This window comes from Alligator mississippiensis, chromosome 10 (assembly GCF_030867095.1).
Source record: "Alligator mississippiensis isolate rAllMis1 chromosome 10, rAllMis1, whole genome shotgun sequence".
NCBI classification, from domain to species: Eukaryota; Metazoa; Chordata; order Crocodylia; family Alligatoridae; genus Alligator; species Alligator mississippiensis.
The window spans coordinates 31540183-31595394 of record NC_081833.1 but is presented as its reverse complement, the minus strand read 5'-3'; the positions used below and the strand labels follow the sequence as shown (position 1 = coordinate 31595394).

The 55212-nt window shown below is 50.9% G+C and overlaps 3 protein-coding genes across 7 annotated transcripts; 1 reads left to right on the top strand and 2 right to left on the bottom strand.

Moving 5' to 3' along the window:
- Positions 1-4153: 4153 nt before the first annotated feature.
- Positions 4154-13935, bottom strand: TMEM208 (transmembrane protein 208). Its single transcript, XM_014602034.3, has 6 exons — positions 13864-13935; positions 13206-13301; positions 12073-12132; positions 11496-11632; positions 5928-6012; positions 4154-4640 (listed from the first exon to the last, which is right to left on the bottom strand). Exons 1-6 carry the CDS (start codon positions 13912-13914, stop codon positions 4503-4505), a joined length of 567 nt encoding a protein of 188 aa, XP_014457520.2. The 5' UTR covers positions 13915-13935; the 3' UTR covers positions 4154-4502.
- A 17-nt stretch (positions 13936-13952) lies between these two features.
- LOC102564915 (F-box/LRR-repeat protein 2) lies at positions 13953-32381 on the top strand. Of its 3 annotated transcripts, none has more exons than XM_014602039.3 (7): positions 13953-14063; positions 25972-26073; positions 27971-28954; positions 29187-29402; positions 29804-29950; positions 30654-30871; positions 31070-32381. In XM_014602039.3, exons 1-7 carry the CDS (start codon positions 14037-14039, stop codon positions 31236-31238), a joined length of 1863 nt encoding a protein of 620 aa, XP_014457525.1. In that variant the 5' UTR covers positions 13953-14036; the 3' UTR covers positions 31239-32381. The 3 variants fall into 3 exon arrangements, with proteins under 3 accessions (XP_014457525.1, XP_014457524.1, XP_019351229.1); XM_014602038.3 differs by having other exon boundaries at positions 29738-29950; XM_019495684.2 differs by lacking the exon at positions 25972-26073 and having other exon boundaries at positions 29738-29950.
- Positions 32382-32629: 248 nt separating this feature from the next.
- On the bottom strand, positions 32630-54998 carry ELMO3 (engulfment and cell motility 3). Of its 3 annotated transcripts, none has more exons than XM_014602037.3 (21): positions 54916-54998; positions 53582-53701; positions 53346-53386; positions 53016-53088; positions 52839-52889; positions 52174-52343; positions 49885-49984; positions 49638-49789; positions 45230-45308; positions 43126-43176; positions 42391-42513; positions 41553-41684; positions 41016-41120; positions 39618-39726; positions 38892-39028; positions 38579-38742; positions 38217-38329; positions 37638-37742; positions 37145-37227; positions 36258-36338; positions 32630-34834 (listed from the first exon to the last, which is right to left on the bottom strand). In XM_014602037.3, the coding sequence occupies exons 2-21, from the start codon at positions 53657-53659 to the stop codon at positions 34622-34624; spliced, it is 2160 nt and encodes a 719-aa protein (XP_014457523.1). In that variant the 5' UTR covers positions 53660-53701; positions 54916-54998; the 3' UTR covers positions 32630-34621. The 3 variants fall into 3 exon arrangements, with proteins under 3 accessions (XP_014457523.1, XP_059569592.1, XP_019351228.1); XM_059713609.1 differs by lacking the exon at positions 54916-54998 and adding an exon at positions 54549-54639; XM_019495683.2 differs by lacking the exons at positions 53346-53386; positions 53582-53701; positions 54916-54998 and adding an exon at positions 53182-53336.
- Positions 54999-55212: the final 214 nt, after the last annotated feature.

Below are 55212 nucleotides of genomic sequence, written 5' to 3'. Positions count from 1 at the left end.
CAAGGACCTAAACTCCCTGTGCTGTTACTTCACTTCTCACCATCCAGATTTTCACCTAGCATTTCTTAAAATATTCTCTGTCCCTTTGATCAGCAACAAATCAGGTCACCAAGCATAATGCTACTGATATCCCAGTCAGACAAAAGTCACCACCTGTGCTGTCATCAGCCTCATTACTTGTGTAAGCAAAACAAGTAAGCTTGCAAAGCATTTGCAGTTTACACACAGCAGTATTCAAGTAGGTCCATTTCCAGCACCACTGTAAATTACTGGTATTCAGCATGAAGAAGCATGACCCTGTGCACACAAGAAAGGTTGAAAGACTTAACCTATTTAAACACCCTGGGTGAAGAACGGTTCTGCACCGTTATTGATGCTGCCAATGGGGCTTTGAAATGTTATCCCCTGCCTTCATTTCATACCAGCTGGGGCTTAATCAGTGGGTTTGTTTCCAGCAAAGGAACTTGAACTAACTCCATTACACATCTGGCATGTATGAGGAGTTTTCATGTTACTTCACAGACCAACTCAGACTGAGCTGTGGTGAAGATATCTGAAGGGGCAAATGCTGGCTTGTCCTCACTTGAGCTGCAGCCATTGTCTTCACCAAGGTCCCAGAGGTGGCAAAAAACACTTCCTGCCACAGCCATGTCTTTTCTGACTGGGGAAGAGTAGGAGTCACTGAAAATGGGCAGGGCTTCTGATAAGAAATTTATACTCTGACCCTCACTAAGAAAACCATCATTCAGTACTCATTGGCTGACTACCATCTACTGTAGTACCAGATCTCCCAGTTTGGATCAGGTTACTGGGAAAACAGCATCTCACTGCCTCAGCTCTCTGAGAACCTTGCTAGCACAGGCACAGGCATGGCTATGGCAGACTCCTGCAGGCTCTGAATATGGGGTAGGTCTCTGTACTGGTCTGTGATGAGTTCCTTGGGACCAGCAAACATAATGGAGACAGCTTACCTGCTTTAGGGGTAGATGCTGCCCTTCAGGGGCCTCTGTCCAAGGCTGCTTTCCAACGTTGGAAACGGTGATGTGGAACAAATCCTTCTGTGTTGGAAAGGGAGTGTGGGATGCGTCTTTCTAGGGGCTTTGTATAACAGGTCTGTCTCCCCCTTGCTCAATATATTAACAGGCTCATCAGGAGAGTTAGTGTAGAGGCACGGATTGTGGAAGTTATTTTTCCACTATAATCTGTATCTTCCCAGGGTACTTCTCAGCGGTACTTCTACCAGCAAAGTATCTAAAATGCAGACAGCAGTTACAGAAGAATAATGCATGTGGATTAGGCTAATCTCTGCAGCCTGATTGGCTGATAGCAATGAACAGTCAGAGTATGAAAGTCAACATTGTTTTCAGAATTAACTGAGCTATCTATGGTTCTGGGTTTCTGATTTCAATCAACCTGCAAAGTATTTCAGTACTGGAAGATAACCACAATCCTGCAGCACTAAAACATGCAGTCACTCTACTTTCATGCAGACTGAGACAACTCCATCACAGCACAGTGCTAGGTAATGCCAGACACAGACATTTGTCTTCCATTTATTACTTTTGACCTGGTACTTTCTCTCTCTCTAGTTTCCTGCTTTACATTTTATTTACATGATGCATTTAAAACAAATACATGTGACTTGCTGCACTCCAAGTTAAATTGCCCATAACAAATACCAGGATTTCATTATTTCCCTGGGAAATGACACTGAAAGTGATACGCACTGTGCAATCCAAGCAAATAAACTGAATTTCTGACCAAGTACGCTGCCACTGCAGGGCACACAGGAGAGGCATGAAATGAGATGACAGCAGGGGCAGAATCTGGCTCTGGAACCAAAATGAGCTCTGAGATTTCATAGATGTTAGGGCTGGAAGGGACCTCGAAGATCATCAAGTCCAGCCCTCCTGCCCCAGGGGCAGAAAGTCAGCTAGGGTCAAAGGACCCCAGAAAGATAAGTATCCAAGCGTTTCTTGAATAAGTCCAGAGTAGGTGCCTGCACCACCTCCGTAGAGAGTCTATTCCAGGTCTTGGGGGCTCAGACAGTAAAGAAATGTTTTCTTACATCCAGCCTAAAACTGTCTTGTAGGAGTTTATGACTGTTGGTCATTTGTAGCCTCCCAAATAGAAAGTATTTTACATACAAAGGAAAGATTTGTTTCAAGTCTCTCTCTTCAAATCTTGTAGCACACAGTCATCTAACGAAGATGCCCAGGCTGAAAAATGCAAAGGGAGAAAAAAAACAGAGCTCGTGTATTTTCCACAGACCATTTTTCTCCAACCTTTGGCAAATGTTTGAGTTAAATAGGTACTATATACATAAAAAACAGACAATAAAAATTGCTTCCTGGTCACACAGCAGAACATTGAGTTTGCTTATTCATTTCACTTATGTCATAATCCTTCTATTTTCCTATTCAATCATAGATTCTTGTCCCTAGTTTGGTATACAAGAAAAAAAGCTTAAAAAGAAAACCCTCCAATGGATTACCTGTCTTCATTATGAAGAAGCAAAATTAGCATAGATATCATCTGTTTTGTTTGGCAGTTCCCAGAACATCCCTAAGGAGAGACCATGCAGGCCCCCATGCTGAAAGGAATCTGCCTGCCCCATGGGGACAGAAGTCATTTCCTTGGTATTTATAATGCATTTACAACTCCAGCTCCACCTGGTGACCTATCTCTTGATGGAGAGGGGATATGCAGGGCAAAGGCAGGGGGACTATGACCCATGGTGCTAGTGAGGACTGCATTTCCACGCACTCTTCACTCAATGCTCTGATGTGTGACTGCCACTTCTGCATGTCAGCAAGGCTCCTGCTCAAGGTGTCTGCTAGCTCTGCTGGAGGTGGCTGGCTGCATGCTACAGTTGCAACTTAGCTGTTTGACAGGACTGAGGTATACCTCCCAGCAGCCACAGGCTGTGGCTATCACCAGCAACTGGTGTACCCTTTGGCCACATCCAGACCATGTATATCTACTGGGTTTTATAAAAAGTAAGCATAGGTACACTTCATCTTCTGGAAAGGCAATGAGGCACTGCTAGTCAGCCATAGTTCCACACTACCCATGTTTGAGGGCTGTAACTGTCCTGTGGGTTGTGTTGGCAGTCAGGGGTCAAACTAGAGCACACAAGGAGCCATCCTAGAAATAACCACTTTGTTGCCCTTCAACAACCAAGCCCTGTAGGCCATCAGCATGGCTGGAGGAGATATAGGAAAGCAGTTGTCAATACACTGTGAGGCAACATACAGTTGGAAGCAGAAAGGGAGACCTGGATGCCATACTTTACTTTAGGGGTTGTGCAACAGGAAGGGGCTCTGAAAGCTCTTCGAATCTCTGGAAGACTGTTTTCATGCTTCTGAAGCAGCCCATTCATCTCAGTAGTGTGTGCTTAGGTAAATCAAAACTAAACAAGCTTGTTCTGGTATAAACCACTCCCTATCTTGATGGAGGGTCTCATACCTTTCTCCATCTCAATGCATGGGTGCTCAGGCATGCCAAGTATAAGCCCATCCCTGAATCCCCACATCTGAGCAATACCATGCACTGAGCATACCTGTTTCCAACTCATTGCCCAGTCTCAGCACTCCATGCCTGTGCCTGTAATGGAACTGGCCCATCATGCTTAGCTCTTCGTGTGTCAGGAGAGGATGTTAGCTACACCTTTACCCAGAGACAGCAGAAGTCTTCTCATGACCTCATCAGCAAGATTTCAGCTCCATAAAGAGAAATGAATATAGACCAGAGACCACCTCCAAATACTTGCAACAGCCAATTCCTCCTGCCCTACACATTACGTATGCTAGGACCAGAATAATTTCCTGCTGCCTAGTACCCTGGGGAAAGTGTCTTAAAAATCCCACTGTAGAGTTCAAGTCCATGTCCAATGGTCTTGGGAAGTTAAGTGCAGATTAGATGAACAGTTGACTAGGATGGCTTAGACAGGGATGGACTAAATGATCCCTCCAGGTCCCTTCCAGCCCTGTGTTTCTATGATTCCATAGCGATACAGGGGCTGAAGCTGAGAGATCAGGTTGCTCTCCATCATCTTGAGCCTGAATTTGCCAAAACCCTTGATTTTAAGTCAGGACCTGTCCCCAAGCACAGTCCCCACGAACTCTAAAGGAATCATGAGACACCAGTCCCATCACTTAGACTCTGTTCTTTAATGTAATATTTCTTGCAGCATTGCAAGCTCCCCCCTCCCCCCAAGATCAGTACAGCACTGCTTTAAAAAGATATTTACATGCATCCCAGCATAGCCTCCCCGTCCCATTGGCATGACACTGAGTAAGGCCCCAATTAGTGGAGCCCCTCCCCGATGTGATCCTCAGGACCAGTCAAGGGAAGTTCTTGCAGCTTCTAGAGCGAAACATAATTAATGGAGGGGAGGGGCACAGACACTGTGACGGTTTCTGATTGGTTTAAATCGCATCCCTGACAAAGTAACAACATGGAGATGATGGATCAGATGCAATCCATCTCCCTGTGTGCAGCTAGAAGCGTTTCATCTGTCGGCGTTCTTGTCGGCGCTGCTTCTTCTCATTCGGCTCCTGGTTTACAGCTGAAGAGTCAGCTGTGAACCACGGCCCCAGTATGTTCACCCAAAGCAGATAGAGTGCCCGTCCTGGAGCCTGGATAAAACAAGTGGAGACACCACAGTCAGTCCCAGCAGGATGCAGCTCTGGCACCAGGTAATACGCAAGCCTGAATCAGACCCCAAGGACAGGGCACCAGGATTAAACTGTGTTGTGCTACTGCCAAGTGCACTAAGCTAGGTGCTGAAGGGAGGCAAGGACAGGTGCTCAGCACTGCTGGGAAAAGGGATCCTTATTTCAGTGCCTAAACACAAACTCAGTGACCTAACGTTAGGCCCTATTGATGAAAATCTTCCCTTCAACTCCTATTTGTCCACAAACAGGCTCAGCTCCCTAGAAACTGGGCGTTACTGTCCTCCCCACAGCCCTACTCCCACAAATACAATCTATTCACTTTCCTTGGTTCATTCAGTCCAGGCCTCTTCTGCCAGAATTTACAATAAAGGAGCTAATTAGCACTGATGGTGATGTGAACACTTGTATGCTCCGCCACACAGAAGAATGCTGATGAACCATCTTGATAACTGCTTGTTTTAAGCATTCTTTAAGGCATGTATTACCGACACAGCAGGTTAACAGAGTTGCCTTGGGTCTTTAATCAGTCTCTGCATGAAACTGTATTTAAATGAACATCATTTGAACACAGCAGGTGTAAATCAAAGAGATCCAACGAATTAACCATTTGATTGTCTGAGGTGCAGAATTTTGAGCACCTGAATTCACACAGGGCCCCATGTGAACTGAAGAACAACGTGTGAAGTACTCTCACAAATCATAATTTTGCTGTGCCTACTCCCAATGCCATGTCTCCTTCTGCCGTTCTACCATCACCTTCTGGACCTCTGTATTTCTACTGTCACTTTGACAGGTGTCTAAAATTAGTTCTATCTTTCACTTGTATAATGGCCTTCTTTCTTATATACACCAGGAACGGAGATAGCATGATTTACCATAAGTCAGCTCTTAGCTGGGCTGGGGAATCAGGGGCATGGACATGGGACGTTTACTGGTGTTACTACCATTAGTTTTGTACACCAGAATCCAGAACAGACAGATGAGTAGCTGTTCTAGAGCAACTGTGTGCAGAAGACACTAGACAGCATGGGAGCAAGAAACAGTCCATTTTACCTGGGCAAAGGGCTGTCAGGATCAGCTGCAGACATACAACACTTGTTTTACCCCTGAGTTTTCCCAGGTAATTCAAGTAAGTTATGCTAGTGTAGGGCTATACATCATGTGTCCATGCAAAAAAGTGTGGCAAAGGGCAGGGTATAAATTAGGGGAAGGGAAGGAAAGAGGGGTAAGAATGCCCATAAGGCTTACCAAGAGCCAGAAGTACCAGACATAGAAGGAAAAGCAGCTGAGCACTTGGACTATGGCTGTCAGCAGGATCACATCCTTGAGATGCCTGAAAGACAGGAAAAAGCTGCATGTTAATTTCACTGGTCCAGAGCCCAGATCATATAATTTTCTGTCCTAGTACATTTGCAGTCCCAACCTCCACAGCAAACTCTGCAATATAATCCTGACCAACTCTTGTCTGGGAACAAACAGCCCCAGGCTTGGTCTCAGCCCAAACAGGATTTGCATTACAATTAATAGAAACATCCACTGCGTGAGCCCAGGTCAGAATCGCATCTTATGGATTGACTAAAATTTGGCCAAAAATCAATGAGGCCTGGAGGCTGGGATGTCATGGGGGGAGGGCAGGGAGGGGCTGGGGAAAAGAATTAATGAAACTGAAAGAAGAGGAATGAAATTGCAGAAAGCTCCTTATGACCTACATCCTACACAAAGGTGAGTCAGCTCACATGCTCCTGTCTGGCAGCACCACGGAGACAGGGTTCTCTTTGCAATTCCATGACATGACAGCCAACCCTGGGCACAGACAGGCCATTTCCTGGGCACATGCACAGCTGTACGTAGTTCTGAACTCCTGGGGAGCACCTCTAATGGAAAATCACACCCAGTGTAAACCATACATGCCAGAGGGAGGGATAATCCCTACCCCAATTAGCCAAGTCTCTTCTGCAGATTCCATTCCCCATCCCCCTACATACACACACAAAATTAACATGATGCCAAAGATTGGCACTGAAAGCTGCTGGTTGGTGTGGGCTGGACATGTCAGCAATTATGGCACCATACTACTCAGCTGCTGCACAATACACTTCTTCTGAGCCTGGGTAAAGACCTACATGTACTATTGTGTACAAGCAACTCAAAGCTCTGCACTTACACTGACTACAACATAATGAAACTAAGAACAATTGGGTTGGTGCATGCATAGACTACAGCCACAAATGGAGCATTAAGAAAGCTGAGGTGAAGTAGGTGACACTTCATTACCCTATCTCACACTGGAGTGCAAAACACATGATGTTACACCATAGGACCATTTGCCCTAGGTCAAATGGAGGGCGCAACATCCACTCATTTTTGAAACAGCAATGGAAATACATTTCAAACCAGCAGTGGTTCACATGAACTGTAGCACAGTGAATCATGTCACAGGGACAGCATCATTACTTGGAGATGTCACCTGATGCTTCCAAAAGTACTTCACATGGCAGGTGGCCATTCACCTAACAGTAAATGCAGCAGAATAAATAGTACATTGCACACCTGTATCAATTATTCTAGAAAATAATGGGACTCAATTATTGTGAAAATATGGGTTCCCATAGCCTAACACTACTGCTCAGGCGCAGATGCATGGAGGCAGAGGCTCAGTTAGGCAAGACACTTGAATTTTATGTCTTTGGTGCTTTGTAGCACTAGCTCTGTTGTATTAATATTGGGGCTTTTTTGTGTGCAATATTTATAATGGGACAAAATTCTAGTCTTGCCTCAGGCAAGTAAACCCAACTCTGAGCTGCACAGGCTGAAGGGACCCTGGCAGCAGTACATGGAAAGGAAAGATACTACTTATATGATCCAGGAATGTTTCAGTCCCAGTTACCTCCATGTTTATAACAAGCCAACAGAAACCCCGACCCAAGTTCTACTTCTCTGCCGATTATCTCCCCCATCAATACCTAGTATACACGTGCTTGTGTGTTACTGCCAGGTTGCTGAGAAACACTAGGTTGAATGGTTTCATAGACATTAGGGACTGGAAAGGACCTCGGAAGATCATTGAGTCCAGGCCCCTGACATGGGCAGGAGGTCTGCTGGGGTCAAATGACTCCCGCAAGATAAACATCCAAAAGCCATTTGAACAAGCCCAGAGTAGGTGTTGCACCACCTGTGAGTGGAGTCTGTTCCAGACCCTGGACACACAGAACACAAAGAAGGTTTTCCTTATGTCCAATCTAAATTGGCCTTCCAGAAGTTTGTGGCCATTGGACCTTGGTATCCCTAGACTGTTCTCCCAGATCCTGGTGCACGCCCCTTACGTACTTATAGGCTGCTACCAAGTCCTCCCTGAGCCTTCTCTTCTCCAGGCTGAAGAGTCCCACATCCCTCAGCCTCTCCTCATAAGACTTGCTCTTTTGGCCTTTGATCACGCAGGTGGCTCTCCTCTGGACTCTCTCAAGCTTATTCATGTCCCTCCTGAAGTGCGGGGGCCCAAAAACTGGACACAGTACTCCAGCTGTGGCCTCACTAAGGTTGAGCAGAGCGGAAAGATGACAACCCTAGTTTTGCTTGAGATGCATCGGTGGATGCATGCCAAAGTTTAGTTTGCTTTGCTGGTCATGGCATTGCATTGGTGGCTCATGTTCATCTTGTGGTCAATCAATATCCCCAAGTCTCTTTCAGTTGTGGTGCCAGCAGCGCAGCACTGCCAAGCCTATACGTATGAAGCTGGTTTTTCCTCCCAAGGTGAAGTACTCTGCACTTCTCTCCATTAAATGCCATCAGGTTTTGGTCTGCCCACCTTGCAAGCCTGTCCAGGTTGGTCTGTATCCCCAACCTGTTCTCCAGCGTGACCACCTTCCCCCATAGTTTAGTGTCGTCCACAAACTTTGCCAATCTACATCTGACACCCAAATCCAGATCATTAGTGAAAATGTTGAAGAGTACTGGCCTGAGTACTGAGCCCTGAGAGACACCACTAGTCACCTCGTGCCATGTTGATTTGCTCCCATCAACCAGTACTCTTTGGGTCCGACCCCAGAGTCAGTTCTCCAGCCATCAGACCGTGAGATGGTTGAGGCCGCAGTTTTCCAGCTTAGTCACGAGAACATCATGGAAGACCAAGTCAACAGCCCTCTTGAAGTCCAGATGTATGACAACAACCTCATCTCCCTTGTCCAGGCAATGCATCACCTGATCATAGAAGGAGACAAGGTTGATCAAGGCCATGTTGACTGGCACTCAGAAAGTTGCCTTCCATTAGCCTGCTGCTGATGGAACCCTTGATAATTTTCTCCAGTATCTTTCCAGGGAAGATGTCAGACTGATTGGTCTGTAATTCCCTGTGTCTTCCTTCCTTCCTTCCTTGAAGACTGGGACCACGTTGGCTCTTTTCCAATCCTCCAGTACCTCTCCCAAGCACTATGAGTTCTCAAATATCTTCGCCACAGGGCGTGCTATGAAGTCCGCTAGCTCCTTCAGGACTCTTAGGTGCATACCATATGGGCCTGAGGACTTGTGGATGTCAAGTCTTTTGAGGTGCTCCCTCACTTGATCTACGTCAATTGTGGGACCATCTCCCACCCCCTGGATGTTTTGCGTCCTATCTGACAGGGTGACCCCTTTGGATGGGTGGAAGACTGACGCAAAGTAATTGTTTAGGAGATTCACCTTTTCCTGAGCATCAGTCATGGCCTTATTATCCCTCCAAACAGCTCCCTACAGTAGGGGAGGATTTCAGAGAAGACAGCACACTCATGTTTCTTCTGTACTGTTCTGCCCTGTGCAGAGCAATGCACATAGAAAGCATTTAAGATTGGAACTAAGGGGTTAAGCAGCAAAAGTAGGGAAAAAAACAAAGACAGAATAGAAAAGAAATGCTTGGGAGAGTCACTCCAGGGAGCGAGGCATAAATGTTATCCAGGCACCCTGTGCAGTTTAAGTACCTCATCATGGTTTACTATAGTATTTGGGTTTCCAATTTACCTTTCCTGCAGAAGGAGCCTCCTGAATGTAAAGCAGTGCAGTGTCAATTGTCTAATTTGGCATGTTACTTTAACCCAGCTGTTTTCAACCTTTTTAGGCTCAAACCATTCCTCATTAGACTCAAGTCCCTCCCTCAAAAATGCCAGCTCTGAACTGTCGCTTGTTTTTTTGACTACAGAAAACAGAGCTATTCTTCTGCTGCCAAGAATTCAACAGCCCATAACAGATCAGAATGTTTCTAACACTCTGGATTCCTATTTGAAATCTCCTGTGTTTTAGGGGTGCTGGTTGTAGCCATATTGGTCTCAGGACACAGGCATACAAGGTTCTTTGGGTAGATGTGATATCTTTTATGAGACCAACTAAATAGTTGGAAAAAATTGTTCTTTGTAAGTTTTTGGGCATAAACACCCTTCTTCAGGCATAGCGAGTGTCCTGGCTAAGAATCACCACTTTAACTCCTTTTGATTTTCAAGGCAAGACTTCAATAGAATGTAAGGAATGCCACATGGGTCACACAAATCATCTGTCCAGTTCAGTAGCCTAAAGTAGATGCTTTAGAGGGAAAGAATATGAAAGGTGCATATCTAGATTGATCCACTACCTGCATACCCTCCCCAGCATCAACCATCATTGCTTTAGGGATATCAGAAGACATGTTCCCTGATTGTCCTATTTAACTCTCAACAGGCCTGTCCCTCCAAGAACTGTCTAATGGACAAGCATGCTACAAAGTAGTGAGGCTTCTTCTGTATTCTCCACACCAACTTTTGACACTTGCATAGCTAACCCACTCTGACCTGCTTCCCCTCTGGTAACAGCCTCGCTGAGATGTGGCTAGTCCTTCCTCCATTACTACTCATATTACAGCAGTGCTTAGGGATCAACCACGAACAGGGTCCATTGCACTAGGCTCTCAACACACCCAGAGACAGTCCCCACCCCAAGAGTTTATCACCTAAGCAGACAAAACAGAGGGGGTGGAGACAGGGACAGTGCACACAAACAAAATACTTCACTTGATGGATGGCAATGCACTCTAACAAAGACTCAACAAACAGGTGGAATAAGCTGAGGGAGAGGACTCTGTCTTACTCTATTTCTCTGGAGTACAGCCTGGATCTCTGAGAGGAGAGGTCAGAGACCAAGGACTTGATTTTAAATTTATAAGACTGACTTGCTGGTACTGTCACTGAACTGGGGTGTCTGCTCTAGCAGGGGTTAACTGGGAGGCACTGAACAAACTCTCTCTCACTTGTTAACAACCCTTACTCTGTTTCAAGGAAAGCACTGTTGCATAAGTGCTGCAGGCAGCCTGCCCAAGGAAAAGAGCCCTGTCACCTCAAAAAGGTGCAAATGGGGAAAGGCTGCCTGTGAACTAAACCTCCCACTCTGCCTGTCAATGCACAGGAGAAAAGTGAAGTGGGGACAGAAGATAACAACCAAAGGGAGAAGCAAACTGGCCAGGGAGGAGAGAAGAGATGGCTCTGGCCATGGAGTGATTCTGTCTATAGAACCTGGAGAAGGCCCCGTCCAGCCTGACATTCTATATGGTGCCCCATGTCTGACATTCTGAGGCATAACTAGAAACAAAGACGTAGCACTGGAAGGTAATTTCACCAGAGCTGGAATGACTACAACGATAAGGGTTTCCCAGTGCTCTCCACATGGGAAGTGAGCTGGGGAGGCAAACTCTGTACAATGATAGCTGCTCTCCAGAGCCAAGGCTCTGCCTGTTCCTTCCCATGGTCTCTGGGATACACAGGGCTATGTGCGCTCAGGCAGCAGGTCCTGCTCACCTGGACTCGTGTGGGTGTGGACACTCACTCTGCCATGCCCTGCTCCATATTCAGGTCAATCCCTCCATCAGCCAGGCTGCCATCGTCTGTGAAAGACGGCTTTGCCATGGAGCTCATGGAGCGGTAACTGGCACCGTAGACCACCAAGCTGAACACAAATGCAACCTGCAACAAGGAAACACAGGTCAGTCATGAATGGGCCCCAGGTAAAGGGTCATGAATGAAGCCACATGCCCTCTTATTGCACCGGCATTTCAAACCTGTGATGCTAGGCAGATGCTCTCCACCCCCACAGCTGCTTGCCCGAGACCTATTCTTTCCTCACATGGGCTCCATGTGTCTGGGTAAATACAGCTTACATTTAGCTTAGCAGAGCAGCACAAGAACATTCAGGAGGTATCAGGCCCAAGAAATCATGAATGAAAGCTCCATTCCAGACAAAACCCTGTAAGATTGGGGGAGGGGTAGAGTTTTCACCACCCCAGGAAAGGTTCTTCACAGCCACAGTGAGAAGCAGGAGGAAAGCTAGGAAAATGTAACCAATAACACCCCTATCTGCTATATCTTTCCTCAACCTTGGGTAGACAAGAAACAGAGGTAATTACCCAGGTCCAGAAGGAGGCTGTCATATAGAAGACCACCAGATTTACAACTCCATAAATTGCCTGAAGAGAAAGGAAACAGAAACCAGCAGTCTATGTCAGTAAGCATGAGAGAAGGAAAACACCAAGCCTGTGATAGGGTTTGGGTCCTCCCCCAAGTCTGGTGTGCGCCTCAGGTAACAATACAATACAAGGTGACAAGCTCTTGGCATGCTCCTTGGGGCCAGAAAGCTAGAGCTGACTCCAAAAGGGAACAACCAGAGCTGAGCATGTCACAGGCACCTGAACTGATTGTAGCATGACAGAAACAATGGCTTGACTGCAGACCGAAGGACAGCTCCTTACTGTCCTGGTACCTGCTTAGTCCTTTTAAACCTTGTAGCCACACCTACCACCACTACAAGCAGTAAGCCAACTGGTACAAGTAGCAGGGGGGTGGAATTCCAAGTCTCATTTTTGTGGCCATACCTCTCTCATCCTCTAACACAATTAAAAAGCCAGGTAAAAACCTCAGTATCTGGGGGGGAGTTAATGCCCTTCCTACCTCCAAATGAGCCTTTACAGTATTGCCAACTCTCAAGATTTCTAGCGTTGTTCTCAAAGTCTGTTCTTCGGGAAGGTGAAAAACTTAGCTCTTTCTTTGATATATATTTATGTATATATCAAAGAAAGAGCTAAGTTTTTCATATTCCCGAAGCACAGATTTTAAGAACAATGTCAAAAATCATGAGAGTTGGCAATATTGCCTTTACCCTCCAGTCACCTCATTTCCAGAGGCAATGGAAATTAGGCTTGTTCTCCTCTTACTCATTTTAAGAGCTTAAGCATTGGTTTTGCCCCATGTCTCTGGGGATTCAGTAGTACGCATCACCTCTTGTTCTACTGTCCCCAAGGGCAGAAAGTACCTGGGGCCATATGAGCCTTTTCAAACCCTCCCTGACTGAAACAAAGCTGTCAGCCCAGGGTGACAACCCTTTAACTTTCAAGCTTTCAGGTTCCACCTAGTGTAATCAGGCAAAAGTGGGCATTAGAGAGGAAGCAACTTTGTGGCATGAGGCACTTGCTTTTCCAGTCACCAACTTCAGACAAAAGGTTTGGGCTTCATCGGTCAGAAGGAGAGAGCATCATGCACTCACGTTCGCTCCAAGGATGATTCGAAGGTAAAATTTCAGAGTCTCTTTGTTCTCTTCAAAGATTTGCTTTTTTCCTTTAGTTCCCACTTTTCCTTTGGGCTGGGTAGAGAAAAGAAAGCGCCCTTAGCACAAGCATCATTGCATCACTACTCCCACCCCGTCATGGTCCCCCCATGCTGCACTGCTCCACGACTTGCTGCCACCTGACCCAGCTGTAACTCGGCTGAAGGAGCCCTGTTTTCGTTGTCATGGCGCCAAGAATGAAGCATCCGTTATCTGTCATGGGAAAAGGGTCCCCAACTCCACTGCACGGAGGCACCGCCCCTGGAGACCAGGACTCACTCGCAGCCCTCTACGTTTCTCACAGCACGGCGCTCTCCCAGGGTGCCGCTGTTTCATCCGGCCTGCGACCTACCTCCCGCCTCCCGCCCTCACAGCCCCCTCGGGCAGCTCCCCCGGCCTGCGTCTCCGCTGTGCACTTGGGCAACAGAAAGAGGCCTCCGCAGCTCTGCCCACGCCAGGCTGCCCGGCCGCAGCGGCGCGCGCTGCCAGCTCGGCGCCCACGCGCGAGGACGGCGGCTCCCCCCCAGCGCAGGCGCCCGCCTGCGGGACACACGCTGCGGCTCCCGGGCTCCTCCCGGCCCCGCTCGCCCGCGCTCACCGCCATGGCGACTCTGGCCCAGCTCAGCACTGCCCGACTTCCGGCGCCCATCGGCGCGTCAACGGAAGCGGAAGGAACGAACCCGCACAACGCGGCGGCGACGGTTCCACAGTCCCGGCGGCCTGTGCGGCGTTGCCGTGGAGACCAGGAAGTGACGGCGGCGGCGGAGCGGGATGGAGTCGGCCGCGCTGCCAGTGGAGGTAACGCCGCGAGCCCTGGGCTGGGGCTTCCTCGCTCCGCCGGCCTCTCCGGGCAGAGGGAGCCCCCGGCGCCGCCTCTTCGGGCCTCGCGCCCTTGCGCTGTGCGCTCCCCGCCCGCGGCCCCACCCGGCCCGAGCTCAGCCGCCTCCGGCTGATCCTCGGCGCCGCGGGAGGGGCAGCGGCGGCTCCGCTCGGGCCCCCGTTGGAGCACTCGCTGCGAGCGTGGGGTCCCGCTCACGTACCTGTTTTCCCTTCCGTTGCCCCAAGTCTGCACGTGTTACACCCTCACTAGCCCCTTCTGATAACAGAGAGGCGGAGAGCTGTCCCCCGCAGGCCCCGGGACAGGCGTGCTGTGCTGGCCCTGCGCAGCTCTGGTGGCTCCGCTAGACGAGGGCCCTGCTGGAAGGGGTGGCGCGGGAGGTGAGAGGGGCACATCCGCCTTGGGGCTGCTCTCGTTAAACGTTTCCATGGATGATCTGGGCCCAGCAGGTAAGAGCCTGCTGATGGCACTGCCTGATGACGAAGTTGGGAGGCATCACTGACCCAAGGAGGAACTGGGTACGGCCCAGGAAGGCTGACCTTGAGGACTCGAATGAGATGAAATACCACCAAGTGCAGGGCCATGGGATCAGCAGCTGACCCTTCGAATGGCAGCTGAAGGATGGGATCTCATTAGTTAGGAGTGACAGAGGAGAGAGAACTTAGTTGTGGGATGATGATGAGCCCACAGACAAGACGTCGGTAAAAGGGCAAGTGTGATCATAGGATGTATCAGGCAAACTACAGTAAAGATGGAGAAGCATTAAAGTCAGTGAGCAAGGCCTCACTACTGAGCCCTCGTCTGGAATGTCAGGTTGCCCGTGCTCTGAAAAAAATGTAAGCCAAACTATAGTTGGTGCAGAGAAAAACTACTGGGATGATCAGGGGAATGGGGAAGCTGTGTTATGCCCCCAGACTAAAGAACTTGGCTTGTTTAGCCTAGGAAAATGAAGGCTGAGAAGATATCTGACTACTGTCTATACAACTGTAGGGGTAAACACCAGGGAGGGAGACAGATAACTTAAATAGCTTAAGTTGGCATAGGAACAAGCAAGTATAAACTGCCCAGGAAAAGATTGAAGACGGAAATTAGAAAAGGTTTGCTGTGGGGGGAAGCTCTGGGAGAGCCTCGCAGGAGGACTGGTGGGGCAAGAAATCTAACTAGTTTTAAAATGGAACTTGATGGATTCTGACTGGGGTTATATAGTAAAGTGTCAGAGGCATAACAAGGCAGCTGGGTGCTCAGGATACCTGCAACACATGGGGGATTGGCAATTTTTAGCTGCTGCTATGTTTCTGGCATGATCATGTGGCTGCAGCAGTAGCTGTTCCTCTTCTAGTTACACCACTGCAAGGAATTGTGGTCTGAGCCAGGAGTCATCTTCCAGGCCTATGTTCTACACACTGGGTGCCACGTTTCCACACCGATAGGCTATGGGTGGAATCTAGGTGCTGTTTCTACTCCTGGGACAACTCTAGGCTCAGAGCTTTTATCTGACGACCTTCACTGGTACATTGCCACTGCCTTGCTTCTTTTGATGTTGAAATAAGCGTCTGAGACCTCCTGAACCTCCCAGACACTTAGACATGTTCCCACAGAGCTCTGTATTGAGTAGTAGGCATTCCACCTTCCTAGTGTAAACCCTTCAGGGGTCACATCACAGAAAAGCAAGGGTCATAGGCTTGACAGAAGGCTGTCTTGACCATAGTCATTTTCTTATTAAAGAGAGTTATGGGTCTTTGAAAACATACCTTCCCTTAGCCTGCTACCTAGTTTTGTAAGTCTCAGGAGATGAACAAATGATCCAATTGCTGCAAAATAAAAGGGGATGGAGACTTACTGTGGAGCAACTGACATCTGGGAAACAAAGTCATATGCAAGTGAAAGCTAAACTTGGACACCTTCCCCTTGACTGAAACAGCTCTAGCTATTGCTATTTAGCTTTGACTTGCCACAGAGTAAGAGCAGCAGGTACTAGAGATGCACCAATATATTGGTCTGATATCAGATTGGTACCGATATAAAGAAAATTGGCTGTATTGGAAATCGGCCTGATGGGGCCAATAATTTGGCCGATAAATGCCCGTGCGCATACACAGCCGCAGCACAGCACTCAGGCAGCGAGGAGCAGAGCCAAGCAGCGTGGAGAGCTGCCTCCAGCTGATAAGTCCATTGTAGTGGAAGGGGATGGGGAACGGAAGGGTCATGGGGGCATATCAACTTCTCCCACCATGGTGAGGGAGGGGACAGGCAGGCGCAGCCCTGGCTCTTCCTAGCTCAACCTCTGACTCAACCCACGTGCTGGGAAGAGCCGCGGCTGCTCTGGGAATGGCATCATGGCAAAATTTGGGGTGGCTGCAGCCCCTTCCGTAGCCCCTGCCCCGAGCCTAGCTCCGGTGAGAAGAACCCTGCGCAGCCCTGGCTCCAGCCCACAACTACAGCCCACCTGCTGCCCCGCGCAGATCCAGGGGCACACGTCCCGCCCCCATGCCCTCTTGGGGTGCGTGCACCAGTGGGAGCCACCCTCCCCATGAGCGGTGGGTATGCCCCCTGCCCTGCTCTGCCTTGTGCCAGCTGAGCAGCATCTGCCCCTGTCCCCTCCCTCATTGTGGGGTGGAGGTTGGGAAGGGGTTGATCTGCCCCCCTCTCCCCTTCCACTACAATGGATTTACTAATTGGAAGCAGCTCTCCACGCTGTATTGGAAATTGGATCAGTATTAGCCGATATGCCTCCTTAAAACTCGGGTATTGGTATCAGCCCCCAAAATCTCTATTGGTACACCCCTAGCAGGTACACAACCCATTACCATACATCAGCCCTTCTGGAGTAAGTCCCTAACCCTTTTAACTTCCAGCAGTTAAATTGTTTGTATGTACTCTGAGGTTTATACATATTTCAAGCTGGGCATTGCCCCTCATGCCCCTTTTCTCCTGTACCTCCTGTTTATATATAGTGATGGCCAGTTCCTCCCCCAGAGCAGAACCCCTCTCTTAAACAGTGTTGATCTACACTCTACTCTTTCAAAGTCCATTTTTCCATGAGGATTGGCCAGCAATTGAAAGTAATTCAAAGTCCATAGTCCCAGATTGCTATCATAGGAGTATACCCAGGACTTGGCAAGTACGGCACTAGCCCTGGGTGCCAATTTAGAGGGAGCACAGTCAATGTGTGGGGACCCTGTACCACAGCAACCTGAGCCCATATCTCAGTAACAGCAGCATCCATCAAAATGTGGTGAGCCCACAGTGCAGCAGGTAAGACTTGCCTGGCACACCCTTCCTCAGCTCTCCCATGCTTGGAACAATGCACCCTCATGTGCTTTGCCCAGTGTACAGAAATAACTAGCTATGCTTCTGTGCAACTGCAGTAATTCTCCATAATAGTCTTTCTGGAAGGTGGATTGAGCATTTCTCTGGAAAGTTGTATAATTGGCTTCCCTCTGGCAGTTTTGACATGTCTTCAGCTCAGTAGCCAGTGACCTCATCTGGCCATTCCCCATACCATTTTTGGGTAAGTGATCTTGCTTAGACTCAGTTCTATTCAGTGTCTTTCTTTGCATTAATGGCCTATTGCACAGTTATTCTGTGACTCTTCAATAGAAAGACAAAATCCCATAGCCTCTAAAGGAGGAGCTACATATCCAAGCCAATACCCTTTGAGATGCTGGTCATCTTGCAAAGATGTCAGTTTTATCTCTAGAAGTATGTTACTATCTTAAGTCAGTACACAGTGACTAGACACTAAGACCTGTCATAGCAGGTAAGGTCCTGTAGACAGACTAAAAGAAAAAAGAGTCCAAGAGGGCTGACAATTCTATTGTAAGCCCACATCAAACTATTCCAGTGCAGAGGGAAGGTAAGAACTGTAGGAGACTGATATGGTTACACAAGGAATTTTGTAGCTTTTTGAAAATCAAGAGATATACAGTCAGTGGAAGGGAAGGGTGTGTCACAAAAGAGGTATACAAAGGAATAGCTTGAACATATAGGGACAAAATCAGGAAACCAAAAGTGAAAAACAAGTTACAACCAGCAACAAATATTTAAGACAGCAAGATAATGATCTACAACTATGTGTGATGGAAAGAAAGACCAGAGACACTATGGATTCATTGCTCCGTAGAGAAGGTGTGCTGCTCAAGGAAGACAGAAAGAAGGAAGAGCTTCTCAGTGCTTCCTTTGCTTCATTCTGCACAAGGAAAATAAACTATGACCAGACTACTAGGAAAATTATCAACAAAGAAAAGGAAGGGCTGCAGATTGTAATCAGTATAGAGCACGTCAGAGAACTTTTGACAAATAATGAAGAATGAATATGAGTCAGCGGGGCCTGACAGAATTAACCCTAGGATGTTGATTGTATTAGTTTAAGAAATATCAGGAGCACTGGCATAATATGGATGACAGGTGAGGCCTCATAGGACTAGAGAAGGACTAATGTAATTATAAAGGGGAAAAAAAAGAACCTGGGGAAGTAAAGACCAGTGAACCTGACTTCAATATCTAGGAAGTTACTAGGGCAAATTACACACATTGAAGATGTAAATATCTGGAGGTAGTGATCACCTGAAGGGGGGACCATTAGTAGCCATTATGCCCTTGTCAAAAATAAATCACACCATGCTAACTCAGTTTCCCTCTTTGAGAGGGTAACTTGTTTATGGATAAAGGGAATGGAGCTACTGTGACACCTGGACTTCAGTTATGCTTTTGATGTAATCCCACATGTCATTCTCAAAAGTAGCTGGAGGAATGGGTGCTAGGTAGAACTGTTGGCACTGAATTCACAACCCAGCCCTGATACGTTTGCTCCAGGCAAGCACAGCCCTCAGATCGACCATAACCCCTGCCGGTTGATGATAGGCAAAATTTTTGATACACAGTGATAAGAGATAAAAGCAATGCAGGCAAAGCAAGTACAACATACATTACCCACATTTCCCAGTCCCAGAATATACACAAGGCAAGCAGTCTGTCCAGCTGGTACATAAACACCACCTTGAGGTTCTTTGCTTGAGTGTTTGACATCAGCAACCTTGGAGGCCAGGGGTTGATGCCAACTGTTCCCCCCGCTGTTTTGAAAACTTTCTTTTGTATTCTTTCTTCTCCTGATGACTCTTGATCCATGGCTGTCGCTGGGTGGTCTCTCTGTGTTTGTCACATGGTTCATGTCCTGTATTGTCAGCCAAAACTCCATTTTCATAAACCTATCACATGCCCACATCTTAATTTGGGGCTTTATTGGTGTCCTTCTAATTTGTTCTGTGCCCCTAAAACCAGAAAGCTTAAGGCTTTTTGCAAGCAGGCACTACAGCCCTGGAGCCAGGCCTATCTCTATCATGAAAATAAAGTTTGGATGTTTTCAGTTACCCAGGATGTGTGGCCTTGTTGTTTTCCTGCCTGGGTTAGACACCGTGTCTGCTTCTGAAGGCTGGGAAGCCTGTGTATGAGACTCAATCTATTAAAAATCAATTAACCCTTGCTGCTATAGCCATTATTCTAATGCACATATATAAATAAAACCTATAAGCAAATTCCCCAAAAACAAACCTCTAAATATCATTCTTAAGCCAACAAGAACTACTGTTGGTGGATTCATATAATTTCATGATGAATTAAACAACCACAAGCAAATAAATGGATTGATGGCTAGACATCTGTCTGGGATGGTTTAGAAGTAGCAAATCATCTGTGCACAGAACTGGGTAGTCCTTGTGATCTCTAGTCCTGTGATAGATACTATGATTCAGATGCTCCACAGCCATTGTTCTATGTTGGTAACTTCCAGGAAAGGCTGTTCCAGTAGCATTGGTTACAGGCAAAGCAAGCAAATATCAATAGCAGCATGGGTGACTGGTGCCTCCTGATCCTGGGGGGGCACCAGTGGCCAATCACCAGCACTGGTGGCAGCAAACCCAGAAGTGCTGCCAGTGCTTCTCTTGGTGCCCCCACATTCGGGAGGGAGGGGAGGCACCAGGTGTCACCTCCCACTCACTGGCCAGCAAGGACCAATCTGCATCACCTATGAATAACAGTGGGTGCTTCTACATGTTTATTAATGTGCCGTAATCAGCACTACTGCGCCGTAGTGCCAGTGAATACTTTTTTTGTCCCACTAATGCACAGTAGACTAATTCTGCATATTAGCATGGCTTTTGTCTGCTGCGCTAATGCATAGTAGAATTGGTCTGTTGCACATTTAGCATCTCATGTAGATGCGCCCACTGTGAGATAATGACAAGAAGGTGGAGAGGGTATGGCAAATCTGACTTCTCTTGTGCTCTGCTCCCACAAGCAATTCTTTGTTCCTTTCTGCTTCATCTTGTTCTTTTCTTCTTTCTGCCTCCTTTGGTCTTTCCTCCCTGGCCCTGGTTCTTGTCAGCCTTCCTCTCTCTTGGCCTTTCCCCCCTTGGTACTTGGCCTCTAGTCCTGCCTTCTCTGCTGGATCACTTCCTTGTTTCTATCATTTCCACTTCCACACCCATCTGGATGCTTCTTTATTGCTGCTTGTAAGCCTGTTACCTGCTCAACCATCTCCAGGGTCCTGGAGGCTGCTCCCTTTTAAACTTACTTTTTCCTGTCAAAGCCCCTTTCCCAAACTGTGCTGCACTTCTGCCCAGTTCTGTCTCCTTTGCTAGCTGCACAAAGGAGGCAGAGCTGCTTAGTGGGATTGACATCAGTTACATCAATCAAAATGATGGGGATTTAGAACTCTGCTCCATTGGGTCCCTCAGTTCAATAAGGTAATCACACCTTAATGGGGGAGGCTTTTCCAGGCTCTGTGGGACCATAATGGGGCAGTAACAGCCAAGTGGGGGTCCAGTCCTTCTCTTATGAATACCTGCTTTTCCCTTCTGAATCAGTGATCACAGCTAATACTTTTTGGTTCAATTGTCACTTAGACAATGGGCACTTTGACAGGCGATCTTGAATTAGGTCACTTATGTTGGACCCCAGTTCCAGTACTTAATGGGAAAAACATGGCTAGCACTGCTGCTGAGAAGGGTATTGTCCAAAGGATTACATGGAGAGGAGAGTATTACCAGAGGTTTACTAGGAAACAAGGCTGGGAAGCATGATAGTGGGAAGTCAAGAGGTGAAAGGGATTGTCAGGTAGCAACTGTAGAAATTTTAACAACAGTGCTGTGGAGCAGCAATCCAGTGTTTGATTTTCTCCACACTGTGGTGTGAATGTTTGTGCCAGTATTTACAGTATCAGAATGATTGATGCTAAACCAACTCAGGCTGCAGTGGTTCCTAGCAAGAAAATACCAGATCTGTTTGGAGTATTTCCTATTCCCCATCAGTCCATTAGAAGCACTTTTATGTGTGGACACTAGCTGTATTCCAATCAACAAAAGGAAAACATTTTTTTTCATAGTATAAGGCCTATAGCAGAGGTCAGCAACCTTTTAGAGCAGTGGGCTGGTTGTTTGCAACCCATCCACTGCTAGGAGTTGCCAGTCCCCAATTGCCACTACCAATTCCCTTTTTGCTTTGTGTCCCTTCCACTTACTGGGTGCTGCCAAAAAGCACAGGGAATGCCCGTGGAGAATAGCAAGGGTACAGAACAGGAGAGTTTAAGTCACTGCTTTTAATGCACCCCTTTTCCCTGCCTCCCCTGAAACAGATCTTTGCAGGCCAGTCTGCAAGCTGTAGGTAGCCCACCCTGGCCTAAAGTGCAAGTGCTACAATGTGCTGCCTGGCTCTCCTGATCTGTGTGGAACACTTTCAATCCCTTGACTTCAACAGGTTTGCTTTGCCTTTAAGGGAAACTGTCACTTGTCAGCCCCCTACAGGACCTGGCTCTCTCTGTGTTACAGACCTTTAAAGCAAGGGATTAATATGAGTTTAAAAAAACTACAGGATATTCTGTCATATTCTGTACAGTGATCATAGCATTGCTGTGAAATACCATTCACAGGTGTCCTTAAGGGAGATAATGAGGGAGGCAACATATGGTTCTGCAGCAAGCCACAGCCCAAAGTTTCATTCAATAGTAAATGACTTGGGAGAACAGCTTCACACAGATTATTTTATATACAGAGAATCAGACAGTGTCTGCCCCAAAGATCAGGGATAGGCCAAGAGGAAGGGGAGAAAATGCCGGCAGAACAAACATGGTGGAAATGGCATGGTGCCATAATTTCAGTTTGGGTAGAAGGGGGTAGAGTGATTCAGGTGTATTGCTTTGGACACGTGCCAAAGACTGCGCCCAATCAGCCCATCTGTAAAAGAGTCCCTGATTATTTAACAAGCCCTTCTAGGTAGAACAGGATATAAATAAAAAAATTACAACAATAATAACCACCCTAAGCCAGTGCACCAGATAGTGTTGGGACTGACTTGTGACCTGAGTTGGAAGGGGATAGCTCAATGGAAGGAAAAGAACTGAAAAGAATTTGAGGGCCAAGGCAAGGGAGATGAGAGTAGGGGGACATGTATAGACTGAAGATATGTTGAGGGAGGTTACAGGGCTAGCTGCACCTCTTCCCCTATCTTGGAATGTGCCCTCTGAGGCCTTCTGGCTTTACCTCTCCACTCTGGGTAGCATCTTCCAATTCACCCACTGTTGGACTGGGCCCTGAGCGATCGGATATTAATTTGTGATTGTTGCTTACTTAGCAGGCCTGATTTGGTTCAGTACCACAAAGTGTCCATATCAGGAGCTTATGGCCAGTGGGAAACTTAAGGGCCAGACAGCCTTCACAAACCTTAAGGACAAAGCAGGACATGAGAGGAACAGGATTTTAAAATAATGAATGGTTTTAAAAAAAAAAAAATTATCAAGGCTCACATTTGCGAGAGCCCGGCAGGACAAATTATGCTGAGGGGAAACCAGCACGGGTTCATAGCAGGCAGATCGTGCCTGACTAATCTGGTCTCTTTTTATGACCAGGTTACGAAACGCCTGGACACAGGAGGAGGGGTGGATGTCGTATACTTAGACTTCAGGAAGGCCTTCGATATGGTATCCCACCCCATACTGGTGAACAAGTTAAGAGGCTGTGATTTGGATGACTACACAGTCCGGTGGGTGGCGAATTGGCTGGAGGGTCGCACCCAGAGAGTCGTAGTGGATGGGTCGGCTTCAACCTGGAAGGGTGTGGGCAGTGGTGTCCCGCAGGGCTCGGTCCTTGGACCGATACTCTTTAATGTCTTCATCAGCGACTTGGACGAGGGAGTGAAATGTACTCTGTCCAAGTTTGCAGATGACACAAAACTTTGGGGAGAAGTGGACACACCGGAGGGCAGGGAACAGCTGCAAGCAGACCTGGACAGGTTAGACAAGTGGGCAGAAAACAACAGAATGCAGTTCAGCAAGGAGAAATGCAAAGTGCTGCACCTAGGGAGGAAAAATGTCCAGCACACCTACAGCGTAGGGAATGACTTGCTGGGTGGCACGGAAGTGTAAAGGGATCTTGGAGTCCTAGTGGACTCCAAGATGAACATGAGTCGGCAGTGTGACGAAGCCATCAGAAAAGCCAATGGCACTTTATCGTGCATCAGCAGATGCATGACGAATAGGTCCAAGGAGGTGATGCTTCCCCTCTATCGGGCGCTGGTCAGACCGCAGTTGGAGTACTGCGTGCAATTCTGGGCGCCGCAATTCAAGAGGGATGCGGATAACCTGGAGAGGGTCCAGAGAAGGGCCACTCGTATGGTTAAGGGCCTGCAGACCAAGTCCTACGAAGAGAAACTAGAGAAAATGGACCTTTTCAGCCTCCGCAAGAGAAGGTTGAGAGGCGACCTTGTGGCTGCCTATAAGTTCATCATGGGGGCACAGAAGGGAATTGGTGAGGATTTATTCACCAAGGCGCCCCCGGGGGTTACAAGAAATAACGGCCACAAGCTAGCAGAGAGCAGGTTTAGATTGGACATTAGGAAGAACTTCTTCACAGTTCGAGTGGCCAGGGTCTGGAACGGGCTCCCAAGGGAGGTGGTGCTCTCCCCTACCCTGGGGGTCTTCAAGAGGAGGTTAGATAAGCATCTAGCTGGGGTCATCTAGACCCAGCACTCTTTCCTGCCTATGCAGGGGGTCGGACTTGATGATCTATTGAGGTCCCTTCCGACCCTAACATCTATGAATCTATAAATCTATGAATCTATGCGGGTGTCCATTTTAACTGTAGTCTTGGCAGGCCTGTCTTACCCCAGACTCCCTAACTTCCCTGTTCTTCTGGATATCTACCCAGCAGTTCTCTCCCCCATTTTCTCCCACCTCTTGGGAGTCTGACTTTAAATCCAGCAAAATTCTTTTTTCTTCCAAGCTCGGACCCAGAGGCAGAGCATCAAAGTGAATGGCTGCTGTATTGTCTCTCTTTGGTTTGCTGGAATCTGCTCTCCACTTCCTGGGTCATTTTCTCACAATCCTGCTATTGAATGGACTCATTGCATGTATTTAGTAAACTTCATAATAATTAGGTAAAATACAGTCTTCAAAGATCATTATAGGCAATGCCAAATGCATCCTATGCACATTCCCCGACCTGTGGATCCACTTGTCATGTACCACTCTGCGTAAGGAGGTCAAGCAGTGTCTACTTAGCTAGGTCTTTCTGACTTCTCTTGAGCCTGCTTCTCCTTTGAGTAATGAGAGTTAGATCAAACAATGTGTATGTTTCAAACTGGTAGCTGCAACTTTCATGGCTGTTGGTTGGAGCCAAACAAAATCCGAATCCCAGCTAACCAGCTGTGCTTTCACTGAAGTTGTAATGCAGCATACCCCTTTATTTTTGTCAGTTTGTGCCTCTGAGAGGGAAAGCACATAGGCAAAGTGAACATGAAACAATACATGGTGCCGAGACAGTGTTCATAGTAGGTTGGGCGTATACTCATACTGGGATATGGCATTCCTCATTCCTGCCCTAAACTCCTGGGGTGTGTTTCTGTGTGCACAGCAGTTCTTTCTAACTTCAGAAGTGGCTGCACTTCAGTAGTGGGAAAAGAGCCCTGCAAGCTCTGCCGTCAGGTATTTCGGGAATTGTATAACAGCTGCAGAGATTTACACGAGAGAAGTTTTTATTGACTCAGTAAGCAGGAAAATTAATAATCCAAACAGCGTAGTCTCTCTAGAGTTGCTTAATTTGAGATAAATTATATTTTACACCTTCCAGGGTGCTCTGAATTGTGCATTGATAACATGCAAGTACCTCATAGGTGTTGTCTGGGGGAAGATGGAGCCTTTAGGATCAGGGCAGGGAAAAGCTGAGGCACTTGGTTCCAGAGAGGGAAATGGAGACATTTAGGAGTTGTGGGAGAATCACTTTAACTGGAACATGTGGACCAGTATGATAGGATTCAAGAGTTAACATACCAGCAGCATGCATAGGGCAGGTCCTACCTCTCACAGCAGCTGTTTCAAGCCACTCATAGACTGAGGCAGATATGCTATCAGTTAGGCTCTGATCATTATTTTAAAGATTTTCTCTGCGATTCTGATAATGAGAAATCCACTTCCCTGGCTGGGGGACCAGGGTGTAGATGGTGTCCTCTGTGAAGTGCATATCTCAGTTACTGTTTGCAGGACTGTGGGGGAGGGCAGGTGCTAGCACCATGAGCCTAGAGTAGCCATGAGCTGTTAGAGACTTTGCCTTGTGGCAAAGTTTTATGAATAACTGTGCGCCAGGTGGTCGTTCCTTCCCTCAGGCTGTGCGGCACAGCCCTTCCTTGCAGTGTCTGAGAGAGCTAGTTAGGGACCTGGCCCACAGACTGCAGGGCAGTGTTGGAAAAAAGGGATCCCACTGAACTGTGACATTTTTCCCCATCAGACTGCTCCACTCTTGGTTCCACAGCAAACTCCCTCCTCCTGCAGGGGGAAAAGCTTTCCTCAGGGCCTTTTCCTCATTTGTCTGCCATTCTTTCCAGATTGTCACATACATCCTGAGTTTCCTGCCCATTACTGACAAGAAAGAGGCTGCTCTGGTAAATCGTATCTGGTATTTTGCAGCCCGGGACTCCCTGTGTCAGGTAAAGCCTGCTCTCCTTCCTAGATCTGAGGTCTGTGTAGGTGTGCCCACTCTCAGGGCCCTTGCTGAGCCCCCATCCCCACTTCCTTCCTGCAACCTTGGCTTACATGGCTATGCTTGCTGTTGAGGTCCTGGCTGAGTCCTGCTAATGGATGATTAGTAGGCTCTTAACCAGACCCAGCCATTGGGTCCTATAGCCAGTACTGGGTAGAGCCCAGTGACTGTTTCATGCTGAGGGATCCAAGCCCATTCCAGGGTCAGCCCTCTTGTCTGGTCCCTTTTCTGGGACAAGGAGGCCCATAGCCCAGCTACCCTGCACTCTAGTATTGAGATCCCGCAGTCCTTTGCATGTTCCCCACAGTTCTGCCTCGCGGAGCTCTCTGGTTTATCATTTAACTTCTTAGGGGCTGTTAGTAGTTGAAGAAAAAATACAGGCTTTGCAAAGGAGCTGTTTCCATGTAGGTAGTTGACTAATTACAGAGCTAGCACAGAACAGTTAGAGAGCTAGGTCAACTAAGACACCTGGATGTGATGGCTCCTTCAACTCCCTCAGCATTTCTGAGAGTCCTCAGGCTCAGTCAGTGTCCCTGGCAGAAGGCAAAGCCAGTGCTGCCCCACTTGTGTTCCTGTGTCTGACAATGGACTGGCACCATGCCTTAGAGGTCCTATCCCTTTCCAAAGCAGGCTACAATACCTTGTTTCATTTTCCACCTGCTAGGGATGCTTCCTGCTCCTGCTCCTATGGAATTGCTGTGGCAGGAAGTCAGTGGTTCAGTGAGGCTAACCCCATTGTCTGACAAGCCAGAACCATTTGGTTGTGGACAGCCTCCCAGAGGGAGCCTGCTTCACCCACAAAATGGAGGTTCTGACACACTCATCAAAGAGCAGAGCGTCCTTCAAGGGGCCAATTTGTTCCCCAGGCTGCCTCTCCCCTTCCCATGCATGCCTAGGCCCACAGTGCCATGCCTGAGCATGTGCTTATGTAAGTGCAGTCACCCCCTGGCCCAAGCTGCCTGTGCTGGCCCAAACTCCCCTCCCCATAGACTGTATAGACTGGGCATAGACTGCTTCTCCCAAAAAAAGGGGCAGGGGTTGCTTCTCTAGTTACTTGTTTAGAGTCAGCATGTCTCTACTTCCCTTATCACTCTCCCAGGATCCTGAGCTGTCTCTCTGGTTCCACGGGCCATGCCTCTGGAGCATCAGGACTCCTGCCTTCATGCCTCCAGTACTTCAATCTCCAGACCAGGGGTGTCAAGCTCACTGATGAGTCATATTTCCTGTCAGCAGCCAGGGGGTAGGCCATAGCCAGGACTGCGTCATCCACCCCGCAGGGCTTCTCGTGGGCCAGACAACCCATCTCCAGATCTGAGCCATAAGGCAACTGTCAGCTTCTCTGTGTCAGTGCAGCCAGCACCCAAGGAGCTAACACCACTGCTGCTTCTTCCCCCACCCCCTTTTCCCATTGCCAGTAGCAAGCAAAAACTGGAAATTCAGTGAAGGGGAAGGGGAGGGGGGGGGGAAAGGAGTGTTAATCCCCTGGGTGCTGGTTCACACCAACACAGCAGTTCCAGCAGCCACAGCAACAAGCCCAACAGACTGGATCCAGAGGTGGATCGTCCAGCTTGTGAGTAGCCCTGCAGGACGGATGACCCACTTCTATGGCCCATATGTGTGACACCCCTGTCCTAGATGATTTCTAGAATCCTAGAGTTTCTCCCTTTCTCACGGGCTGTTTCTGGAGTCCTGCTTCCTGAAGATACCTGTGAAGTTAGATCTGGTCTAAACATAGTCACGAGCACATCTGCCCTGCAGCCTGATAGGTAGAGTTGGTATGTTTCCATCGCTGCCTTGACTGTATTTGTCCTCCTAGCAATTATCCCTTTCCTGTTCAATCCCAGGATAACATTGCCTACAACATCCCAGTCAGTTCCACGTCTCTCAGTACCATTGCCAGCCTGGGAAGAAGCCGGGTGTGCTGCATCAGCCTGCCCAACCTCGACAGCTCTACCATCTCCAGGGATGTAATCAAGTATGTTGCGCATTACCTGGGGCCTCACCTACAGAGCTTGTCTCTGCGTGGGAGCAGCCTGACTGAGGCCTCTTTCATGACCCTTGTTTTTGCTTGCCACTGCTTGTCCTCACTGGATTTGAGTAGCTGTAACAGCCTCTTCATGTCTGGGACCCTGCTTTCCAAACCTGAGACCATGCCTCAAGCTCAAAAAGCCCTGGCCTACCTCCAGGAGCTCAACTTATCTGGCCTGCGTTACCTGTCTGACCTCAGCTTCAACCGGCTGGTGAGCTGCATGCCACACCTGACCAAGCTCTCACTGGCCCGCTGCCACATCACTTTTGAGTTTGATCCCTACCATGGTTCCAGTCACTACAACTCCTCTTGCATATTGTCCTTCCGCAACCTCCAGTGCTTTTTGAAGGAGCAAGCAAGCAGTCTCCAGGCTTTGGATTTGAGTGGCACAAGCATCACGGCGCAGGCCATGAAGTCCCTGGTGCAAATAGAGAAGCTGCACCTCCAGGAACTAGTGCTTCAGAACTGCCAGGACCTCACCAATGAAGCTGTCAGCTTCCTATGTAAGCACCAGCCTAGCTTGACTCTCTTAGACATCAGCAGCTGTTCTGAGCTGTCTGATCAGGCTGTCCTAGCTGTATCAACTAGTCTCCAAGCCCTTCAGAACCTACGTTTGGGGAAGATCCACAGGCTGACAGATGGTGCTTTTGAGCACTTCGGCCAGCTCAGGAGCCTGCAGAACCTGGATATCTCTGAGTGTAGCCTAGTGAGTGGTAACAAGCTGGTGAAGGCTTTTTCCCACCCAGAGCTGCAACCTAAACTGGTTTCCCTCAGCTTTGCCTTCTGCTCTTTACTCAGAGTAAGTCTTCGATTTGCTGCTATCTTCAGAGGGTGGGGGTTACCAGACCTGGCTCTGTTGTTCAGGTCATAGATACTGTCACAGGCAGTGGAGGATACACCAGGAGTTCCTGTGTGCTCATATAAGAAGGTTGTTCTGCATACAGCCCTGGCTTCTGTGCCCAGGGCTAGCAAGGCAGGTTGTAAGTGCTTACTACAGTGCTTTGGCTTTTCATTGAATCCTTTCTCTCTAGGACAGCTCTGTCCTCTCCCTGGCCAGGACACTGAGTAGCAGTCTGAGAGTATTAGACTTGTCTTCTTGTGTCTCCCTCACCAACATAAGCATCCAAGCAATTTCCTCCCACTTCACCCACTTGATGGTCCTGCGGATGGCTTGGTGCAGGGAGCTGACAGATTGGGGCCTCCTGGGTATAGAAGAGCCCCAGCAGGCACCGGACTGTGGCAGAGAGGTAAGTCCGCACCAGACTTTTGAGAGCGTGATACTGTGGAAGGAATCTGAAGGCAGTTTCCAGTGCTGAGTGTTGTTACTGTTGTGGACACTGTGATGGAATGACCTGTTTGGAGACAGCTGTCAGCCAGGCCATCGTGATGCACTCAGATGATGCGGCTGACGTGTGGCTGAGCTTTTGTATCTCCTCTCCACCCCAGGTCTCCCCAGGCTGGTTTTTTTTTTCAGTGGCCTGTGTGAGGTAGTTCCTCCTCCCTTGCTTCTCTGTGGGATGCAAGGCAGAGTCTCAAGGCCACTGTTCAGCAGTGTTTAATCATGGTTCCACTTCTTTGACAGAAGGATGGAAGTCCAAAGTTCAGCAGGAATTTTGGGAACATGGGGTTCTTCCTGCCTCCTCCACAGGCTTTGGAGCAGATTCCCAAAGTCCTCACTGACTCAGACTGGCAGGAGTCCCAGAAGAAGTACCGAGCCTCCCTGCAGGCCCTCCACTACCTCCAAGAGCTTGACCTAATGGCCTGCCACAAGCTGACTGACATGAGCATAACCAAGGTATGGATGTGGCCCTGTAGAGCCCGGGCGTGGTTGAACTTAGCTTAGCTCAGCTCAGCATAGGAGCAGGGTATGAATAAACTGGAAAAGTCCAGGTGTAGATAGAAGTTCATACAGGCTGCATGCTGAGCTGAGTGACTGACATACAACTAGACTCTATGGTCCTGAGCCCTCTCCAGGGGCCTGTGTTATAGGAGCATTCTTTTGGCATAAGATTGTGCCAGCACTGCAAGCCCAAGTGAGTCAGGCTTCCATGACTCCAGACAACCAGTCTCTGGTCTGCTGTTACCTCTTCTAGTGCTGCTGGGTTACAGATGTCTAGCAGTGCTGCACTGGGCCAGAGGTGGAGCAGTGTGTGAACACCAGGCTGTGTATGTTAGAAGTTATTGTGCTAACAAAAAATGACCATCCTGGATGGTGCTAGAAGTGTCACTGGCTCAGGGGCTAGCACATATGAGTACGGTCCTCAGCTCTCAGTGCTCCCACAGGACCTGTAGTGCCATTGCTCCAGGAGCAGATAGGATGAAAATACCTTTTGTCTTCTTCCAAACACCAGTTTCTGAAGTCATCCCTGAACCCTGTGCTAGTGGTGAAGGTGTCACAGCAGGATGCCTGTCAGAGGGCAGTGTCCAAAGAAATCTCTCCTTTAAGCAGCTGTCCTGCTTATTCTCTCATTCTCCTTATTTCCCATTGCTCTTACTAGGTTATCTGCTTCCCAGAGCTGAGGCGGCTCTCTCTCAGCTTAGTACATGAGATCACTGACAGCAGCCTTGTAGCCATTGCCAGGGGTTGCCGGAACCTGGAGCACCTGTCACTGAGTCACTGTGGAAACCTGACTGACGGGGGGTTCATGGAGGCTGCCAGCTATCTGCGGAGACTCCAGCGCCTCAACATCTCTGGCTGTAACCAGCTCACGTACCAGTAAGTATTGCAAGGTTCCAGTCTCCTCTTAATACTAGAATGACATGAGGCTTCAAAGAGCAGGCAGCAGACCCCAGGAGCTCTGATTCCAGCCTCTACACACCATGGGATTGGGGAGAGGGAAGAGACCAACTTGGCTCTTTGGGACTGTCAGACTGGCTTCTGGGAAGGGAACCCTGATGTGTGGCTTGCTTGCAGGACCCTTCTGGCCATCGGGAAGGAATGTACGCAGCTCAAGAATCTGGATGTCTCCATGTGCAGTGGGATCCGTGTGGCTGACATCAAGCTTTTCCAGGCACAGCTCCCCCTGCAGACATGCATCCAGTCACACTTTGCAGGTGGAGCAGACCTTTTCCTCACCCTGTGAGAGGCTGATATAGGGCTCAGACCCATTCACTTTCTCAGCAAGCACCTTCAGCTCCGGCACGTCCCTGTGGGTACACTTAACCCCACTCATTGACCCTGCTAACACTGCCTGGGAGAGCAGAGACAGCTCCAAGCCCTCAGCATGAGGGGGAAGAAGTTCTCATCCTCACTGCTGTTTTCCAAAATGGCTGGCCTTTGAAGTGCTGGCTTTCTGGTATTCCCTAGCCAAAGACGTTCCTTGTGTCCAATATTATGTACAACTCAGCTGCTACCAAACTATGTGTGTGGGAAGAGCCCTCAAAGCCCTTTCCCCACCCCATCTTGGGCTATAAGCCCTCTCCCAACCTGCTCACTGGATTTCCCAGGGGTATACTTGCAGAGCTGTTTGGAACTTGCCCTCCACTGAGGTGCTGGGCCTTCCAGTTGGAGCTTCCGAGTCCTCTAGCTTGTTATATAGGGCTGAGCATGGCCACCATTAGACTCTTCCAAGCCCAAGCACCAGAAAATCAAAAGCCTAGCAGCCACTGCCTCTGGCACTGGAATGAGCTAAGTAGGGGAGAAGAGGGCACTGTATCCCGACGAGGGATGCAGAATACAGGTATCTCATGTTGATGACTCCAATGCTGTGCAATCTATAGTACTCCAAAGGCAGGCACTTCTGCATCTTAACTGGCCTGATGCGAGATTGAGTTCTGGCTGAGGGGCTGGGACTCCCCTTCTCAGTCCCTCCCAATGCTTCTGGAAGCTGCAGCACAGCCTCCTGGCACAAGTTTCAACACTGCAAAGAGGGTGAATGCACTGCCTAGTCCCAGCCTTTCACTCTGAGCTGACTGCTGCCAGCTTACCCTCCAGCCATGGGAGCACTCTCCCTTCTGGCTTGCAAAACTCCATGCTTTTGGGCTACCCACTTCCCTCACCAGGAGCAGCTAGCACAACTTCCTCCTTTTCAGGGTTCCCTCAACAGCACAGGGCTCTCCTGCTGCTGTTTCCAGGACAAACTTGTCTCTCTTCTCTTTGGCCCTTAAATGCCTCTGTGACTGGAGGGAATCTGCCCTTGGTCCAGAGATGCTTTTCTAGAATGTATCATTGTGTCTATACATGGTGCCTTGTAGACTGTTAATTAAAGCCTTTATTTTCTATAGAACCATCTGCCTGTGTGCTTATGGTGAGAGGAGGGAGCAGGGCTGCAGCACACCTCCACCCAGTAGGGGAGTGTCAGGCTCCAGCTGTAGCTGATTCCTTAGCTTACACTGAACACCACCATTCCTTGGGCCCCGATATACAAGTTGCTGGTTTGCCACTTCTGCAGTGGCCAAGTGGAGAAAGAGGAAGGAGGAATCTTGCTGCAACAGCCAAACTCCAACCCTTAAAAAAAGAGAAATCCACTGCACGTTCCTCATAAAAGTGGTATTTATTGTCCAAACAGCAGTGGGGTGAAGAACTCCTAGCCCTTCCCACCCACTGCTCTGTGTTCAGTGCAGTTACAGTGCATAAACACTCACAGAAATGCTGAGGAATCCACATGGCCATTCCCTTATTATTGCTACAAAACACCCATTGCCAGAACTACAAGGGGGAGGAAGAAGGCACTGCTGCCAGGAGGTACCAAATAATAGCAGAAGCACCAGAAGACAGAGGGTGCTGAGATCCTAGTACAGTAAATAGACCAAGGCAAGGAAGATAACTGGGGGGCCAGGAATAAGTCTTCAGGTGTTCCACTGCAGAGTGGGGAAGAGATCGGAGGGCTCAGTGCAGTGGATTCTGGTTTGTGGGTGGCTGTAAGGGATGCTCTGGACCTGTCCACACCATTCACCCTTTGTCTCTCAAACAGCTCAGCCAGCAATGCTGCAGGTGCATTTTTGGGCTGGGTTACTTAGCAGAATCTGAGCAGCAGTATTCAGCCACCTGAAGGCACCTACCCTGCTTCAGTTTGGGAGTGGGCTCTCTCAGGTCAACGCAGCCTCTCTGAGGGTGCGACTACCAGACAGTGTTTGTCATTTGGCCTCCAGCCAGCAGAGCTGCAGGTCAGTGCTGAGCTGTGAATAGGAACTTCTGATCTCTCTCATGTTAGACACAGCTATACAGAAGGAAGACAACCATGGCTGTCAGGAGTCTGCATAACATTCCTGCTGCCTGAGCTTCAGCCCAAAGAGTTACTTCCTCACCTTCCTCCCTGCCCCCCCAGGGCTTTTCATCATGCCTAGATGAACTCTGCAGTTCTCAAACACCCCATAGAGCTGTCAGTCAACAGCACAGCAAGGGGGAGGGCAGGGGAGAGGATTGAAAATGACTCAGCAGCAAGATGGGGTCAGCACCCAGTACCTGCTCCTGTGATATAATAACACCAGCCTCCTGAGGCCCTGAGGAGCAGCAGTTTCTCCCTGCGTAGTGCTCTAATCCCACTTGGGACAGAAGCTCTACTGCACCTACCAGGACAGAGATTCTCCACATACCCTTCTCCCACCTCTTTTAGGCTACAAAGGCCCTGCCAGGACTCTTTTTTTAAAGGGGGCTCACACTCTATTTATGTGCCCCACAAAGCAGCTGGGATGGGTTCAGAAGCGCAGAAACGTACCTTTCTTAGGATCCTGGGACTGGACTGACAGAAGGAAGGACAGGATGAAATCATAGAGGCTAACGGGTTGAGAGGCATGCACTATGAGCTTTCATAGGCAACAGTTTTTATGTCATCAGATGCCACCTCCTAGGACACTGAGTTCAGTCCCTGCCCTCACGAACAGCCACATCCTATGATCTTGCACTGTTGGCCTCCCAGGAGTCCTTCAGGGTGATGCTCTGTATGCACCAGGCAAAGCTTTGGAGCAGCTGAGGACTGGCTGGAGGCTAGTACCAAGTCAGAGGGGCTCAGCTTTCTGTAGTGTCATTTCCTACCCATATGTGGCAGGGAGCAAGGTAGAACCAAAAGCCACTACAGCTGTATGAACACAGAAGTATCAAGTGCAAAGAGACAGCTGGGGAGGCTGCCCTCAAGGAAAACAGGTGAGCTCTGGATGAAGCAAGGAATCAACTGAGAAGAGTAGATAGGAAGAGGGATCAGCTGCAGCATAGGAGGTAGGGGATTCTGGCATGGATTGGACAGACTCATCCCCACTCTCCCACACCCGGTTCTCTTTGCCTTTCCCCTTCCCAGCAGGATGGACAGCCATGCAGGTGATGCCCTCCTACAAGACTCCTGCAGATGCTTTCAGCTGCTCTGTGGAGCTGGACAGTTAGAAAGACAGGATCATCCCACAGTTCCCCTTAGGAAAACAAGTTCAGCTACAACAGTCATCAGCCTGGGCCACTTCCTGCAAGCTGAGATAGCTCCTCTGGGGAGCAAACGTGCAGGGGCCCGGTTTGAGTACAGAGAGGAGGTGAAGGACCCTACTGTTCTGCATGGCTAAAATTGTAGCAGAAGTTTAAATTGCTGGGGGGCTTTGGGACAGGAGGGGCATCATCAGGGATGGGAATGTTCTCCAGGTCGAGGAGGCGCAGCTTGAGCTCCATTGACAGCAAGATGTCCAGGTCACTCTGGGTTCGTTCGCTTGCCATCTCTTTGCCCAGCAGCACATTTATGCCATCCGTCCAGAGGCAAAACTGAGGAGCAGAGACCAGGCCTTTTGAGCCTCCCACTCTCCTCCAAGTCTCCCCGCTGCCCCCTCCATGCAGCATCCTCCCCTTACCTCTGGCTGTCCCCTGTCCACACCATCTGCTCACCTCATGTCTGTGCAACCATCACGTGGCAGCAAGAGAGCTGGCTGAGATTCGAACTGCCTAAGCCAAAGGCCATGGTGCAGCCCAGGCCCGCAGGCAGGCAGAGGCTTTGGTGATTCAGCCTCTAAAATACCAAATGACTTTGCACAGCCAGAGGTGACACTCACAGCTACCCCTCTGCTCCCAGCCAATGATTCCCCCTGTGCCGGGGAAGGCCTGGTCCCAGGAGGCTCGGCTACATTTGAAATCACACAATCTGGTCTTTTAGGCCTCTGCCGTGGAGAGTTAGCTGCACTGCTTCTGTCCAGCAGGGACAAGGGAAGCACTTCCTCCTAAATCCTGATGACTTCTTCATCCGGTCCTGCAGCAGGCCCATCCCATTCATCCAGTCCCACTTCGCACACCAGCTCGGAGTCCAACATCACATCCCTGGCACCAGCCCTCCACCCCCCACCAATGCTACAGGCTCCTCCCTTCCCCTGGCCAATAACACCTCTGTCTCCTCATATGCTCCCCCCCTCTCCACCTACCTCATGCACTACCCGTCCCCTGCCCCAGCATGACCTAGGCCACACATGATGTGGAAACTCTTTGATTTATGGCTCCCCTCCCTTTGTGTCTGTCCTGTCCTCAACCATCCCAGGGGGCCTCCCCACCCTGTCCTGGGTTAAGAGAGAAGTGTTTAGCCAGGCTGGGCCTCCCTCTTCCTCCCCAAATCCCAGGGCTGACCACAGACCAGCAGGCAGGCCCTGCATTCCTCAAATGGGGCACCAAAGAGACACACAAAGGATGTACTGTCTCTGACGCTCTGGCCTGCCCTGCTATCCAGCAAGTCCCCCAGAAGCCAGAAACCAGCTCCTCTGAGCAGCAGGGAGGGGTTTGGGTGGGCGGAAGTGGAGGGAGAAAAATCACCCTTGCAGTTCAATAGAAGAATGGCTGATCACTCTGAGTGATCCAGTTCTCCCTGTAACTACACTTGTCCCTGTCTGCCTGCCTCCATCCCTTCCTTCACCACTAGCACTGGCCCTGCCAGTGCCCTCCTTTTTTTGGAGGTCTTGAAGCACTTTGCAAACGGGGCCGGTGATCCTCAAGGGGAAGTGGAGGGACCTGGTCATCCAGCAGGTCAGTGACAGAGCAGAAACAGGACCCGACGCCTAGCAGGTGGCACCTGCTCCCCTGGGCTGCAGTGCCCTCACATTCAGGGACAAGTTGGCAGCTCCTGGCAGTGCTTTGATACCTCAGGCCCATGAAGCCAAATTCCTAGCCCAGTGGGACTAGAGAGGTGGCCTTCAGCTGCAGGACTCACCTCATAGCGAGTGGGAGCAACGAAGTTCAGGTAATACTCCTCCACATCATAGACTATGGAGAAGGCCAAATCCAGGACATCCTGCAGGGAAAATGCACAGGCTTCAACCTGGTTTTGCACTGGTTGGTCTGAAGGAATCAAGCAGCAACAGCAATAAGAAACTAAGGGTTGACAGTGCCATGGCCATGTCTGTTTTTCCAGGGGAAAAGCAGCAGGCTTCCTGCTGAAACCCAGAGACAGGTCCCAGAGGGTTCCCATAGTTGTGCGGTGACAGCAAGCCCTGATGCCCCCAGCTAGAGATGACAGGATCCCTGGGCCAGTGGAGCTCCATGTGAGGGGAGCATGGTCTTTTGCACTTAGCTGGCAGCTTCAGTAGCTCCCTACTGTCCAGCTGAGACGGCATGGGGTTTCCCAGTTCCCTTGCTCAGGCTGATGGAGGTCTGACACACACAGTCTCCCACAGAGCACTCGCTGCCAGCTCGCTGTGTGGAAGACCAGCGGCTGCCCTCCTCACCCAACCTTAGTGTTTTCTTTGGGGAACATGCCAGGGGTCTTTCCCTAACCAATGCAAAAGATAAAGACAGAAAGAATCAGCACCTGACAGCCAGCACAAGCCAGGGACCAGCCAGCCAGCTCCAGTGCATTGCACCGCACACCCTAGGTGAGCCAGCTCACCACATCCCATCCCAGGGGCCCGACTGCCTGACACCCCCCCTGGGGGACATGATGCACTTATCCTGGGCTGAAGGAGGAGTGGGAGAGGGGAGCTGTGAATTGAGCAGAGCTAGAGGTACAGAAAGTCAACACATCCAAATAACTGTGGAGAGGAGGGAGAGGCCCATCAGGGAGAGGCACAGTGCAGGGCTGGGCAGGAAAAAGGCACTGACCTTGTTTTGCTTTCCAGAGCTCTTCTCTTTCACATGTGGGCACTCCTTCCCAATAAGCAGCGCCTTCATATCCACCACAGGCACTGCAGGGCACACAGGACCATGAGACTGGGGCTTGGCACAGACCAGCCCTGCTCCCTATCCACTGCCTCTGCAGCTCTGAGTGCAGGGAGTGCACCAGCAGTGAGTCTGGGCCATGATACACTAAGGCAAATGCAGTCCAACAAACTGTGTTCTTGGCAGGATGAGCATCATCAGAGCAAAAGAAGAAAGCCCTGGGGTATTGGTCAGGGTGAGCACAACCCAGCAAGGGCAGGGCTACACAGTGTGTCCCCACTTCAATCCCATCAGCCAGATGTCTTCCCACTTGCCACTGCCCGCTTGCTTCCCCTTGCACTGGGGTTACAAGCCAGGGGGTCAGGATACCCTCCCCCTTGCCACTTGCTGTGTCTGACTGTGGCCAGGCCCCCTTCCCATCCCTCCTCTCACATACTCTTTTCCTGTAGGCTTTCGATAGGTGGGCACTGCACCCCTTCCTCCACATCTCCATAGTGCAGCACCTTGTGGTTGGGGGACAGGCGGCAGTACCAGAGCTTATCTGCAGCAGGGAGGGAGCTGAGGTCAGGGCATTCAGCTCTGCACAAGCACAGGAACATGGTCGACTCCCAGACCAGGGCATGCCCAGACCTGCTGGAGCCTCTAGGCCCTCCCATGGCTGACAACCCCAGGACCCACTAGATGGGCCCTTCCTCCCATCACCCCATGGCCGCCTGCTCCTCAGTGTCGCATTTAGTAGTCACACCCCACATTCCCAGCCTCCTTTCTGTGCATTCAGCACCAGGTACTCAGGGCATTGCTCCCCAAGAGAGCTCAGCCCCAGACCAGCCTCCAGGACACCCACCTCCCTTCCCCAGCACGTGAATGGCCGTGGCTCACTCTTATGCCAGCAGCTACCTCAGTGCTCATCCTCCATGTCCCTATGGAGGCCCCTCATCTCCCCTCCAACCCCACAAGGAGACCCAGCCAGCATGCGAGCACCACCCTGCTGCAGCACCAGGCCGAGGACACTCACCCTGTCTGCGGCGGCTGCTGATCTTGCGGAAGAGCGTGCCCTCACAGAGATGCAGGAGCCTCTGCTGTCGGATCAGCTCCAGGAGCTCAGGCTTCAGCTTCTCTCTCAGCTCCCTGGGGTGAGGGCAAGATGAGAAAAGGGCATGCATCCCTTCTGACATGGCACCACTCACTGCCTGCCCCCAGAGCGACCCTGCCTGACACACAGCCCCCCCCCACAAATTATGCAGCATAGCTGTTCCTAGAGAGACCCCACACAGAGAGGGGACCATGACACTCACCCCAGACACCCTCAGTCTCAGTCATGACACCCATCCTCACCCCAACTCCTCACACAGAGAGCAGAAACCTGTCCTCACTCACAGCACCGGCACAGCCAGTGTCTCCTCCTGATGCATCCTCTCTGTCTGCCGCAGCTTCAGGATCTCACTATAGTTGAGCCCATTCACTTTGGTCTTGAAGAGCTCAAGGGAGGTAGGTTTGATGGACAGGGTCCTGGTGATCTGCTCTCGCACCACCTGCAGCACCTGCAGGACACATGGCACATCAGGCCAGTCAAGGCTCCCCACAGCCTCCTGCATTCCAGAGGCACTCCCCAGGACTCCAGTCCCAGTGAGACTCCCCTACTTGCTCAGCTACAGGGGATCCCAACACCAGTCCCTGGTCCTTGGCTCACCTTGTCAAAGTCCTCCTGCGTGGCACGCATCTCCTTCCAGGTCTTGTTCACTAGCTGGATGCAGACACAGAAGAGCTCCTCGAAGAAGTGGTACTGCCCAAAGAACATAGGATAGAAGGCCTGTGCTGTTTCTGAGCCTGGGGCAAAAAGGATAAGATGGACCAGGTGCTTCAGTTCTTCCAGGAAACAAGAACCAGCAGATCCCAGAAGCAGTCTTTGTGCCCCTCCATATGCTACACTGTGCCCATCCCCTGGCAGCTCCTGGCTGATATTTTCCTCATGCAATGGCTATGCCCATTTCCTAATCAGCCACCCCAAGATCTATGACACTTGACAGACCCCAGTTGTGCCAATTTATACTAACCACAGCCACGAGCCTGTGGCACCATCCCCACGCACCCAACTCAAGAGCTGGGGCACCTGTCTCTGCCCCAACTGCTACCCAGGGGCTGTAGTATTTGCTCCTATTCCTCCTCCATCCCAGGAACCAAGGCAGTCTTCTTTGCTCAAATCCCAGGAGCTGTGACACCCCACAGCTAGAAGAGTCCAATTCTCCAGTGTGACAAGCCCAGAGAGAGAAATGGGATCTCATTCTGTCATGGGGGAAATGGCTTGTTACCCTGAGATTCCACAGAATGACTCCACGGTATGGGTGAGCAGCTATAGAGGTGCTGAGAGGCCTCAGCATGCAGACTTGGGCCCATGGAGAGGAAGCTAGGCACTCACACGGCTCCCCAACGTGCAGGATCTCACAGAGGATCAGGGTGAGCTGGATGCTGCTCCGAGCAAAAGGGCACTCATGTTTGTCTTCACGGCTGCTGTTCTCCAGGACAAACTGAGAGAGAGTGTCACTGTTAGGATTTTCCCAAGTGCACGTATCCACCATAGGCCAGACAGAACAGCCCCTCACCCCAAAGTGGGGCATGAATGGAGCTTGGAAAGAGACAGATGCCACCTGACAGGCCAAGGAAATGTGTGTAACAGGATAAAGTGTGCAGCTGGACCTGGAGGAGGGAGATCTTTCCTCAGGGAGTTACAGACAGGAGCAGCATGTCCGGCCCAGAGAGTCTAGGATCTATTCCCAGTTCTGCTGCTGACTCTGGGCCTCTGCTTCCTGGCTTTCGTTACAGGCAGTAGCTCACATACTTCGGCAAAGTGCTGGAATCTCCAAGTAGGAGGCTTGAAGTGCTGAGCTTTATCAAGGCTGTATGCTCTATGGCAGTGGTTTTTAGACTTCCCAAAGTCATGGAACCCTTTCATATCACTTCTTCTGCTGTGGAACACCTACCCCTAACATAAAGACTGATGGAGAGTCAGGCAACCTGAGCCCAGCAATGGCAGCACTCTGCCTCCCAGCCCACACTGCCATTACCCTCCATCTCTTTGTGGAGCCCTGGATGACCTATCATGGCACCCTAGGGTTCCACAAAACAGTTTGAAACCTGCTGCTCTACATGTCTAAATGACATCCCTCCAGAAACTGGCCCAAGGAAAAGGCCCAGCTCAGGCCAAGGCCCAGGCCTTAGCATTTAGCAATGTAGCCAGTTGAACCAATGTAAAGTCTGAACATTCAGAAGGGACTGAGCACCTGGTTCATGGAATCAGACTCCTCTGAGTCTCTAATTAGGAAACCTAAAATGGAAGCAGTCAAAACCATACATTACATTGGAAACTATAGCCTTGAGATTAAATTCCTCCTCAGAAACCCCAGGAAGTTTGGCTGGGTGAAGTCAGCTACCCCAAACCAACTTACTGAATTTGCCTTGGTGAGGTACAATAATCTAATCCACTCCTGCTTCTTTGCTCTTCCATCTCTCAACTGCTACTCCCCTCTCCCCACAGACAGACACCCCAGCCTCTGCACCTGAACAGGCCCACAGTGCACAGATCTATATTCAGACCTGGGTCTGAGAACCCTGGTAGTAACCCACAGCAACCCCTCACACAGCCCCTCAGCACCCCACAAACAGCACTGCAAGGACTGGGCAGCACAGCAGACATTATTCCCACGCTCCCCTCCCCTACCTAAAGTAAGGGATTGACTATATCTTGAAAGTTCTCTAGGTCAGGTGTGAACTGAAAGTGCAACAGCTCATTAGCCAGAAAAGCACAAGCTGGACTCACTCTGCTGTAGGCACTGGGGGAGTTCCTGGAGAAGTAGATCATGTTGTCCAGGGCAAGCAATCCTGGTGGGGCACGATACAGGTCCTGTGCTGGGTTACTGTTGTTCTGGGAGGACACAAAAGATGCAACTTAGCGATGATGGAAATATGAGGCCTACCCTCCAGGACAGTGAAATAGAGAAAGATACTTGCCCAAAACCTAGGAGGCCCAGGTTCTTTTCCCTGCCTTGTTATTGACACCCTAGGTAAACCTGAGCAAGTCCCTTCATCTTTCTGTGTGTGAACCATGGAATAAGTGTGTTGTAGGTCCTATCAGGCTACCTCTGATCTGCCCCTGTTCCAATGTCATTGAAACCAGTATCATGCTGCTATGATGGGCACAGAACAAACAAATGACTCAGAAGGTTGTTCATTTTGCAACAGGATGTGAAAAATAACCCAGCAGGCCCTGGGACAGAGAGGATGGCTCTCCCCATCCCAGCAAGGGTGTACAAGCAGCATCTTGGCAATGGGGATGTTATAGCCAAGGCAAGCTTACCATGAAGCCCAGCTTCCGAAACTCCTTGGCACACAGTGAGCGCCGGCGCTCTGTGCTGAAGCTGCTGGCTGAGGCTTCATTTTCTGACTCAAAGGCAGCTTGACGCAATGACTGGAGAAGTTCCCGTTGTTCCTGCAGGAAGAGGAACTGCCTCACTACAAACGCTGACAAATCCAAGACAAATTGAGCCCCCAGGGTAAAGCACAGGCCCTGACAGGAAAGAAAAGGCTACAGGAAATAAAGGGCACCTTTGTTTAACCACCCATATACTGCTAGTGAGCAAAGAAAACCATCACAGAGCTTGACAGCCTCCAGACTCCAGAAAAGGGGAAGGAGCAGACCTCCTAGCTCTGATGCATCCCTGGTAATTTGAGGCCTGATTTTCCAAGGAGCTGACCATGGTGTGCTTTGCCATTTCCAGTTTCAGTTTGGTACAGAGTGTTGGGAGACCCAGGCCCACTGTAAAACTCCCTTCCCTATAACATGGGCACAGCACAGTAATGCCTCTCTGATGAGCAGGGGGCAGTGACCCCAGACCCCACCAGCCAAGGAGCCAAGAGTGGAAGCAAGGGTCACCCTCAGAGATCAGCTGAGAGGAAAGATGGAATGAAAAGACAGGTGAGGAAGGGAGAAGCTGGTGGAGTCCCTTCTGTTTGGGGAACGGGTAAGGACAAGCATGAGGGGACAAGAAAAATGGAAGAAACTCTTCTCCTTGAGGAGCAGGAGGGTCTGTCCCAGAAGGATGAGCATGCAGCAGGACAAACAAGAAGGGGAGTGAACTGAAGGGTCCTGGGGAGACACTCCTTCACCAGGCCCTTAAGGATTGCTCCTGCCAGACCTGTGAGTAGGGGTCCATGGGGGTCCTCATCCGCCGCTCCAGCAGGTTGAGGCTGACAGACTGCAGCACATAGAGGTAATGGGCCATCTCATCCCCCATTGGCTCTGAGCTGTGGATAATGTTCTGTGGAAGACACCAAAAGAGGACAATGAATATTGCTGTCCTTCAGACCTCCTTTCTCTCTGCAATCATTGCCCCAACCCCATCCCGGCTTGGGCTTCAAAGGGGTACAGCCTGTCCCACAAAGGGAGCTTCCCATAAGCATCTCACCAGAGAGAGGGGTGGGAGAGGTGGGATACAGCAACACTTGCAGGAAGTAGCCAGGCACAGGAGGGTGATACAGAGAAACCAGCAAGGGAGGAGTGACAGAACCACTAAGTGCTCCCACTAGGGCATCTTTGGCATTTCCAACTTAGTGCCTTGTAGTTGTGGCACATCAGAGTTTGAAGCCAATGGTTTTTAGGAATCTAGGGTAACTGGTTGTCCAGCAGCACAGGGGACTGAACTTGGCAGCTCAGGAGGCTTCTTTCATACCTATATTCCATCAGTGGTGGGGACACCTGGCACACACAGACCTAGGGAAGGGGCTGTGAAGCCTGCACACAAAGGACAGAGGCACCGAGCAGAGAAGAGGGGCACCGAGACAGTGTGGTAGGGACTGGGCAGCCAGCAGGAGACCGAGGAACAGAAGAGGAGAGGCACAGACACAATGCAAGAACCCCCCTGCCCCTCCACCTTGTGAATAAACTGCCGGATGTTCCTCTCCCCAAGATGATCCATCATGTCCTGGGAAGGGAAGAGAGACAGTGAGGCCTGTTCCTCCCAGTCCAAAGCACCCTTCTCCCCCATGAAAGCCTCTGCTTCCCTCAGAACCACCATACATTTCCTTTCAGACCCTACACACCACACCTTCCTAAGGTGCCAGCCCTTTTCCTGCAGCCATAGGCAGGACAGGGGCAAGGTGAGAAGGAAAGAGTCTCTGAGAATGATATGGCTGTGTAGGAAACAGACTGGTATTTCCAGACATCATCCCTCCAGCTTCTATGAGAGGTGTTTGTCAGGGATGGGGGCAGGCATAGGGTGGGGAAGTCTGGGCCAGCACTCCGCTGATAGCGGACAGATCCTCTCATCCACATGTGTAAGGGAAGAATGGGCCTCTGCGTAGGGAGCAGAGGAAGACAAAGCGTCTCTCTGGTGTCTCTTAGTCCTTGCCACATGTTCACACAGGGAGGTGGGAATGCTGCTATTCGGAAGGCAGAAGGTGGAGCAGGGACGAGTAATTGTAAGTGCCCAGCTAGCTGCCCAGCCTCTGTGGGTCAGCAGGATAGTATGGGGTACACATGAAGCCCCTTCTACCACAGCAGAGGGAGCAGATACATGGGACTGGGATGACAGTGTAGGGCTCCTGTACACCCAAGCCCCATGCCTGAGTACCACCTCTGTGTTGCTAAATTCCCAGGCACAGTCTGCACCAGGCTACAATGGTCAGTGATCCTCTATTAAAAGCAGGCCCAGTGTACACCAGCACCAGCCCTTGGCAGAGGGTTCATGCAGCTAGTGACTTTGGCACACAATGCCCAGCACTGGGAGATGGGTTCTATTTCTTCATCATCCCTGACCCTACAGTACCCGCCCAAGGACAGGAAAAGCTCTGTAGACCAGGGGCGGGCAGTTATTTTGGGCAGAGGGCTGCTTACTGAGTTTTGGCAAGCTGTTGAGGGCCACATGGGTAGCCCCACCCCTTGACAGGTACCCCACCCCTTGACAGGTACCCCACCCCGTGGTCATCATCTTGTGACTGGAAGTCCCGCCTCCTAACCCCTGACCTTTGCCACCAGAAATACTCCTTTTCAGCAAGGGGTTTTGCTCTCTCAGAACCAAAAAAATACCAAATTATATTCTAAAAATCAAACATCTACAACAAGGATGGGCAATGATTTTGGGTGGAGGGCCGCTTACTGAGTTTTGGCAAGCTATTGAGGGCCGCATAACAGGCAGCCAGGGGCAGATAAACATTAATTTTCTAAATTTTTTAGGGGCCCCACAGGCCGGATAGAATGGCTTCGCAGACCACATCTGGCATTTTGCCCACCCCAATCTAAAACATTCATTAATTTGATTTAAAAAAATATTTTTGTCCTGATTTACATGAGTTTGTGTAGTGTACACAGAGGTGATTGCACAATAGCTTAAAATGAAGTCTTACACTTGTATATTGTGGGGGTGGGGGTATGTGGGTGTATGTAGATATTTGGGCAGTAGGAGTGGGGGTGTGGGTGCATGTGTATGGTGGGGTGTGCGTGTGGGGCTCACCCTATGAACACATGCATGCACGCACACACACACACACACGCACACTCAGAGTCTCTTCCTCCCTTATTGCTCTCCATCTCTCTCTCTCCCCCTCCCTCATTGCATGGACACACACACACCCCCACCCACCCACCCTCCCGCTCCTGGCCTTGGGGTACTGGTGTGGTCCCGTGCTCCCACAGTCGGCAATGCAGCCACGTGGTGCTGGAGCAACTCAGAGCTGTGGCAGACAGAGACTTCCGGATGGGGGGGGGGAGGGAAATAGGAGGGGGCTGTGGGCAGGGCAGGGGGGGGCCAGGCTGGCCTTGTTGCTGGCTCCTGCCAGCTCCCCCTGGGTCCTACTGCCCCTGGCTTCTGTCATCTCTGACAGGCAGCCAGGAGCAATAAATATACATTTTCTAGTTTTTTAGGAGTCCTGTGGGCCAGTTAGAATGGCCTGGTGGGCCGGATTCGGCCCATGGGCCATATTTTACCCACCCCTGCTATAGTATAGACCCACCGAGAGAGGGCCAAGGGTTGCCCTTACCCTCCGTTCTGCGTCATTTGCATTCAGCAGCATGGCGATGAGCAGAGCCATGGCTTTGAGCTGCAGCTGCTGGTTTGTCCTAGAGACAAGGAAAAGAGTCACTAGCCAGGAGGAGGTACGTTTTCACACCCCCTAGACCCGTCAACACCAATGATGCTACTGTCACTGCTGGGCCCCACTCCACCAGGCTCCTTGGCCATATGGGGAAGCTGCCTCCAGACTTCTGTGCCTGGGTAGGAGACCACAACATCCCACTGCCCTTTACACGCCAGGTCCAGGAAGGAACCACAAGAGCAGAGTGCCTTCTAGAGAGTTCAGACATCAGGACCAAAACTCTGAGGGTCTTTCAGGGACCTGGAGAGAGAGCTGAATTGGTGCTAAATCAAGGACCTGATGGAGGAAAGGGAAGACTTGTGCTAGTATTGGCCGAGAAGAGGTGGCAGCATTCACAGAGCAGTGGGGCTCCATTTCAGCAGACTGGCAGCTAAATGCCTGCTTAGGTTCATGAGTGGCAGGGCTTGCTAGGAAATTTAAAATTAAGGTGGGGGGGAAGATTTCCTCTCACACAGACACTCCACATGAGCTTCTTGCTACATAGTAAGCAGAGAGCAGGCTGTTCACATATTAAAAGGTATGCAGAGTGGAGGGAAAGCCCAATGAGAGCAAGGAGTAACCCTGAGCATCAGTTCACATGACTGGAGAAGAACTGAAATCCAGCCAATCTCAGCAACAAGCAGGAGAAGGGGAAGTGAAGGCAATTGTGTCACCAGTATTTCCAATCCAGTGAGCTTCTTGGATAACAGTAAGGCTTGGCAGAGGAGAAACATGCTTTGGATAAGAACCAACATAGAGGAAAAGAGAAGAGAAATGCAAGGAGGCATTTTCTAGAGATTTTGCCAGACTGCAAGAGTGAAAGCAATTCCAGTAACAGCTCTGGAAACTCCAAGATGCTTTACTCACAGGATTTGTACTATGTAGATATGGCCAAACCTCCCTCACAGGGGTTTCGATTCAAAGCCTTGGCATTCACAAGCTGTAACAGGAAGCCTATGGCTTCTGTTACTCTGAGGCGGAGAACAGCAGTAAGCAGTGCTCAGGCAGCTTACTAAAAGGTGACCTGCAAAGGAACAGGCAGCCAAAGTGCCAAGTGCTGTGCTACTTGCACAGCAATAGTATGATAGGACAGAGCCTACTTAAGCAAGAGAGCCACAGCTATAGGAGTCAGGGCAGCGTCAGCAAGATGCCCATTAGAGGGAGAGAGACACAGCTGGGCCAGGGCTAGCAAGCCACCTGACTGGAAGCGGGCAGGGCTTGAGCCAAATAAGCCAGGGCAGGAGCCAGGGGAAGGCAGTTTGGCCCTGCATAAAGTGGTGGTTCAGATGCTTATGTTGAGACCCGATGTGAGGGATAGTTTTCTGTTGTAGCCAGAGGGCTTTTTGCATAGTGTTGTGGTTTGGGTGCATCTGTGAGAGGTGTTTTTTGGAGGTCCTATTAGTACCTAACGGGTATGTGACTGCCTTGAGCTCAAAGCACAGCTAGAGGACCAGGAGCAAGGCCAGAGCCCAGAGAAGGGGCAGAGCTTGGGGGCCAGAGAGCCCAGAGCCCAAACAAGGGCAGTCAGGACCAGGGACCCAGTGCCTCATGAGAGGCAAAGCTAGGGTCAGGGACTATAGCCCAGGGGGGGGCAGAGGGTCCAGAGCCCAAGAAGAGCAGGGAGCCCAAGAAGGAGCAGAGACAGCCCAGGGAAGGCTGGAGCCCGGGGCCAGAATATCCTTCTTTGGGCTGCAGGCTGACTCAGGGCCAGGAGCCCAGTGCCTCATGAGAAGCAAAGCAAAGTCAGGGACCTGTAACCTGTGAAGAGCAAACTGAGAGGAAAGAGGCAGAGACCCCAAGCACCTGGATTGGTAGGGCTGGGACCCAGGAGCCTGGCCCAATGTAGTTGGCCAAGGCAGTGAGGGACCAGCTAAAGGAAAGGGTCACAGGCTGGGAAGACCAAGGCCCCAACAAGTGCATGAAGGCCTGGAGTGGCCTAATACTGGCTTGGGGGAGAAGTGCCCTGCCTAAGGGCAAGTCAATAACACCTGCAAGTCGTGGGCATGGCTGTAGGTAAGCTCTGAAGGCCATGATTGGCCCATAAGGCATTAGGTACCATAGAGGCATGAAAGGCCAGGAGGGCCTACCTAGCATGAAGGCTGGTTGGGGGAATCAGAAGGGATCAAGAGGGATCCACTGACAGAAGGACCAAGCTGAACTCATTCTAGAACCTGGGGGAGCCTCCCTTTCCAAAAATAACACAGACCATCAAGGTGTGGCAGGAAAGGAAAAAGGGAAGGATAACCTAGAGCCAGAGCAAAGTGGGAGCTGGGTTGCCACCAAGGGGGTGTAATGGCCACCCCTTGGGCACCACACCTGTTACACAAGCCCATTCTAGTGACTTGGATTTTCTCCTCTAGGCCAGTCAACTAAGGGTACCAGATTCAACATAAACTAACAGTAGCACAACTGGCATTAAATTCTAAAGCTACTAATGCAGGCAATGCTGGAACTGCTGCCCCTGATCATGGGAGACCCTGCCTGTCATTGTCCATCCCTTCTAATGGCATTCCCTTATCCATGAGACTCTCTCCACTACTGCCCCATCTCTCCCCTAGCCTGTTTCAGCAAAGCTGATGTATCTGGGAGAAAGAAACACTTTCTAAGGGGAAGTCAGTAAAGCTGAGAATCCTGAGAGTGAGTGGAGGCAGAAGGTGCTGTAGATAACAGACAGAGGTGCAAGTAGCAAGATCTGCACCCTGAAAGAACCTGGTTGGAAGATAGGGGAGGTGGGGTGAGGGTGGGAAGGCGAGAGGACAGGGAGAGGAGATTAGTCCTGCTAAGCACCAGGGAGGAGTGTAGGGATTTTACTTGCTCCAGGGACCTAGATCCCTGGCTGCTGTTGCCGTGGTCCAGTCTACATACCTCAGCTGTTGCCACTACTGTTCCAGTAGTGATGCAGTGTCCCTCTGTCTGAATGCTGCTGCTCTTGTCATGACATGGACTCCCTGCAGGACTGCCATTTGGCATCCCCTCTAAGTCAACAACAGGGGCTGTTGCCCCACTTGCCCACCATTTGTTACTGCTACTGCTAACAGGAATCTGCAAGGTGAGGGAACCCTAGTTCCTCTCTGTCTGCATATGGTTCCAACCAGAGCTGAAATACTGCATAGGGTTCAGGGAACCTTGTTAAAAGAGATGACTTCACTGGAGCTCAAAGACCCTCACTGCTCTCCAGGAAGGGGGTTGAGGAGAGCGAGCTGAGGTGTGGGGAGGTGCTGCAGTATGCTGTGTGGGGCCAGCAGTGCCTGGCAAGCTCCTCTCCCTCCCCCAGGTAAGAGGCAAACTGTGGGAACGTGCCAGGGGAGATACTGTCACCGTGCCCCGGGCACACAGTGTCCCTGCCTGGCCGCACATACCCCCTACGGCCTTTCTAAGTACCCCTGAGGATACGTGTACCCCCAGTTGACAACCCCTGGTATAGGGCATTGATGTTAGTGACAGTGTGGGCAACACTGGTCACCCATGTTCTAAAGATACACCCATACTGTTCCAGCTGCAATGAAGAGCTCGCACCCTGATCAGAGGATGCAGAGCCCATCACATGATAGGAGGCTCAAAGAGCTTGACTGGGTTTATTAGCCTGATGAAACAAAGCTGAAAGAAAACCAGACTGCTGGGTCAAAATGCATCAGTAGGTAAACCCCTGGCAGGGGGAAGAACTAGAGCTGTACGGCAGGGGTATCAAACTCATCTGTGTCCCTAGGTTGGATCTGGACCTGGCAGCAGCATCAGGGTGAGTGGCAACAGTGCAGGGGTTAACTTAACCATCATTTGCTGCCCTCTGCCACAAACACGGGTACCCATCAAGGCTCCTTGTCCTGGATTTTGGTGACAGGCCCTGCCCCTGAATTCCCAGTCTCTCTGGGAGCCTGCAGTCCAGATGAAATGGCTACATGGATTGGATCTAGCCTACAGGCAGTATGTTTGACACCCCTGCTATAGGGCAATGCTGGCACAAGACCAAATGTGTAGAGACTGGCCAGGAATAAATTTAGGCCGGAAATCAGAAGAAGGTTCCTAACTATCAGGGCAGTGATGTCTGGAACAGCCTCCCAGTAAGGTTTCTTGCCTTCATGACTATCTGGCTTTAATCTTGCTAAGTTTATGAAGTGAGTTATATAGTGTGGTTGGCCTGTGATACCAGGGGGCTAGACTCAACACCCTGAGAGGTCTCTTCAAGTCCTATATTCCCATGAAATTATGAAATGGCCTTACACTCCATTTCTGCAGGGACCACAGAGGAGATTACTGCTGCAAGCAGTGTCTGGATGTGGGGAATAGAGGGGCAGAACACAGCTCTTGTTACACTTACACCTGCAGGTGGGTGAGTAGACGATCCAGGGTCACTTCTTTTTTGACCACATCAAACAGAAGCCGGCTGCTGGGCACCATATTCTCCAAGATGGACAATGAGAGCTGCTGGACAGAGGCGTCCATTGCATTCATATTGACATAACTCACTATCTGTAACAGGATGGAAAAGCAGTCTAAGGCAAAACTGATCCAGGCATTCAAACACTGAGGTATCTGCAAAGGCTCTGACTCTCTAAGTCACTTACCTTTTTGATGAAGGCTGGGCTTAGGGTCTCCCAGGAAACAAAATCATGCTCCATCAGCTCCATGAAGGCCTTCAAGGTATAAGCTAGAATCTCCCCTGTACTGAAGCAACAGAACAGCAAATATGGTGAGATGCGTCCCAGAAACCCCCTCTAAAGGCCAGGGCAGCAGGAGCACAGCTACCCAGGTACCACCATATCGATGGGCATGTTAGAAACACCTAGAGGCAAAAACAGGGAGAGGGAGAGAGAAAAAGAGAGGGGCAATAAGCAGTGAAGAGAGAATATTCTGTATCAGAAATCAGATTCACACATAGCCTGAGGAGGAGCACAGAAACTCAGAAAACAGCGAGACCCATGTGGTCTTCAGAAAAGTTATGAAATTGTAGGAGAGTGGTTGCACAGTTAAGCATACAAGCATTAACTACTGTAATGCTCCACCTTAATTCTGCCCCCTCATACACATGTGCTCCACAATCCAGTCTTTAGTTACATGTCCACAGCACATTGCCAGACAATGCTGTACACATATCTTGTTCCAAGCACCCCATTGGGGTTCAGCCTTCCTATGTCACACTGATTCACAGCCTTAGGGTGCTTCTGGATTTTCTGATGCTCCTGGATCTTTATATGGTGGCAGTTGCTAGGAATGCCTTTCACCAACTCCTTCTGATGAGAAGGCTGTGACTCTCTCAGATTCAGATCTGGCTACCCTCCTCTTTGCCTTCATAACCTCAAGGCTACTGCAATGTGCTCTACACATGGCTACCCTTGAAAACCATCTAGAGGCTGCAGCTGGTACAGAATGTGACAGCCCACCTTCTGATGAGGGTGGGTCCCCAGGAGCACATAACTTTAGTCCTCCAGCATCTTTGCTGGTTCCCAGTAAATTTTCAGGTGCACTTCAAGGTGCTGGTTTTGACCTATAAGGCTCTAAAGAGCCTGGGCCCTGAAGGACCACCTTCTTCCTTATGCTCCATCAAGATCCTTAAGTTCAGCTAAGTGCAACTTCCTGCAAGTACCACCAAGATATCAAGTCCACTTGGCATGCAACGAATTAAGCTCTGCACCCTCCCCAACAAGCTGCTCCTATTCCCTTTCCCTTCCTGATCTGCTGCTCTGCTTTCTGATCCCTGCATTATCTGCCACTGTGCTGCCTGCTCCTATCCTAATCTGTCAAATGCCACACACAGACACTGCATGTGCCACTTGCTGCACTCTTGCCACAGGATGGCCACCCCACGTGCAGGCTCACTTGGAGAGGAAAGAGTCAAAGAGGTGCATCCACTCAGCTCAGAAAAGCAGAGATTAGGGACCACGTTGATAAGCTGCCTACAAACACTCTTCAGGATAAACCTCAAGGAGGCTGAAGAATTATTTAGGAGAACATAGGCAGGAGGAAGAAACAGGCAGCAATGGGACTGAAGAGAAGCACAGGAGGATCATAAAAATAAACTCTCTAGAAGTGAAATCCACCAGGCTTTGAAACCACCTCCCCAGGGATGGGCTCTTAAGGATGAATGAACATACAAGACAGGAAACCCTGAACTGTCTGGGCCCCTGGCTAAGAGGCTTTTCCTACTTCCTGTCATCTGAAGTGTTACAACACAGTGGTTGGTTCAGCACCAGCCACACCAGGGCTGTCTAACTTGTGGTCCATGGGCCACGTATACCCCACAAGGGGTTAAATTGCAGCCCCTGGGCTCCCACCTATCTGCTGCTCCCTCTCTGCTTTGGCTACAGAAGCAGCTGGGGTCTCTGGGCTTCCTCTCCCTCCAGCTTCCCCTTCTCTGCCCCAGGAGGCAGGGCAGTGCAATGTGGCACAGTCCATAGTGTTGGGGGAGCCCACAGCTCAGGGAGCCCAAGGGCCAGGGCACCTAAGAGGCATGATGCAGTGGGGGAACTTAGGGTGAGGTAGGGTGCCTAGGTGTACAGTGTAGCAGGGGTGGAAGGAAGCTCAGGCACGTGGTGCAGCTGGGGAAAGAGGAGCCTCAAACATGCAGTGCAGTGCAGTGGGGGTGGGGTCATGTGTGGCCCCTGGGGCCCCCATCTGGTGTGGCACCTGCTAATGCAGCCCATGGGGCATGTGGCACCTGGCTGCTTAGAAGCTGGACAGCCCTGAGCCACACAAGGCAGCATGCTTTGCTGTCACTGAGTGCACAGTCTTAGGGAGAAGGGAGTGTGGGATGGAGGAGAGGAGAAGGCAAGTAAGGGATGCAAGGATGTAGGAGCCAAGGATCTGGGTGGTTTCAGGGAAGGGAACCTTCAGCTCGTTTCTCTACCGATACTCACTTGTTCCCCTCTTCCACAATATGGAAGAGCTGCTTCAGGCCATTCCTATTGATGAACTCCTGAGCAAAGGTGACATCTTGGGAGAGGTTTGCCAGCTTTTTCAAGGAGTCTGATTTCACATCCAGGTTGTTACTTTGGATCCCACTGTACAACCTCTCTGCCTCTTGATCCTATCACACAGAAAGGAACCAGCCCAAAGTCATCCCACCATAAGACCAGGTACATGTATGAAGAGACTTATGTGGAAACCTAGACTGGGGAGCATAGGGTTAAAACCCTGGATGGAGGATTGGGCTAGAGTTGTCCTAGAGAGAGACAGAGTCAGGAGTGAAAACTAAGATATGAGGTGGTTAGGCCACAGCCATCACATAGTGAGCCAAGAAGGGAAGCCAGACTAGAGGAACAGTCACAGCTTTCAGCACTTTCCCATTCAAGCAATCCATGGCACCTTACAAACACTATTTTGTTAAATTTCATATTCCCCCTGAACTGTACCAAGTATCATTATCTTGATGAGACCACTGGGGAAACTGAGGCACAGCAGTAGCAGGGGCAGTGCCCACAACAGAGCTGACTCCCAGCTCCTAGCTTACAATGCTTTTGGCCAGAACATGTATGAGAGATAAACCTGCATGGGTGGAACAGGGGGTGGGGATGGGATGTACCGGAGAAGTGGTCAGCCGCAGAATGCTTCCATTCTTAATCTCCCCACGGTTCTGCAATGGGAAAGGCAAAGAAACAGTTAAAGAAGCCAAATCTCTCAAATGGACACCAGGGCCAAGCCAGCTAAGACAGCCCTAGAACCACAGCAGCCAGAGACAGTCACAAAAGGAATCACTCACTGACTCAGTGATGTATGTCTGCTGCCCATCCACATACTGCAGGGCATAATGCTCAGGGTTATTCAGGTTCCACCTGTAGCCCAGACACCAACAGGAGAGACACAGTCAGACCACGAGTCACCTTCTCACAGGGGGTGGGGCAGCCTGGACATAGGGTGTAACATACCTGTGCCAAAGGAAGGGCACACACTGGGGCACCCAGAAAGGGAAGTGAGGGAGAAACCAAAAAGCTGAAGGAGAGGGTGGGAACATCCCAACAGATGCCAGAGGGCCTGCTAGCTCTGAGAGATGGCCCAACTACGTGAGAGACCAGGGAGAGGAGTTACTCACGTATCACAAACTTCCTTCAGAACGTAAGACAATGGCTTGGTCTGGAAGCAAAGAAACATGGCCAGCAGTGAGCATGATACAGGCATGGCCCTGCCCGAGTACCTGACCACACCACCCTGCCAGCAGGGATCCCTTCCCCCTGCCATTCAGACTCTCTTTCAGCACCAGGAGTATCTGGCATCACAGCTGAGCTCTCCAGCAGCAGGCACAGGGATGGGTCGGAGGCAGGACCTAACCTGGTTCAGGTCAATGAGCTGTGGAATTGCCCCCATCATCTGGATCGCAATTTTCACAACATCTTTGGGAGGCGGCATGGTCCTGGACCTCCTGCTCCCACTCTGGCTCCACAGCAACTCCTACAAGAGAAAGGAAAGTGTTACCACTAGCCAGTACTCAGGAGCCATCTACCTGCATCTGCACTCATGGGGCTGACACACTCTGAACAGGAAACCAGCAGGCACCAAGCCCATAAATGTATAGCGAGGGCACCGATGGTGAGCAAGGCCCTAATGAACAGGCACCGCAGAACTGTGGGCGAGGGGCAGACCTCCACCGGCCCCTGTCCTGAGCAGGGGTCGCAGGCAGGTGCGAGCAGCTCCCAGCCCCACCCGCAGAGGAACTGCTCCCCACCCAAGCTGGCGGGAGGGCAGGAAGGGCTGCTGGCGAGCGAGCGAGCGGAGGGGCAGGGCGCCTGGGGGCAGGGCCAGGAGATAAGCGCTGCCCTCTGCACAGCATAAGCCCGGCCCGGCCCGGCAGCAGGAAGCGCCTCGGGGCTGTGGAGTCGACACCGCGCTTCGGGCCCCGCGGCTGCCGCTTCCCGTCCCAGCCCCGGGCAGCCCCGAGCCAGGGCAGGAGAGGGCAGGGGAACCCGGGCGGGAAGGCAGCTCCTTCCTCGCCGCCCCCTCGGCAGCAGCCGGGCCGGGCCGAGTTGCCCCGAGCCGGCCCCGGCCCCGGCCCCGCCCTCGGGAGCAGACACGTCGGTGCCCCCCGCGTGCCCTGTCCCAGCCCGGGGCAGGGCGGGGCGGGGCGGGGCGGGGGCCCAGGTGCGAGCGGCGGGTCTAGTGACGCCCGGCCGGCGGGGCGGGGAGGGACCAGCGCGACCTGCCGGGCCCCGCGCGGCTGCCTGCCCCGAGAGGGGCCGGGCCCCGCGGCCGAGGGCGATCCCCCCCCGACCCGCCCGCCCGCCCGCCCGCCCGCACCCACCGGCACCGCCGCGGAGCCGCCGCCGCCGCCGCCTGCAGTTCCGGGTCGGTGCGGCTGGCGCGGGACAGCGCCGACACCGCCCCTGGGAGGGGAGGGGAGGGGAGGGCCCGCCCGGCCGGCCGGCGGGGGGTGGGGGCGGCCCCGCCGCTCCGCCAGCCCGGGCCTCTCCGCCAGCGGGCTCCCCGGCCGCCCCGAGCCCGCCGCCCTCGGGGCCTGGCCGGGAAGAGCCGCCCGCCACAGCCCAGCGCGGGTGCCGTGCCCAGGGGAGCTGCCGGCCCGGCCCGGCCCGGCCCGGGGAGGCGGGCAGCGCCAGGGCACTGAGCCGGCGCCCGGCCCGGGGCCAGGCAGCGCTCCCCGGTCTCCTCACCCTGCCGCGTTCCCGCTGGGTGCCTCGGCGCCGCCTCAAGTGCCCAGGAGCCCGGCCGCGTGGGGCGCAGCGCAGGTGTGCGCAAGGGCAGGCTGCAGCCGCGTAAATCTCTCTTCTGTCTGTCCACGGGCTTGCTGTACTTTAGCCCAAATGAATTAAGAACAGGTCTAAACGAAGTCCAAACAAGCCGCTCTGGAACGCGACAGCGTCTCCTGCCAGGGGCGTGCCAACAATGAGTTTCAAAACAGGTCTGAAATGGCACACGTCAAACCAGGCTCTCGAGCATCCCAACAGCAT

What these genes read in the sequence shown, in the direction of transcription:
- LOC102564915 (XM_014602038.3), top strand. Translation starts at nt 14,037, where the DNA reads ATGGAGTCGGCCGCGCTGCCAGTGGAG. An exon ending in CCTTCTGCTCTTTACTCAGA is followed by an intron (nt 28,955 to 29,186) that starts GTAAGTCTTCGA and finishes CTTTCTCTCTAG; the next exon opens with GACAGCTCTGTCCTCTCCCT. An exon ending in CTGACATGAGCATAACCAAG is followed by an intron (nt 29,951 to 30,653) that starts GTATGGATGTGG and finishes TGCTCTTACTAG; the next exon opens with GTTATCTGCTTCCCAGAGCT.
- ELMO3 (XM_014602037.3), bottom strand. Translation starts at nt 53,659, where the DNA reads ATGCCGCCTCCCAAAGATGTTGTGAAAATTGCGATCCAGATGATGGGG. An exon ending in GCCCAGCCTTCATCAAAAAG is followed by an intron (nt 49,790 to 49,884) that starts GTAAGTGACTTA and finishes ATCCTGTTACAG; the next exon opens with ATAGTGAGTTATGTCAATAT. An exon ending in CCATGGACCCCTACTCACAG is followed by an intron (nt 41,685 to 42,390) that starts GTCTGGCAGGAG and finishes CTCTTCCTGCAG; the next exon opens with GAACAACGGGAACTTCTCCA.
- TMEM208 (XM_014602034.3), bottom strand. Translation starts at nt 13,914, where the DNA reads ATGGGCGCCGGAAGTCGGGCAGTGCTGAGCTGGGCCAGAGTCGCCATG. An exon ending in GGGCCAGAGTCGCCATGGCG is followed by an intron (nt 13,302 to 13,863) that starts GTGAGCGCGGGC and finishes TTCTCTACCCAG; the next exon opens with CCCAAAGGAAAAGTGGGAAC. An exon ending in TCTGGTACTTCTGGCTCTTG is followed by an intron (nt 4,641 to 5,927) that starts GTAAGCCTTATG and finishes TGTTTTATCCAG; the next exon opens with GCTCCAGGACGGGCACTCTA.